General features: G+C 42.5%; 2 protein-coding genes across 3 annotated transcripts; one reads left to right on the forward strand and one right to left on the reverse strand.

Moving 5' to 3' along the window:
- The first annotated feature begins 7717 nt into the window (after positions 1-7717).
- On the forward strand, positions 7718-26726 carry fhip1b (FHF complex subunit HOOK interacting protein 1B). Its single transcript, XM_062402570.1, has 12 exons — positions 7718-8007; positions 10940-11415; positions 13099-13503; positions 14094-14324; positions 16379-16624; positions 16828-16995; positions 17704-17783; positions 17897-18066; positions 18777-20171; positions 20311-20489; positions 21002-21164; positions 21574-26726. The coding sequence occupies exons 2-12, from the start codon at positions 11287-11289 to the stop codon at positions 21876-21878; spliced, it is 3471 nt and encodes a 1156-aa protein (XP_062258554.1). The 5' UTR covers positions 7718-8007; positions 10940-11286; the 3' UTR covers positions 21879-26726.
- Positions 26727-37358: 10632 nt separating this feature from the next.
- ankrd50l (ankyrin repeat domain 50-like) lies at positions 37359-53875 on the reverse strand. Of its 2 annotated transcripts, none has more exons than XM_062403263.1 (4): positions 53681-53875; positions 48206-49030; positions 42903-43120; positions 37359-42215 (listed from the first exon to the last, which is right to left on the reverse strand). In XM_062403263.1, the coding sequence occupies exons 2-4, from the start codon at positions 48652-48654 to the stop codon at positions 38674-38676; spliced, it is 4209 nt and encodes a 1402-aa protein (XP_062259247.1). In that variant the 5' UTR covers positions 48655-49030; positions 53681-53875; the 3' UTR covers positions 37359-38673. The 2 variants fall into 2 exon arrangements, with proteins under 2 accessions (XP_062259247.1, XP_062259246.1); XM_062403262.1 differs by lacking the exon at positions 53681-53875 and adding an exon at positions 49107-49247.
- Positions 53876-72089: the final 18214 nt, after the last annotated feature.

Consider the following 72089-nt stretch of genomic DNA (forward strand, 5'->3'; position numbering starts at 1 on the left):
GCCTCCTTCACTTTACGGCTGCTTGAGAGTGAGTGCCAGTCAGCTGGGCCGCTGAATGCTTTGGGGGAAGAATTGCGCATGTGCGTCTCTTTCGAAAAAAATGCCAAATAATCGTTTCAACTCGATTATAGTAGTTTGGTGATCGTTTGACCCCATGATCGTAATCACGATTAAATTTCGATTAATCGAGCAGCCCTAATGTATGAGGACACTTTGTGGTAAATTGACCATAAAGATTGTGATTCTGACATCATTTTGACATTAAGACATCCTGTTAACCCCAAAATCCAAGATTGCCACCATCCGGGAGAGCAAAAATTTGTATACACAAATCAGCCCCCGGGTCTCCAGAAGATGGGTGATGTATGGCCTTTATAGATTACTTATTATGGAAGGAAAAAAACAAAGAATATCAGAAATATGTTTTATTTAATAACTGCAACTTAAGAAAGGAATGAAAAGCACTTGAAACATGCCATAAGAAATCATTGTACCCCAATAATTTTACCTTTTGGTCATTAAAAAAAGAGAAATTGTAAATTACAGGATGCTTTCATGTTGTTAAAGGTTACACATTATTATATCAATGTAACTCTGGTGAATAATAAGGACATTGATATATAAGATTAGTCTAAATTAGAGTATTCTGCCTCACTAGAATCTAAATCACCACTATCCGATGAATCCCATCGCATACTCTGCAGATCATAATTTTTCTTTTCATCACAATCATACTCACTCTCATCTTCCTCATTGTCTTCAACTGGTCTAGATGCAGTTAGATGAGTTGGAAGAGCAGGTCGTGTGTAGCGGACAGGGCGACAATGACCATCCAGCAACTCCCATCCATGTCCGATTGGCAAGGGGTGGTGCTTCAGGGAGGGATGGTGTACTAGATATAGCAAGTAGTTGGATGGAGGCAGTGCTGGTGTAAGCTATCTTCATCTGGGGGTAGACGGATGAATGATTTATTTTTCATGCTCTTCCACTTCACTGCATGGGCCTCAGCCATGGTGCTACTCTTGTGGTCACCATAGATAACATGTCTAGCTCCTGTAACACCTTCTCCTCAAGGTCAAGGCTATCTCCGCACTGTGAGAGCTGTTGTCGTGTCATAGGGCTCTTCGCCACCTGGCCATACACTGACTTCTTACCCTTGCCATAGAATCCAGAGTTAGCATCACATCCTGTCATACATTGCAGCTGCACAATGCAGTCTGCCATCTCGTCAGTTACCGGATCACTGAAGACTACCGTCTCCTGCTTTCTCCTGATGTAGAGCATACCAGGCAGTTGCTTTGAGATAAACGCTGCTGCGACATAGGCATCAGCATCAGCAGAATCAATGACTCTCTGTATTGACCTTAGTTCGTGTTCAACAAACATAACTGTTTTGACGTGGTCAAAGAACATTGTCTGAGCCTCACGGAGAGTGACATTGTGCATCAATGGAAGCTTGTCATCTTCACTCATTTTCTGGTATCTATGCACATGTTTCAACCAGCATTTTAGGTGATATCTGATCGCAAGTGCTTAGGGTTGGTCAGCCACAAAATCTATTAGACAATTAATTCTGTTGCGCATTACTTGGTCTTCCAGGGCCACTGTGTGGCTCTTGAATGCTGTCCATGCTTGATAATATGAAATCAATAGCGGCATTCAAAAAAGTCTATATATATGTGTTATGAACACATTGTCCAATGGGACCTTTATCCCAATTTTGTCTAGACCCTTCCACAACAGGGCCTTTTTTATTTTTTTTTTACCTCTCCATTGACGTAATTGAATCAGTGTCTTTATCACAAAGCCTGCCACACTGAAGGACACATGGAATGCCTGGCATGTTTGCAATTGTTAATTGTCAATTCACTTTGCTGTCTCGCATATATTGGAAAGACTGGAAATAAGTGTTGTTAATAATGTGCGAGTTATGATATGATTGTAGGGTGTTGGGTGTAAAAGAACCTTCGAGAACTTAACAAAACCCTGTCTGTGACCACCCGCAATGAAATAACATTAAAAGAGGACCTTGTGTAATCTGTGTATAAATCTTGGATTTCGGGGTCAAAATGATGTCAAATTTACAATCCTCATGGTCAATTTACCACATAAAGGGTCTTCATGCATTATTCTAGGTGCTCTAGTTAAAAAGTTAATTTGTGTATTAGAAATTACGGCTGTGTTTGAAAACTCTTAAACTTAAAATGCTCTTACACTTAAAATGCTCTCTTATGTAAATTTACATTTTCTGTGTTTTCTCCCTTCGATTTTTCGATAGTTACCAAGAAATAGACACTGTACTATCCTATAACACCGTTATTGTAACCAGCAATAATGGTTGATGTAATTTGCGTGGCATCAGTCAGCCAACTTTCTAACATTAGCACGTTAGCCTACGTCAGATAGCCTAACGTTTCAGCGTACCTAACAACGTCACACGTTATCGTACACGCTATCTTAAAAAGGCCCTCAAAAACAATGTTTTTTTAGTTACCTTCACAAGTAAGATATCTCGCATCAGACACCTGTCTTAATGAGAGATCAAGGATTAAGACAGCTATCTAACTTTTAAAAGTTTTTTAACACAGCCTACGTTTTCGCTCTACCAGATGGGGGCCATTTTGCATTTCGGGGTCAAGATGATGTCTAAATGTCACAATTATGTCAGAATCACAATACTTATGGTCAATTTGAATCAAAACATATTAGCCGGGAAAGGGCACGGAATTGAGGTTCCTGACCCTACTATATCCTCAGTCTAGGAAAAAATGTATCTTGATTAATTTTAATTTTCCAAATCTCTAAAAACAGATGTCTTAACTCTTACAGCTAAAGCCTTTCATCTGCTTAAAAGATGATTCTAGACTTTCATAAAAAAAAGAACAATGTGAGTGCAATGGTGTATCTTTTCTACAGCTGAAAACATGACCTGTAAATTTAAAGACGTGGTCAACATTGGTCTGCCCATGTTTATGCATCTATAAATGATACAGATAACCTGTGACACCCCCCTTAGCTACTAAGAAAAATAAGGATTCTCCTCTGATGATACACATCTACCTTGACCAATGTCTGCATGATGCCAGCAATCTTCTGCCGTGTTGCTCCTCTTTTGGAATGGATGACTGATAAGCTCACTGGAGTGCATGTCCAACTTGGCCATGAATTTCTCCTCCAGGGGAACAGCCGTGAGCCTCTGGAACTCTGAGTTGATCTTAAACAAATGACATCGATATTGTATCCTTACACAAACGGACTGGTACACAACCTTAGGTTTTCCTAAGTAGCCACAGAAGCATCCATATACAACCACAAAAATATCAATACACCAAAAAGTACAACAAATATGGAAGCTATGGCCTACTAATTAATACAAAAGCTGAGAAACTTTGATCACTTCAGTTCCATAATTACCTCTCTTTGTTGGAATAGTGCATGCCATCTCTCCTTGAAATCCTTAAGGCTGGGCTCTTTTTTCCAACCCTTTTCTGCTGTAGGCAAATGTGATAGCCATTTTGTCTGCCATGACCCTTTCGTTATTCCTTACTATGACCTGCCTCTGAAGTTCAAGTCTCTCTTTTTCAAGGCTGCCCAGAGTCTCACCAAAGGGTAAGGATGGACATTTTTTTGCTTCAGCTCGGTTTGGCCTCTAAATGGGCTAGGCTCTTTTAAACAAGGTCGCTTCTTTTGTTGCAGCTCTGTGTCATATGAAAATCAAGGTAGTGGGATGGCCGCTGGCCACTGTTGTTTACGAGATGACACAGACTCAGGGGCCTAGAGGAGCACTGTATCATTTTATCCCGCTGAAAAACTGTCATCAGACTCAGTTGACAGTGAATGAGATGATAAGGTCTCAGTGGCACTGATCGAAGGTTGATTTGTTTGCTGGTGGATCACCTTGATTGTCCCCAAATCCTGAAGCTCAGTGGTAAAATTCTAGCCTGACGTTGTCAGACTCACAATTCTAGTCAGAATGTGAGTCTGAGACCGCTCCATTGGGCTGTGATTATGGGGCGTGTTTCAACTGACCAGGAAATAAAAGGGTTAGGGTTAGGGTTAGCTCAATTGGATAGACCTACAAACAATCAGAGCAACATAGTATGTGACGTATGTTAAGCAACGCATTGTGAGTTATTTACTAACATGTTGACTAACGCCGGGTTCACACCGGACGCTGAAGCGATACCGAAGCGACGCTTCAGCACAGCGCCAAGCCTTAAATAACAGCTGGCTCCCATCTGCCCAAACAGTCAGAAACAGACTTCATGAGGGTGGCCTCAGGGCACGACGTCCTGTAGTGTGCCCTGTGCTCACTGCCCAGCACCTTGGAGCTCGATTGGCATTTGCTATAGAACACTAGAATTGGCATGTCCGCCACTGCGCTGTCGATGTCTTCTAAAACAGACTCAATGGCAGCATCTACACATCTCAGCTCTCCAGCGGCAGGCATGTTTGTTGAAAACGAATTCAACCCAAGGGCACTTTGATGACGTGGTTGATTACGTTACCGTTGATCATCTGTCTATCATCGTATAAAGCCCGCCCTGACAATCTGATTGGCCCGGTCAGGCATAATTTCTCCCCAACGGAGCGACTCCAGACCGAACTTCCAGACCTCAAATGTTGTGGGCAGGGCTAACTTCGTCTGGCATCCAGGCTAGTAAAATTCAGGTTGAATTACAATTTCAATAGGGCTTCTCACCGTTCGGTTCTCGGGTAGGTATTTTTTATCTAGCTGACTCTTCCAGGATGCAGAGGTTATAACGAAAAAAGGTATTTAATATAAAAAGGAGTCTTAAAACAAGACAAAAACAAAATATGAACACTAACAAGTAAGGACTGGCGACAAGGCGCCCAGAGAACAAGGAAAGAAAAGCTGGGCGAGACAGCAGGACAAAACAAACCATAGATGACGACATGTAGAAACGATTAACGAACCGACGAAGGGCAAAAGGAACACAGAGGCTTAAATAGAGACGCAGGGAAGGCTGGGGTAACTAGCCACAGGTGCAACACATAAGGGCTGAGAAAGACAATCACCAAGACAGGAATTGACACACCTAAGAAGCTGGAAACAACACACAAGGAAGGCGAGACTACAAAATAAAACAGGAAACAGAAAACACAAAGAGACAAATTAACAAACTAAAATGACAGGACGTCGCACCAGTTTTATTAGCATTTACTGAGTGGATTATGAAAAAGGGACATGATATGCTATCCTCAATCACAATGTTGAGTTCCATGAAATAAATGATAGTGGCAGAAGAAAAATTGAATAAATATGTCAAATTTGGAATGTTGAAATTTTAAACTAGAAAATTGAAACTTGTGTCAGTTACACTTTAATGTTCAGTGTGTAGAATTTAGTGACATCTCCTGGTGAAGTTGCATGTTGCAGATGAATACCCCTCACCTCACCCTCTACTTCCGAACATGAAAGAGAACCTGTGGTAGTCATAAACATTCTTCCAATAAATCCCTTTCAACTAAATCTTACACAATGCTTTGACAAAACACAACAAAACACAATTTGACTTTACACCATAATAATTGGGGAATTCATGGTCCTCAAATATTCTTAAATGATCTGCATGAATGTCTTTGGTTCTTAAAGCAAATTCTCCACTTAGAACTTATTTTTTCTAGAACTCTGATCTTTCTGCAGTGCAAAATCGACATACATAGACATTTTCAACAAACCCTGCAATACTGTGTGCACCAAGGTTGTCAGCAACCACACACTCTTTTAGAGTTCTTCCCAACTTTGGTACAAATATACCACTCTGTTCCAAGATTCCAAGATCTTGAATAAGAGGTTCTAGCACTTTCTCATACCCATAGTACTTCAGATAATTTCTTTTGATTAAAGCAGTTAAGTATATTGAGGACAAAGAAGAGTTAAAGCCTGGTAAATTACCTAGAGTCCAGTACAAACCACACATTTTGTGCTTCCTTTTGGATGTACCAAGAGGATTACATATTTTAAAATGATCAATGTGTAGTATAAATGAAATGCTTTCCTGTTTGGACAACAGTTCATTTTCTTTGAACAAGACACCATCAAAGAAAGTTTTGTATATGTGAACACAAGTTCTCTGTGGCTGTTTGTCTACACCAGTGGTTCTCAACCTATTTTCAGTGATGTACTCTTGGTTGAAAGAAAGATGTAATACACCGTGTTGTGCCATTATTGTCTGATTTATTAAACCTTGTAACTAGACACTTTCAAATTTAAAACTCCATCAATGTCCTTAACATTGCTCATTTGTAGTGGTCTCTCTTGAACTATTTGGAAATAACTAGATATAAAGATAACTAAAGACTTAAAAAGAAATAAAGATTTGTGCACATACAAATAATTATCAACTTAAAGTGTCCTCTTTTGGGATCATAATAAAGATGTTCTCAAATGAACTCATGAACTTAATTACAGATAAACATTTCTTATTAAAGAATAAATCATTAACTTAATTTTAAATAAAAATTTAAATATTTTTCTTCTTAAAATATCTTCTTTAAGGATCGAAAAGAACACTGATCTTCAATTTACAAACTGTAAAACACTGAAGATTACATTGCTGCATGTTTTTAATGATTTACAGAAGTAATAATAACAAAACTACACAAAAACATATGTCATACGGCAGTGGTTCTCAAAGTGGGGGGCGCGGACACTCTCCATGGGGTGCGCAATGTCGCAGACAATTATTTTATTTTTTTAAATAAAAAAAATGTAACAAATAAAATAAAATGACCGACGACCTGTCACTGGTTAGTGAAAGCTCCCTCAGTGGCGAAATGCTAGGGGCTGGACTGACACAAACAAATCAAATACTGTTTGATTTACGCTCCTGATCCACCAATCAATAGAGGAGTATTATCATTTGAATGCGAGTTGCACGTACGCTTCCGAGTATAAAAGTAACTGCAGGCATGGTCAGCGCTCACCCTCACTCAGACGACACCCTGCAGAGTTTGTGCGATTGCTCTTGTTTCTTCTATAATTCAGATATTCACTGTTTATAAACAGTCTTTTTAAAGATTCACTCCTTCCTTAGTAATACCTTCCTGCACTTGCAGCAGGCCTATTCGTAGCCTAATCTAAGGAGTAATTTGCTTCACAGTCTTTTTTAGAAAGCTCATAGCCCCAAGAGCTGGTCTTCTAGCTAGCTGTCTTCTTCCAGCTGCAGCTAGCCCTTTTCTCCTACCTTTACATCTTGAATCATCCAACGTGTTGCAACAACTAAATCACCAGCACTTGAATACTATTCTGTGCTGTCCCTGTCTACATAGTGTACTGTTCATTTTGTTAGGAACAACGCCTAACCAGCTTGGGGGGGGGGCCCAGCTTGCAAAAGTTTGAGAACCCCTGTCCTACGGGTTTAAGTGAAGAGCAAATTTTGATATATACCAAATCTGACTACATAAAAACTGCAAATTCCCGTATTATATACATGTTTTATGTAAAATAAGTAATGGAACTTTTTTTAATAAATGAAAGAGAAATGTGCTCAAATATTAGACTACTCGTTGCTTGGAGTGAATGTTTAGCATATTGAGAAATACAACCCACGGATATTAAATGTATGCCTAATTATAGAACTAGTGGAAGTGGGTCACGGTGGTAGTGGCTCACCTCCGGCTCCTGACGCCGCTCGCACAGCTCCGTGGAGTCGGGCCGTGTAGGCGGAGTCAAAGCAAGATGGCTGCGCGAGAGAGGAGAGTGTCTGAGGAATCATCTGATGGGATGTTTATCTGTCGCTAACAGGATGCACGGCAGCCCGAGAGAAGCAGTGGTTCATTCGTCAGCTGCCCCGGCTCAGTGCGGTCAAACCCAGCGGTTGTCCCCGGGTCCTTGTGTCGCTGCTCGCCCCTTCACTGCTCTGACATTGTGGAATTCATTAGCAGCTAGCCGCTAGCCCTCGAGCAGCGCTAACTCGCTAGCAGGCAGCTAGCAGGTTTCTGTGGACCCCTCGCAACAACGGACAGATACAAACAACCAAGGTGAGTGACTCCTGCTCCAACCAGACACCTCCAGCTGGAGACACAGACATGGCTGACGTCCCAGAGCCGGCGTATCATCTGTATAGTATCCACCACTAGCCTGCTACATCATCTCGCCATTGAAATGCATGGATTGTTGTTTTCAGGCGTAGTCCAACGTAAGCGGCTAATATGAGATCCAGTGCGGAGCGATGACTGAGGAATCACATGTGAAAAGCTAATGTTACCGACATGGTGTCAACAAACTGGGGTTTTAATGGAAGGTCGTGTTAATTGATGGCTGCACAGCTCGCTGCTAACTGTCTGTCAGACTGAGGGGGGGCGCACAGGACCCACAACACCGCAGTGACTGATGACTGTCTCCGGCCTGATGCTGTGTGTGGACGCCGTAGTCTTTTAATAAGTGGATATTGTTTTTCCAGTAGTTCACATGAAGTTATAGTCAATCTCTTCACATGTGTCAGAAGTTTTGATCAACAGCAAATGTCTATGGTCACACTACATTGAGTGCATTGTACTGAAACAGACTATAATAATAAACATTATTTGTATGGCACCGTCCATACAAGACATGCAGCTCAAAGTGCTTGAGATACCATGTAAGTAAGCATTAAAACATGTTTAAATGTAATTCAACTAAGAAGAGAGCATATTTAAGGAGACATTAGAACATGTTAAAATGACATTTGAAAGAATCGGAAACAAAAAAGAAAATAAATTGAAATGTATAAATCTTCTGCTTTATACAATCTCAACAACTATGTGGGGGTTAGGTATTTTCACAGATCACCAAAAATTTTAAATTACGGAAAGCATTAAATGCTTGTTCGGACTGTGCCGCAGTGTTTCCATTAGATAATACAGTCTCAGGCTGACGAGAGTCCCTGCCGTACCAAGAAACAAGTAAATATGACACCAATGAAATAATGAGGTTCGAAATTTCCATATCATGATGGAATCTTTCTTCAAAACATCTTAAAAAGAGAACATTTAAACAGCTAAAAGTTTTCCCAATAAAAGGGAGATATGGTAGAGCCATGATTCAAGCTCAGGTCACATAGCCAAAAAGTTTTTGCAAAAAAACATTTCTGACAGTGAAAGTTTTAGGTTGCTTTTTTGGTTGCTTTTTGTCACTGGGCCTGAAAAAAAATTAGAGGGGAAACACTGCTGAAGTATTTTTTTGCACTTATTCTTTGATCGCATGTTTCCAGATTCAATTGGACTGCAGGTTAACTTTTCACCTAGGTCAGTCTCACAGCCTCGACAGATGAACAGATATTGAACCTGAGAGCATAAATAACATGTTTCTGTTGAGTATGACATTGTCTTTTAACGTCTCCCCTGTAGGCCTGGTTTGGATGATGTATTGTTTGTAAATTAATTTCTTAAGCGACGACAACCCTTTGAACGTGAGGTGAGATACTTATTGTCTATGTGAATGGAGTGACGAAGGTAGTTTTTAGTACAAGAGGTTGATTAAACACTGTGTTTAATCACCACTTTTATCATGGTGATTTTAAAATACGTGTAGAAGCAAGTTTCGGTGCTGTGGTTCACAACAGGTTAAAAGCTGATCTGGGACATAGATGTGGTTCAACTGTGAAAAAAACACAACAGATGTAGAAATGTGAGAAATTTGACAAAATTAGCAGATACTTTAGAGCTGCGCTGCCTGTTTTAATTCGTGTGCACACCTGGTCGATTTTAGTTTGTGCATGTTGCCGGAAATCACACAAAACATTTGGACAAACTTCCCGTGTGTCTGAACTTCAGAGCCAGCATTTCATGGCCTGTAGACTTTGTGCTAAGATATTTTACAGCCTGAGTAAGCTGTGTTTGGATCACTAACCTTTGACAAGCTCAGAGGCTGCCTTCCCTAGAGTGGAATGTGTTGTTGAACTTTGAACTTATTTTATGGCTATTTGAATGAGGCTGTGTGTGAACTCATATAAAGCCCATTTTGAATATCCATGTGTGGGACAGCTCTTATTACTGGCGGATATGTGTTTACGTTAATCAGATTCATGAATCATTGATTGTATTTTTCAGTGAAATTTATTTGAAGGCTCATTCTGATATGTCTGTTTTGACTCTTTGTTGGTTAAGTTCTAAGACCATTTGGTGCTTTGAAAGAATGACTCTTCTCTGAATAATGAATGAATAATTAACCTTTTACCCAACGTCAGCCTGTGAATCGCTTCGATAGTGTTGTTTGTCCTACAGCTGCTGTATAAGAAATCCAGTGAAGAAAAGCACTTATTGATTTTGGGAGGTCGGACCAGATGTCATCAAATGTGTTACTCCTGTCTCAGACTTCAGTCCACATGATGCATTCATAATTAATAACAAGTACATGAGGAATGTAACCTTAAAGGACCAGTATATAGGATTTTTTAATCGGAAGAAATGTAATAGAATATGTTTTGATGAGTTATATGATTTTATAATGACCTAAGCTAAGGATCATTGTGTTGTGTTGCCTTGGAATGAGCCATAAATATCTACATAGATGATTCTCTCCACATGTTGCACTGCAATGTTTCTACAGTAGCCCACAAGGAGCATGTTTTCCTATTTTCAAAAAGGGGAGTTATTTTTTATTGGTTGCAATCTGCTACAATACTAATTCATTTATTTATTTCCCCTTTTATTGTGATGCTGTGAATCTGATGTTTTTAAATATTCAATATATAAATGAATAAGATCTCTTTCACACTATTGCTTATTAGTGGAAATGTTAACTGTAAGAAATAATGGATTTATATTTTCTTTCCATGCATGTGCCGAATTTTCTTGTTTTTGTTTACAGCCTGACCGATATGGTGATTTGAGGGCCAATGCCTATATTTTTTTTTATAGAAGGCACATAATTGTTTGGAAATATAAAGTTTGCATGTGGATGTTGATGTTTTTGTTTTGTTTGTCTAAACAGAGTGCCCGTCCTGACCGGCTATGGAGTGGTGTTGGCTTCAGACTGGATGACAGGGTCTACAGGGAGGACAGGGTCACACAGTTTCTAAAGCAGCAGCGGGCTTCTCTTGGACGTACACTGACTGGCAGTGACAGCCCATACAGTCGACCTCCTTTGCCGCCTTCTCTCTGGAAATACTTTTCCTCCCCTTTATCCTCCACCTCCCCTCCCCTTCCCTTCTTATTCTCCCTCCTCAGCCGTCTTTCCCTTTCCTCCCTCCTAATTTCTGTTATACTTCGACCTTTTACTCAACCCCTCTTCCTTCTTCTTTGAGTTTGTGTGACTTTTGACCTGCTGCCGGCTCCATTATGAGCTGGCTGAGCAGGTTGAACCCGCGGGGCTCTGGGACTCGGTCTGGCCGGAGCGCCGCCCCCTCCAGCCCCTGCACCGCAGACCCAGAGACCTGCCTCATGGTGTTTGAGAACCACTGGAGACAGGTGAGCTGGAGACAATCTTCATCTTTTGATTTTTAATCAAAATACCGTTTTTATTGCATTTATTACCCTATATACAAACTGGATATCAGTGTTGATGAAAAAAAAATTGATTGGCTAACTTCCTATTTGAGATGTGAAGGAAGCATATCCGTTGTACTTTGCTTTGCCATAAAGCCTATACGTCAACCACACTGACCATCAAAAGTCCCAAATTGTAAAATTTTGCAAACCACTTTTGAAACTAGAATGGCAGTAGAGTAGAGAACATCCCTGTGTCAAGGCCTTACTATCAAGCCAGTTGCACACACTCATAGATATCAGTTTAATAAATAATTGTATTAACAAATTATATTAAGATAAAAAATGTGACACTGCTCAACATTTCCATGGGTAGAGATCAATTAGAATTTGAATGGTCCTTCAGTGAATGATTATCTTTCAAGACACCAACTACAGACACGTTCAGCTGCTCTACTTTAACAGTGTGACTGACTCATGTCCAATCACTTACCGAAGGTTTATAGGTTACTGAGCCTTGGCACTGTCTGACTGGTTAGTTTGCTCTGAGACAATAACAGATGTGTGATGGATTCTTATAAGTCTGTATTGGGTGGATCTTATTATATGGAAGCTGTGGAACTGTACAGATTCTGGCCGGATGCTGTATTTTGGCTGGATTCTCACTTATTGTTCATGGAGAAGTTTGTTTTAAAAGAAGCTGATAAGAAGCATAACATACGTGAGTTAAGAAAAGAGAAGCTGGAGCAATAACATTTTTTTGAAAAGTCTTAAAGTCTGTGTCTTGATTATTAGATTGAATAAATTATGTTCTTAATTTGGGCTCTGGCTTTCCGCTCGTATGTTAACCATACACTTCGAGCTGCTAAAACTCAAAGAAGAACTTCTCTTATCTTCACATGCTGTTGGCAGATCTGCAGATTCATCGTGCTGACTAGAGCCGCTTGATATGTGCTGATAACACCCGGGCTTCTGTATTTGTTAAATTTTTACACACTTATTACACAACTTTGTTTCATTCTGTCTTGAAAAAATATCCTGCAGTGTCACTGATGTGTTCCTATCTGTCAACACCTTTCATAGTTCAGTGAATAACATAAAGGGAATTATGTACAATTTTAAATGCTGATTAAGTACCGTATGTTATATTTACACAATAAAAGCTTTTTTAAAAGCACACATTCTGTCTTGTCACGGCAGGAACGGCACACTTGTTACTAATGCAATAATAGAGGCTATGTTTTTTTTTAATTTTTATTTAATCGGCCAGTCTCATTGAGTTTTCTTTTAGTGCCCCAGTATAAAGTGTTGGCTGTGTCCTGAATCATTCCCTTGTTCTCTCTTTCACCACTCCCCATATTGATTTTGGACACAGTCACTATGGGAGTGAGCCTCAGACAATGCCAGGACCATGACAAGATCTGCAAAATGACATTCAGCCACTCTTAGGTGTATTTAATCATAAGCTTTACCTACTGTGACATCAAAATGTCTGCTATGAAGAAACAAGGTTTCATTACCCCACTTAATCAAACATTTTTTAACCCAGATGAAATATAAGTTAATGTTTGTCAGAAGCCACACATGTTATTTTGTAACTCCTCTTCAGAAAACAGTGATTTTAAGAGTTAAACATTACACTAAAAATGCTTGTCCTCTACTCAGCTCTCTTGGGTGCTGGAGCAGCATGAGCCTTCATCGTCCAGCGACGACCTGACAGCAGTGAGGAATCACACAGACCAGATGTTGTGTCTGCTGGCAGAGGAGAGGCCTGCTGAGAGCACAGAGGGCGGCCCCTGTGTGCCACCCATGGGCCCCATACTGGAGCTCGTGGTCACTGAGAATATTCTGGAGTGCCTGGTTCAGTGGCACCTCCGCCGCGGCTTGGATCTAGACAGCCAGGGGGCGCTGCTCAAGCTCTTTGAGATGCTCATTGGCCAGTCCCAGCAGCCTCTACTACAACACACAGCCGTTCTCCACCCCTTGCTGAGGCTGATGGGAGCTTGTGCTGACCCAGATCTTGGTTGTCCCCCAGTGCTGGAGAACAGCCTGGTGCTTCTGCTCAACCAGGTAAACTCACCACCATTATGATCAGGCTCTAATTCAATTTCGGGGGCCGCTTCCTTCGTCGGCTGCATTCGTATACCAATTGTGTCACAGCGGCGTGAATAGACCAGTCACGTTAAAAAGTCTTTCATCGAGGTAATGGGGAGAGCGTGGCCTAGGGGATAGAGCGGGTGCTCTGCAACAAGAAGGTTGCCGGTTCGAATCTCACTCTATCCCATCTGCATGCCTAAGTGTCCTTGGCAAGATACTGAACCCCTAGATGGCCCCTCATAAAATGATGAGTGTTCTAAAAATGTAAGTCGCTTTGGATAAAAGCGTCAGCTAAATGACATGCAATGTAATGTAATGGTGGCAGAAAGAGAGGTGAAAACCTGGTCCACTGCAGGATGCGGCCGTCGAATTGAGACCCAGCTACAGTCTTAACCTGCTTTCAGAAATGCACTGAACTCTGGGGAATATCCAGGGGGGGGGGGTGATTGCCTAACTTATGTCGGTCTGACTAAGATCGAGTCCCATATTTTTCATCTGGATGTAATTTTTCATTAGTCATATTGTATTTTTTTTTTTACTTCAACTCAATTAATCCCTACCAGGTGTGCGTGACCATGGCCCGGCAACCAGTGGTTCTAGAGATGTTGTTCCGTGCAGCACCAGCCCAGCAGGGCTCCACCAACCTGCTGATCTTCTCCCTCCTCGTGCCATTCATCCACCGCGACGGAGCGATCGGACAGCAGGCCAGAGACGCGCTGTTGCTGGTCATGGCGGCATCTGCAAGCCACGAGGCCGTGGCGCGCTACATCGCAGAGAACTCCTATTTCTGCCCTGTAAGCAATGAGCTCAAATCTCATATGTTTCCTGACTTGTTTTTGCTGCAAATCTGCTTCATTTTTTTAATTTCCGGAGATCTGGGTGATTTTATTGTTTTCCCTTGCTATGACCCCACATGTGTAATTTTAGATGATAGGAATTACAGTAATTATGATAATAGGATCATTGTCCTTATGAGTGTTGACACAAATTTAGAAGAGATGCATTTATTGGTAATTTCATTTCGTCATCAACATGTGGGATTGTTTTGGTGATAATTATTCAGATTGATACATATCTCAGCCCGAATGAGTTTCAGGGAGTTTCATCAATTGTTCATTCAGAGATTTTCAGCTGATAATGGTTGCTGTTTTGTGTCTGGTGCATGTTTATTTGAATTGTTTTTGTTGTTTTGTTCTTATTCTTTCTTTCCACCAGTACACACTGGTAGAGCCAAACAGCCTGTTGGGTGGAAATCATACATGAAACAAAAGCCTTAGAAAGCTACTGAGTCATCAAGTATCAATTAATTATCTTGCTCAAAACTCAAAGAACAACAGATCTGTTCATTTGGGTTTAAAACGTCCTCAGTTAGTCAAGTTTTCAATTTCCATCCATAAGATAATTCCCTGTGTTTTTCAAAAGGAAATATTTGTGAGCCTCCTGCTTTTTTTTCCTTTGATGCTATGATGGTTTTATCCCAATTGTGGATCAACCAACTAAAGTAATATTCTGAAATAGCATGCTCTATTATATATGGTAGATTTTTACAGAAAAGAGCTATGATATGCACATGACTACAACCTGCTCTCTAATGATGTGATAGCTGAGGACAGCTTATAATGTGGGACCCTGGCTCCTTTTCAACACTGTTTTGAAGAAATTGGGTGTGTGTGTGCGTGTTTCTGAGTGTTCACATTCCCCTTTCACATTCTGATTCATCAGTGATGTTGTGTGATAATGGAAGAGGAAGTAGATGACTTTGCATTTTGACAAACCATCCATCCTTATCTGCATCTGTCAGCTCTGCCTCAGCTCAGAGTTCTTCCTGTAAACGTCTTAAAAAATAATCACCTCAGTGACCCTCAGACATTTACAATCTATAAGATGAACACATACATTTAAAACCCACTGTATCACCCAGAAGCTGCTGATCAACAGAAATCAATAATGTCTAAACTTCCTGAAGGAAAACAAAAATCATTTAAAATTGAAGACTGGATGAAGTTTTTTGGTGATTTGATCTTCTAAAACGCAATAACAATCTTTATTTTAATGTATATTTGTGAAGTGTGGATCATTATAAAGGGATACCAGTGAGCCATGTTGATCTTTGTTGTTGTAGTTTCCTTCAGTTGCCATTAGATGTCATATTTTACTCATTACACCTTAAACTGTGTAATTTACTGAGCAGGGTTGCACCACTTTTAACCAAAGAACTTCAAATTGATTGTGACTATGTGCAAGGTGAAGGTATGTGTGCATCTTGATGTCAAGACTTTCGATTGTGAAAAAATCTGCTTCGTCCCACCATAGGTTCATACACTTCTTATACCAAAATATTAGAGCTAAAACTTTGTGTTTTGCAATGTTGCTGACTCTCCTACTCTCTCTCTCACACCAACACGTTGACCCATATGTCAAAGTTGGACTGACCATCATAGGGTTTCCACAGGCAGTGAAATAACCTAAATGTAAACCAAAGTGAATTTCTGGCCTTAAATATGTAAAAAATATTCTGTATTAGGTCTTAAATTTGTTTTTGTTTCTTTCTCAACGCTACAAATAGCAGCACGCTGAAATAAAACCTCAAACATGACCAACATGGAATGGACTCTAAACACCTCAGCCATAATTTATCTCAGTACATAGTACAATAATTCTAGGACTCGGATATTCATTCATATCTTTCGTACTTTACATAGATCTTAACTTAATTCCTAATGTTGTAACATTTTTTGATTATATATCTTATATAAGTTATTGTGCTCATATATCACACACATATTCTGCACTGCTGTGGATATTGAGAATAACCAGTCCCATCTAATGCCTCTCTGTCTCTCTTCAGGTGTTAGCAACAGGCCTCAGCGCTCTCTACTCCTCTCTGCCAAGAAAAATTGAGGTTCGTGGAGACGACTGGCATGCCCTGCGGCGGGAGGACTGGATCGGTGTGTCGTCACTCGTGCTGTTCATGAACTCCCTGGAGTTCTGCAACGCTGTGGTGCAAGTCGCTCACCCCCTGGTCCGCTCCCAGCTCCTGGACTACCTCCACAATGGCTTCCTTGTACCTGTCATGGGCCCCGCCCTTCATAAGGTAGATAATAAGATCACAGTTGCAGACCACTTGTCGGCAGTAGTTTGAAGTATTTTTATGTAAAAAGAAAACTCTTCTCAATGCTTATGATGCTTTGAGGCACTACAAACTATCTGCATGACTAAATACCACTCAGGGTTTGTGGGAGGATTGTTATAGATTAATTCAATCACAAGCATCTTATGTGAATGTTTTTTTTCCAGTCGTCGGTGGATGAGATGATTGCCAGCACCGCCTACCTGGACCTATTCCTGCGTAGTGTGACAGAGACTTCCCTCCTGAAAACCTTCCTGCGCTTCATCCTGGTGCATTGCCACGACAACGACACCATCCTGGACACATTGCTCACACGCATCAGCAGCAATTCAAGGGTCCGTATTTATAAAGTGTGTGTGTGTCGGTGTGTTTGTGAGTGTGGGTGGTGAGTGGGCTATGAAATTTATTGAAATGACTGCATCAGAATACTGAGGGATCTTTTTTTTCTCAGAACAAACAATAGAAAATCTCATCAAGTCTGCTGCGTCTATTGACTGCCTCGCTGCTCATTGTGTGTATTTTGTAAAGACATCAAGAATGAATTGTGCACACAAATCGTCAGGTTCATACTTTCTGATCCCTCAAAATAATCCCATTCTGTTCACGGAATCATCATACTGTAGTGTTTCAGGAAAAGAAAAGAAAATTTCATTTGGCGTTATTTGCATGATACCAATACCCTGTGGCAACCCGACTGACGACAGGGATCGCACTTACATTTAAAGTAGTTTTTTAATACTGTAGCAAATAATTAATGTATTCTCTGTCAGAGATCCTGCGATGGTGGCTCAGTATTCTGAATATGCTGTAACGTTATTTGAACGCTCCAAAAACGTGTAAGCTAGCTATTGAACAAATTACCAGTATAAAATCGTAATATAGGGAAAAATATGTTTATTTATCCATTGTCATTCGTATATGATTTAGGTCATAATTTCTAATGCAATTTTCCAGTCTTGAGTTTTTTTTTCTTTCATATCATATGATAACTGTCTGAATAATGACAGTTTTCTAACCATTTTTCTAATATGTGTGTGATGCAGCTGTGCATGGTTTCACTGAGCCTCTTCAGGACTCTGCTCTCTCTGCACTGTGAAGACATCATGCTGCAGCTTGTTCTCAGGTGTGTTGGCACATCTCAGCATCTCTTTCCTCGGCTCATTTAATATGCAAAACACAGAGTGGGTTGTAAATATTGTTCTGCATACTCAGTGGTTTGTGTATGTGTGTTCTTAGGTATCTACTGCCCTGTACCCATGTCATGCTGAGTCAGCGTCGGGCCATCAGAGAGACAGACATTTATGGAAAGTCAGCAGACAAGTTCTTGTCACTGATCCCCGAGTGCTGTCGGCTGGATGCAGCGCCGTCTGCTGAGCGGGACGAAGACAATGCCTTCTGGGGAAAAGGTGAGAAGCAAACACCAGTGCAAAGCGAATAACTCACATTGAACAGCTGTGGTTGAAAATATGAAGACAACAATTGCTGCTGTGAAAACTCAAAACATAGTGATTCATGTAATTGTCATTTAATTCAGTCTGTTTAATCTTTTTTTGAGATATGGAAAAGTTAGTCAACCTGCCTACTGAGCCCTGTAGGTGTCAGGATTAAAATTGTAATGTGCAAAATAATTTATTTAGTTTTTTATTATGTATATAGAGAGTTTTTGTTTGCACAAAGGTAGCAGCTGTCTTTTAAGTTTGTTGAGTTTATTAGGTTTTTCCTCCATTTTTGGATGATGTGTACTGTGTACCTAACTGTGTAGCTTTCAACAAAGAACAATCTAGAATCTGTGATTTAATCTTTTGAATCTGCCTGTCATATCTGTCAGCCATTTAACATTTGCTTAAGTGTTTAGAGTATTTGGTAGAGTTGTTTTAAGTTCATTTATGTGAATAGATAAAGTATATGAAGGGTATAGAATAATAATAAAAGGGGTTTTCTGTCATGGCAACAGCTGAGCTCTGTAGAAATGTCTTGTAATGGATACAACTTTGGTGAAAGCTCACTAACACTGTTCATTGTTAGCCGTGTTAAAAGTTTGTTTTTATATGAGCTTATCTGACCAGTGATGTTAGAAAGTAACCATTTTTTCCCCCTGTATTTTTATATCATACAGTGGTGAATAGTCCAAGTACAGAGTCTCCTGCTCCACCCAGACCCAGCACCCCATCCCGCTTAGCCTTCTTCATCCGCCAACAGAGCAGTGGAGGAGGATCAGGGGGAGGGGGTCCCTCTACGCCCACCAGCATGGAGCCGCTGCAATCGGGTCCTGCCAGCTCTCACCCTTTATCACCTGACAGCCCAATGCACCAGCTGCAGACACATACAGAGTGTCTTGACTGGGACTCGGGTTACCTGGAGTACCTCAAAGACGCCCGACGAGGCATCGAGCTCTGTTCCTGGGCCTGCCGAGACTGGTCAGCACCCTATGATGGAGAAAACCCCTCCCCAATCACAGCCCCTCCACCCCCACCTCCCCCTACCTCCAACCCCTCCATGGTCATGTTGCCAGAGCACTTCTCTTTTCATCAGGGAGGAAGCACTAACACCCCTCCCGTCCAGCAGAGGGCAGCCATTGTGGCTGCCGCACGGTCTGAGTGGAGCAGTTCGGAGCGGGACAGCGGAGAGTGGGACATTACGATCGGCAAAAACAGCTGCATCAGCCTCACGCCGCGCTCCAAGAAACGCAGCCTGCAGAGGGAGGAGCTGTTTTCAAAACCTGTACCTCCTCTCGTCCCGTCTTCCTCGTCTTCAGCCACCTCTCTAACAACTTCCCATGCCACCAAGTCTCCAGCTCCTCACATTCCCACCTCAGCTATCACTGTTAGCTACCAGGCCATGTATAACGGAACAATGGGACAGGGGGACGGCTGCTCAGACAGTCGAGATAGAGGTCTGGAGGTAAAGAAAGTGAAGAGGGATTTAGGGGAGCAAGAGTATTTAGATGAAAATTCAAATCAAAATGGATCCCTCATTACACGTCCCTCACAAAGCTGCACCAGTCTCCCACAATCCATTTTTAACAGCAGTGACATCAGTGATGAAAAATCGTGCCCTAACCAGATTCCCTCACAGAGCTCAATTTCCCAACCAACGTCTGACACCAAACTGCTGACCAGCGACACCTCAAACCCGCACAGTGTAAACTCAGATCTTCCAGAAGCCAACCAGACACAGCAGTCTGTCGAGAGTCTCATCGAGGAGCTGCTAGAGCAAGCACCAGGGGACCCCCAGCTCCCTCCAGACACCAATGGTCAGGGCATCAGCATTGAGGCCTTCACACAGGAACTGAGAGAGCTAGAGGACAGGGTGAAGGAACGCTGCAGAGCAGCCAGTCTGCAGGAGGAAACGAACAGAGAGTCCCTGACAGCTGAGCGGCCGGAAGAGGAACAGCAGCCGTCCTCGGCCCTGGAGGCAAAGCTGATAAGTGACACAAAAGTAGAGGGCAATGTGGTGGGCCTTTATAATCCCGCCAGACCATTAAACCAGCCGGCCTCTCAGCCATACACAGGTGAGACTCGCACGGTTGACATTTTGCGCGTATGTTTTCCAGAATTCTTGGGGAATTGGTTATAGTTTCATGTTTTTAGTTTATCTTAAACTCTCTACACCACACTGATCCAATGATGCATTCCTCTTTGCCTCTGCAGGTCCATTTATGGTGGTTCTGTTTGCCAAGCTGGAAAACATGCTCCAGAACTCACTTTATGTCAACATCCTGCTCACGGGCATCGTGGCCCAGCTGGCCTGCTACCCTCAGCCCCTCCTGCGGTCCTTCCTGCTCAACACCAATATGGTCTTCCAGCCCAGTGTCAAGTCACTGATCCAGGTACACCCTCACCCTTCAACACCTGGCAAATAAAGGCCAGCATGGCCTATAATGCCCTTAACTGAACCGCACTGCATTTCATAACCACCCATCAGTACAAACTCGAGATAATAGTTTCTGTATTTGCTCTTGAAGTGATGTTCTTAGGTTCCTGTTTTTAGTTGTAGTTTTCCTGCCCACATTACTTCTGTGCAAGCTCCAGGCCCACATTCATAATTGCATAGAGTTTCATCGATATTCTATTCTTAGAAACTGTAAATGGATACCTGGTACTGGACTGGTCATAGACTGCATATTAACATGACAGCGCTCAGAAAAGTGATGCCAAATTAGCTCTATCACCACCTACTAACTGGCTGCAGTAAAGATCAAAAACCTTGATCTATACTGTTTTCATCTCTGCCAGAATCTGTAAAGTCAGAAATGATATAGTGATCAATCAAAAAAAACTAGACAGCTGTTCAGTTAACATCAATCAAAACTCTGAAGCTTTGTTGCCTGATCCACTTTAGGTTCTCGGTTCTGTGAAGAATCGCATTGAGGCGTTTGCAGCTTCCCATGAGGACTTCCCTGCCATGCTGAAGAAAGCCCAGCAGTACCTGGTGGCCCGAGGCAAAGTGGACTGGACCGACTTGCCTGCAGCCGTTCCCCCCCTGCGCCGCTCAGATTCATTAGGTGAGAATAGAAACCAGGAAAACTGAACTTGCGTATACAAGCAACCTCTTTACATGTATATTTGTGGCTCAGTTAATTATAAGATCTTAAAATGTGAGTTGATGAGTTTTTCTGGAATCAGGCCCAGTAGGTCCAAGGGTAAAGCCAAACTTTAGGTCAGTTAAAAGATGTTAGAATATGTTATAAGTCACTAAAACCAATGTTTATCTTCAATATTTCGCAAATAAACTGAATTCTGGGTTTTTCAGTTCAGTGAGTGCAACTATAAAGTGATGCGATTGATATTTGTTTCTGTTTTTGAAAAGTGCTAAATGGCTTGGACTACAAACCTAAATTAATCCCACCCTTGACCGCAGAGGTCGCTGGTGAAAAGTGTACTTAGTGTTGCTTTAATGTGTTGTTTTCCCAGTGAAGAGTCGTAAGCCATCTCTCGGAGACCTGATCCTTCGTCACACCAACAGTCCGACTCGGGCCCGGAATGCCGCTCAGCTGGCCCTGGCACACGTACGGGATGGCAGCCAATCACTGACTAGCGCACTGTTCCGGGGCAGTGGAGGGTCATCAGGCCTGGAGAAGCAAGCCGAGGCACTGCGAGTGAAGAACGCCGTCTACTGCGCCGTCATCTTTTGTGAGTTCCTTAAGGAGCTGGCTGCCCTGGCTCAAGAGCACGCCGTCACCCTGCCCTTCCCGCAGAGCCAGGAGGTGGAGGAATAGACGGTAAACACAGACTCCTGAAATCTAGCTCTTAGCCTCAATTTCTTTTTGTCTAGGCTGTAAAATAAGAGTTGTATAGGATTCACCCATCACCAGAGGACATACTGGAGCACTAAGACTGTTCAGTCACTGATGAGGTCGTCTACAATGTCACAGAGGGAAACAGTGGCAAATTTTGTACCAAAATCATTATAGGAAACCTATAGGACAAGAATCACTGTCCTCATCTTTAAAGGAATGATAGTGTGCATATCATGTATTATATTTACATTCTATACACACAAAAATCTCTTGAGATTTGGGAGCTTGTACATACACATACCATGTCATGGTATAAAAGCCTCAGATAAAGAAATAGGTGCACATACTGGTGCTAGTCAGTGCTCTATATTTTAAGATGAAAGGTGCTTTCAGGCGGCACAGAGGAGACAAGGGTTTTATCCTCAACAAAATTATCACAATCACCAAAAAACTGAAAACGTTATAAGTGTGAGCTACATGATGAAATACAAAGTGAACCACTCAGCTTCTCTGCCTCCATCAAGGACAGGCCAAAAGAGAACGATCGCAGAAAAAAAGAAACATTGAAGAAGAACCTCAAGTGTCCATTTTGTTTCTAAAAGGCTCCACTGCTGCAAAGACTCAATGAACTGGAAGAGGGGAGGCAAGAGTGCCACTTTCTTCCCTGTGAATCAGCACGACCATCACAAATGTCCTGGAATTAATTTTTTAACATTTTGTTTGAAATGTGTTTTTCGTTGTACATTTGCACCATTTTCTAGACATATCAGCAACACGTGGGAGCAGGAGTGACTGTGTTGGTGAACTTGTTTTTAAAAGTGACTCCATTTTTCGAAAGGTGGCGTTGAGTCATCAGGCCGTCGCTAAGCCATTCACCTGTTGCCATCAAAAAAGGTCAGCGGGATTGGAAAAGGCAGCGCAGCTTTACAGTGCATATCTTTTGAATGTGTCATTAAGTGTTTTCATCAGACCTTAGAGTCAAGGAGAAAAGGGCGAGAAGGGAAGGATTTTGTTTTTTTTCTTGATGATTTCCATTTACTTTGAACTGACAGGAAAAGGTCCTCCTGAGGCATTCATGGCTTTTCTTTAAACAGATCTTTTGTCTGAGCGAAGAATTAAGCCTGAAACATGCTTCTGCGTTTTCACGGGCCCGTAAGCGCAAGAGCCCTTCAGGGTCCCTTACGTGCTTATGTATCCCTCCTTACGTGCTGACGGGTGTCGACCCCCTTTTCTAAAATTTACGGCAAAGCTCCGCAAGCTCACTCAGCCCGCAAGGCTGTGATTGGTCTGCTCTACATCCCTTCTGGAGCTGCATTTCCGGTTTCATGCCCCATAATACCGGCAGAAATCACGGAAGATTTAGAAGAACGAATATAGACCAAATAGAAGAGCACTTGGCAGAAGATATCCGATAGTATGATCACTTGTATAACCTGTCACTGACTGGCGGATTTGTCCGCCAGAAAAAGGCTACGAGGAGCCGCAGTGGCTATGTAAATAAACAATCGACGAAGAAGAAAGAAGGCGTCTCTAAGGTCGTCTTCGACAAAAAGCATTACTCCGCCTAGTGTTCTGGCGCGGAATTGCTTTGTAAGACGCGCAACGGTTAGGGAAGCATGAATGAAAACGAGTCTTGCGCCACAGCGGCGTGAATAGACGCAGACGCAGAATCATGTTTCAGGCTTTAGGCTCCATAAGAAGCTAATTTCATGTCCTTTTTCAGGTCCCGGTTTTAATCTGCTTCAAAATGTTTTGTCTCTTCGGATGAGACAGGCCAAACTGAACATACAAGCGTTCATCTTGAAATATAACATGCTGCTATTTTTCTTTTTTTAAACACTCGCACCCAGTTCCGTTTGAATTATACTTTCACTTCATCTCATTGTTAGGTACCAAGTATTAAATGTGTGTAGAAGATGGTTCAGTGCCTGTGATGTGAGCGGCTTTTTTTTATTTATTATCTTGTGTCAGAGATTGAATGAAGTTGCAGTCGACGTGTTAAAAGATTTTACCAAGTTAAAATGTCCTCTTTCAACGTGGGGACTTTTGTAAGAGTCGGTGATACATTTTTACAGGTCTGTAATTTTTCTAGAAGATTATCAAGAAATAACCTGTCGAATGAAGCACGATACCGTTGTGAGTGCATTGTTGAATCCAACTGCCCATGGCCCAGCTTTTTGTGAAGTAACTTGTTTTTTTGCACATACTCGCCATCCTCCCTCAACTTTCAGCAGCGGATAAACTGCCTGCAAAGTCTTAATCTCTGAAACTGATTACCACATAATTTTTTCACAGATGTCGTCTTTCTCAACAAGTCGAAGCCGCCTCGACTTGTCAAAGCCATAGCCGTGATCTTCCTGTTTGTACATGTAGTTCTTCATACCTTTTCTACACAATTTCTAGACACATTTTGTAACCCCCCCATGTTTATTTCCATACATACCATTAGTTAGGAGTCTCTGCATGCCTGTTAAGACCAGGTTTATGATTAAATAATGGATTAAATAGCGTAGGGTAAGTTTTCTTTGGTTTGTGCAATAGTGCCGAGCTTACGCTAGCCTCCATGCAGTAGTTTTTTCTTAGTGGTTTTAGTGAGTCATCCGGGTGCCTGCAGAGATCAACAGCGATGAACATGTTTCCCACTGAATATTTGCTCTATAATCAAATTGGTAGAGAAATCGCTTCTATATTTTACCCGCTGCCTTCTGTCCTTCCATCTGTTCACCAAGTCTGTTGTTCATCCACGTGTTCAGAACAAGATTCATTTTCCCCTCGAAGGTGGCGCAGATAACAAAGTTTCCTACTTTTACATTCAACAGTTGTGTTTTAAAAAAATTCATGAAGCACTATTTATACGTTGAAAAGCTGCAGCTAGTAGAGCGTTGATCTCTGCCAAGGCCCAACAGTCCTCTTATGAAAACACTTAAGTTAACTGGATCTGGATTTTTTTGGGGACCCTAAACATACTATCCGGCAATGTTAAAGAAAGCGCCCCTTTGTCCAGATCTGTGACTAAATTAAATAGGTTCCTTTTTAACCTATGTCCCATCGTTTCAAATAGTTTCATGGAAATCCATTTAGTAATTTTTTCTAAAGGAGATTATTTCTACTCGGGATTTGTCAGACGAAAGCAGAACGTAATATAGAAAATCAAAATTCACACAGTGAAATAACTACCTAACTGACACTGTTTTTAAATTGGCATTTGACGGAAAGGGGTTTAGATTATTTTTAAAGCAGCAACTATCGCAGCTGGACGCTGAAGCCAAAGCAGCCATTTATATTTGCTGTTCTTCAAATTGCCATAAGAAAACAAAAATCGCATTGTCATGAATTGACAGAGAAAACCAAACTAATGATACCAACTCAATTAAAAGTTGAACATAATATATAGCCTGTGTACCACAACATGTTAGGGCCTCAAAATGTGTAGAGTCATATTTTTGAACACAATGATTTGAATAACATGCGTCTCATTCAGTTGCTGTTTATCGAAGACCGAAACTGCCATTTGTTTTAATAAATAAATAAATATGATTTGAATTCATGAATTTAGAAACATTTATAAATGAATTCAGAAGTGAAGAAAAGCATAAATAAATAAAGGCATAAACATTTATAGCCATTTTCCTCGGAAGCCTTTTGAATTCACTTGAGAGAAAAAATCTTTCCTGTTTCTGTTTTTATGAATTAACGAGATAGTTAAATCATTAATTAGCTTCTGTATTTTTTATCACCCAACTGTATTAATTTGTATTTTACTTTTTTATCTGCATTTATTATATTTTTTTTAAATATATAGAAAATATATTTATTAAAAATTTTGGCAGTTTAGATTTTCCACAGTAGTTTCCTCACCTCATCTACACTCAAAACTCCAAATCATCTGCTTGATAAAAATGTTGATTAAAAAGAAAAAATGTATTTCATCATGTTTTAACTGACAACGTTGGTGCAGAATGTTAAACCCAAAGCTACGTTTAAAAAAAAATCATGTCCGTTTTCTCCCGTTGTCTTCAGACAGATTTACTTGAACATTACAAATTTTCTGTCACTTAAAGATGAATTCTGTCGGATGAATATTTAAATATTTTATTTTGTTGCATTTCAATTCATAGCATTTTTATTTTGAGTTGCTGTGTTGTGTTTATTCAAGGGTACATGGAAACACACTGCAAACATAAAACCAAAGTGTAAAACTGTCACTTAATATAGAAGTAAAACCAACAGCGACACAACTTAAAAGCAGCGGAGCTTCAAGTAGCAAAGCTGCAAGGCCCTTTAACTTTAAACGCACATATCATTCATTTCAGCAACTCACTTTTTCACTTCAACTAGAAACTAGAATCTTTACTCACTCCTGATCTCTTAGTGTCAGCAACACTATGTGCCATGTTTTTAGAATTTTTATTTAATACAAGGATTTGTATTGCTTATCATGGGATGTACTACATCTTCATTAGTTTTTCTTTCTTTCTTTCTTTCTTTGGAAAGCTTTGACTTTTCACTAATATTTCTCCCCTGTGATCTATGCAAACATGCTCTAATGTCCCCTGGTTGAATCTGAGATGATGATTTAATGTGTAAATACTGTAAAAATGGGGAAAAAAAGCAATGGGTCAGAAATGTAGAGGTGTGTGAAATAATCAACGGGTCAGACTGAAAATCACGCTAAAATAATGTAATGATATTGAATGTTGTCAGAAATATTTTTCTATATTTTGAAATCATTAGAAAAAAGGACAAAATACAAAGTGGGATAAGCTGTCAGAAGAACACTACAAAGGGAATGTTTTTATTAATTTATAAATTCTTTGCCTAGCAATATTGCATGTGTCTGTGTCCTTTCTTTCCTGGTTTCCCCCTCAACTGTTTTATTTGAATTAATTATGTGAGTTTGGAAATATAAAAATCTCCAGTAGCAGTGATAAAATTACATAAACCTACTTTTTGTGAAATAGACAAATCTAGTGACCTATGCATTTTTTCTTGGGACACCATGAGCCTGATCCCAATAGTAAGCAAGTTAGCATGCTCACTGCCGAAATACTGAGCAGTGTTCATCTATTATATATGCTTTTAGGGGCTGGAGGCTGGAGCCATCACATGTTTACCTGCTCACTGGTCTCAATTTCCAGTTTCTGAAGTTCCCTGCTTATTAAACTGCATATGCTGGTTTGAGATTCTTGAGAATCTTCTTTTACTGGTGAAGTGGTAGAGAAAAAAAATTCTATAATAAATAAATGCAGCATGTTTGAATTAAATAACAGACATGATGGGTGTTGCGGAGTCAGACATCGGCACTAATGAACAATTAATTTAATTATCAATTGGTTGATCAGGAAAAAAAAGCTGAATAGTCCTCTTTGTAGTTTTCTCCACTGTGATGATTTGTTGCTTTTTAAAATGTTATAATATGAATTGAGCCATTTGCATATGAACTATTGGTTAGATGAAATAAAAAAAGATTTTCCACTTTTACTCTCATTTATAAAACGATAAGAATGAATAAGTAATTGATATTAATTTCATTAGTTGCAGCACCTATAGTGTGAGAATCTTAAGTAGAACTTATTACAAGATTAAAAAAAACATAGTAAAACAACTTCGACTGGCAAGCTGAAGTCTGTTGATCAATTAGTCCATTAACAAAAAACTAATCAGCAACAATTGTGATAATCGGTTAATACATGTTTCAAAAGAAGAAATGACAAACATTACACTCTGGGAACAAATTTCTGATATTTTCTCAATTAAATCTTGAATTGATTAATTGACGAAATATCCTGTATTTAAACTTATCATGTAAATATTTGTTAGTTGCAGCTCTACTCTTCAGCCCATTATCAGAATCAGAATCGGCATCAGAAAGTATTTATTGCCAAGTAGTTTTACACCTACAAGGAATTTGCTCTGGTTATTGGTGCATACAATGAACATAGAAACATAAAAACACAATAAATACAACACACATAAGAAAAGCATAAAAAGAAACAATATATATTTGCTCACTATTTACTTCTTATTTACTCACTTTTTCTAATATTTATAGAAGCAGAACTGAGATCATATAGAGACGTGGCTCAAAGGCAGACGTGACCCGGTGCCTAGAAAACAATTAATGCAGAAAAAAAAACCTCATAGGTTGATACAAATGTTGAATTCCTTATCCATAAGCTTAAATTAATACATTTCCTCAGCGATTAATTACGTCTCTTCTTCTTTTATTAACTCACACATCTAAAACACAGCAAGTATTTAACCAAGAAAAATGTCAAGAGTGGATGCACACGCTTCTGCGTTTGCACACAGAGGAAACCTGAGCGCTTGTCCGTCTCCTAGCAACAGCCAATCGGAGAGGACAGAGCCAGAGCGAGGGGCCAGAGGTTGATGGTAAAAGCGGACGGGTGGTGAGACAAGGTGACGACGAGCGGAGCCTGAGGTCGAAGCAGTGCTCGTACCTGACGACAGGTAAGAAAGAGGGTGGACTTTTACAAAATGAGATTATCGTGGATTAATTGTGAAGTGGGTTTTATTAGGATATGACTTTGATTTCATGTGTATTTTGTGAGAACATGCATAGCATAACGAGAATAATTGTCGACAGCCATTTTAAATGAGTCCATAGTTTTGTTAATTTAATCGTTTGAAAAAAAAAGTGGGAGTCGTTACACTGAGCTGCTAATTGACCGTCTTCTTGCTCCAACCCAGTTGTCCTGCGCAACTTGACCCTCCTCATTTATAATGTAGTTTGGTAATTTGAGCGGAAACCTGGTCTGTGACACAGAGATGGGGCTGGAACGGTGCCTCAGACACACATATTACCTCCTCTCATCATAAATTACTTCACTGCCAGTGACTCTGGAAGTATTCTTCAAAATTCTTACACGCTGCACAAGAACAATACAAGATTTCCATCGGAAGTCAACAAAATTTTGTCCAATTTTTGTCAAAAGTTCCACATATGTGTCCAGTATTAAACTGTATCATAGACCTAGAATAGGCCACATACATTTTTTAACTATTCAAAAAAACACTAAACTAATTCAAATTGCCCTCAGTATAGCACATTCCTCCACACTGATTTCCCACAGAATAATTTATTGAATCTTGATTTCAAAATAAGGCAATTTGGTGCATATCCAACTCAAACTCTGGATACAGTGGATTTAAATGTGCTTTCCCTTGGGACTCATAATTTTGTCCAAGGAGCCTTGGTGGAGGTACATGAATTCCATACATTTCTTATTGTATTCCCAGTCAGAAAAACCCTTAGTATGTATTATGTAATGGCGCCCTGGGCTCCGGTGTTATCATAATACATCACACAGAGGAGAGACATCTTTCACTGCGATTTCTCTACATCACTTTGTGCTGCTGATGAATACAATTTCAAAGTTGTGTCTGCTCTCAGAAGTGGGGAGTTGAGAAGTATTGTTGTGTTGACACTCGGGCTGTGTCTTCACCTCCCACTCCACCCTTCACTCTGGACGCTGCTGGCTGTTCGCCACCATATGAAATGTTAATGCTCTCTCAGTGCAAAACCCAAAACTTTCTTCCTCCTCTGTGCTAGTTCGTCCTGCCCACACAGTCGTCCCCCTCATGACCTTCCTCCATCGCTCTATCACCTTCCCATAAGCATCTGTTCACTTGGCAGCGTAACAGTAATTCTAATAAAAGACCCATCTGGTTAGAAAAATGTTGTAATGCCATCACCTTTGCCTGGCTGAAGTAGAGCGGGCTGAATTTGATTAAGCTACATTCTTTGTTCAAATGCCTGTTCAAGTCTGATGACACAGGTACACTTTACATAATACTGCATACCATACTTCTACCATGCTCGAAAAAGACCCAAAGATATTTATCTGTAGTATTCAAATGAGCCACACCTGCAATATCTACCGACAGTTGGCGACTGATTTTTAGACCACATCATTTGAAACATCAGAAATCACTAATATTTCAAGCTATTGTAAATCATATATAGAGAGAGTATAAATTCACTTGAAAACTGCAGACGAGCATTTAACATTCACTTTAAGTGTCTGCTAATGCGAACGTTAACTAGCTGATTATACATTTATATGAGGAATAAATCTTCATTCATTTATAATTTGCTGAGAAATTGTTGAGCATGCATCATCTTAAGGTATGAATTCCTTTTATAAGGGTGCTGAGCCGGTGTTGCCAAGTTACATCAGTGCTTAAAACTGAGGTTCATCTTACACTGATGGTCCTCAGTGTCGTAAGTCAATAAGAAACCTGCAAGTTCTGTGATTCATTAAGAAAATGTAGCTCAGTTATTCAAATTTTCAGGACGAGAAATAACTTTGGTAAAAATATCTCTGTTTTGGTATCATTGAGTCTTTTTAGAAATGGAAACCCTAATGATTCAGCACAGCATAAAAACAAAGCATTTAATAAGTTAAAGATTTTTCTGTTGTCCTTTTTTTCTCCCTCTGTTTATCATGTCTGTCTGCAGGAACTCAAACTGAATGCTAGAAAGAAGTAAAGATCCATCCGTCCTTCCGTGATGATGTTTGTGGGAACTCCTTTTGATTGCAACCCCAACTCCCCTAACCCAGCCCACAGTCCCAGTCCTGACTGTCAGTCAGACAATTCTTCCCCTACCTTCCTGCCTCAGACTTCTTCATGTTGGGCAACACAGGCATGTTGCGACCTTGCCCAGGCAGAGGCAGAGCTGCGTCGACTTCAAGAGCGTCATGCAACGGAGACTGAATCTGTGAAGCGGGGTGTAGAGCGGGCCATCCTGGGAGCTCGCAGAGAGGAACGGCGCCTGCAGGAGAGGGTGGAGCAAGACCACCGGGACACTCAGCAGCGTCTGGAGCAGGTCCTGAGAGAGAACATGGCAGCAGTCCGAGTAAGCCAGTCCCTGCTGGAGCGAAGGCTCTGCAGATTAACCCAACTTCAGCAGCAAATGCAAGGAATTGGTCAGGAGCCAGGTCTGGATCAAAGTGGGCATAATCAGAACCTGCTTCTGAAGGAGGTCACGGAGTTTCTACAACCCTGGGAAATCTCTCTTTCTCTAAGGAAAGTGAACTTCAAGCCTAGCTCCCAACCAAATGCTGTCAGCTTTGGAGATATCCGTATGCAAGAACAAAGTCTGTGCTTGCATGTTGGAGGTTGTGGGCCACAGGGGCAAATTTGTGCTCTACATTCACAGGAGATACAATCTGAAGACAAAAATGATCAAGGTGCTGCAGGAGAGAAAGGCATCCTGGGACAGGAATGGACGTCACCAAAAGGCAGGGTCATTAGAAAGATCACTCTCTCTACCCGGAGTGATATGGAATCAGAAGAGGAACAAAAGGTCTCCTCAAGGAAGACGTGTCCCTTGCTTCAACAGTCTGACTGGGAGTCATCCCAAGATGACGATATGGAATCAGCCTCCTTTCAGCAACAGGGGGAGGATGTATATCTGGTTGTCCCTACGGTACTTCCAAACAAGGATACTGAAGGCAAGGAGCAGGTGTACAAGGTGAATAGCAATGGAAAACACTACTCTCCCAGGAACCAGAGGAGGTCACGTTCTCTGGTCTCTGGTAGGAAGCTGTCCCACTCACCAGAAAGAAGACATGCTAAGCTGGGTCACTATTTGAGTTTGGACAGCCAGGAAGGTGATAAAGGAAAAGTCAGTAGAGATTCCAAAAGTAGACTTTTGGGGTATGGCATCATTGCCCTAACATCTCCTAGGTTGAGTCCAAGAGAGCCTCTGACCAGCCAAAGCTGCTTAGACCTCACCTCCAGGGGCCGACCTCATTCCTGTCTCAGCCAATCCTCTGATGAATACTCTCTAGGTACGCTTGGGGACTCTGGCCGAGCACCATCACCTACAGACAGCCTTGACTCCAACTACACCTTCATTGTAAGCCCATCACATGACTACAACATGAACAGAGGCTCTTTGAACTACAATGGCCGTTTATCAAAATCTGCAGTGGATTTGACTCACAACACACGCCCACTGATCAGTGGTGGGTCGAATAATCAGGAAGGAGGTTGGAGGGTCAAGTGTAACAAATTCAACTCCATGTCAAGCTCAACCTCGCCAGTTCTTGGTAGAGGGCATAGGCTCTCTGATATTGGACATACCCTTTCATACCCTTCATATAAAGCTCATCATATGTTACATCAGCCACAGAGAAGAATTACAGCGGCTGCCTCAAAACAACCGTTTGTGGGTAGGTCTCTATCGATGTCGGTCATAGATGGTTTCTCTCAAGAACCAAAGAGAGGCAGAGGAGAGAGAGGAGAACCAGCCTTGGTCGAGTTGGAGGAGGAGGGGGACCCGTCTTTTACAGCATTCAACCCAAGAGGAGCGCATCTGATCAGGCAGTTTGGGAAGCAGGGATCAGGTCGGGCTGACCTTACCCTGCCAAGTGGTATCCATGCCACACCACAAGGCCAACTCTTTATAGTTGACTGCGGAAATGCACGCATCCAGGTATGTGTCCTTATAACAATTTTTTATGGCTACTACAGAAAATTATGTTGTCAACTGGGGTAAAACTAAATGTTAACTTTGAAACAGGTGACTGACCCTCGAGGAAATGTCGTCCAGCAAGTAATCTCCCCAACTTCAGATGGATCTGCCAGACGATGTCGGAACTACTTTGATATTGCTGTCAATGCTAAGGGTTTGATTGCACTGAGCTGCGCTGCAGAGAGGGCCCTACTTGTGTTCAGCCGGCACGGCCGTCTGCTCCAGACCTTTGGAGGATCTGGGTTGGGCTCTGCAAAAGATGAACTGGAAGCTCCTAGAGGTGTGACAGTAACCAGGCTGGATGAGTTCTTGGTAGCTGATATCAGGAAAGGTACCCTTATTGCTCTTAAGCTGGAACCAAAAACAGGCTCCCGTCTTGAGCGCACAGTGGTGACTGGATTTCACCGTCCCTACTTAGTAGCAGCTTGTTTGAGCTCAGGATTGATAGCTGTTTCCGAAAGAGGCAATGAAACAGGTCGTGTACCATGCATCAAAGTTCTGGAGCCAGGCTGGAACACAGTGAGAATTCTTGGTGTATGTGCTGGTATGGGACCAGTCCTGGTTTGCCCCTGGGGCATCTGTGTCGATACCGATGGCAACGTGCTGGTAGTGGACTGGGGGGAGGTGCACAGAGTCCTGTTGTACCCAGCACATGGAGCGGGATGGCCAATAGTCACTCAGGGCTTGAGTAGTCCACGTGGTCTTACACTGCTACCTGAGGGTCAACTTGTTGTGTCTGACAGCATGCACCATTGCGTCAAGATATACCAGTACAAAGAGATCCAGGGTTAGAGAAAGTGAGTTAAGGCTCAACTTTATGTATACACAGTTATGTCAGTTTCAAATGCTGTAATCATTAGTGTCCACATACATACATGCGTCCTTTACGTTGGCATGATTGTCAAGCAATACATTCACGAGCGGGTTGCACATAGTCAAAGGAAGATGTGATACTGTGACTCTAAACAAAGAAGCAAAAACCGCTTTTCATCCCTTTTAAATGTCTTTCTCATGTCTAATGGTCATCTTGCATTAACTATGGGACACACTGCCCCCCATGATTTTCTGTGGTATTGCTACATTTTCGTCTGCTTGTCCGTTAATTAGCTTTTAATCAGATCAGAATTCTAGTGTTTGGTTCTAAATAAATCTGTTTTTACTGCTGACCTTCCTCTGCAATCAGACACAGCTTCTATTCTGAACCTGTAAACATAACTAGAGAAACTCTGACTGACAAATGATGTATTGATGTTGGGTCGCACTGTATTAAAAGAGCAGAGCCTGGTATTCAGCTGAAGTCTGAGACAAAGGTTATTCCTTCTTGATAAAAGGCAAAAGTATTGACCCTAAACTATGGAGAAAAAACATCTCCAGTTACTAAATCCGCTCTAAGTACAGTACTCTGGTATTTTTATTGTCATGTGCTGAAATGAAAGCGTTCTGACTCTTGAGTGCAATCCTGACTTCAATAATTCCTACAATTTTGTCACACAGGCGCTGCTCTTTTTCTGACGAGTGGAGCTCGGTGGCTTTTTTCAATCCTCCCACTTGTTCGGCTTTCGCCAGCAGTGTCTGTCATGTAAATCCATCATTCTTTTTGAAGGAGTCTCCATTTAACACATGGATGCACTAATGCCAGACAGCACGTCTGAATCATCACTAGCGAAAAATTGTTGTCTGCGAAAAGTGTCTGTGAATAGCTCACGTTTCATTCAGGAGACCATCACTTATGTGGGTCCAGGCATGAGTGTTAGGAGCTTTATTAAATACCTTTACATAAGTGTGGTCTATTTGCAGTAATGGTAGTTTCCCCTTTTACGCTACAGTCACTCAGGCAATTTTGACTCCACTATATATATCTGAGAGCGGTGATTCCTGATACATTTTCAGGATCAGGTTTTACTTTCAGTTTGAGATAATCTTGCTGCTACATGCAAAAATGCATATGTTTCATTAGTTTATGAAATTCTGAAATTTTATTTAAAAATGGAGGTTTAAACTTCTGGTAAAACACACAATACAAATCTGTAAAACAATCTTTAATGCTTGAGATATACTTAACATCAACAATATTACATATTGCTGTAGTTTAAGCCTATAGTAGTGTAATCATATAATTAGAAGTACCTCAAACATCTTTAAGGAAACTATTATTTTTCCTTCACTGTACTGCTCTTCTTAAGTAAACTGTTCAATTCAAGACATATTCCTGAAAGTCAGTTTTTATTTATTGCCCAATTGTAATTTTGCTACGTTTATTTAAGTAAACAATTAGTGCTTTTCTTCAGTTGGATCAGATCCTAAATGTTCCAACTCTCATGTATTTGATGACATGTCTAGTATGAAGGGATTTTTATGACTACAGTATAAAAAAAGACACATTAGTAGTCTATGGACATAATTCCTTTCAAATCTATTGTGTGACTGTTCCTTTATTAACAGTAAATAAAAAATGTTGGCTAAAATTGTGTCTTTTTTATTATTATATTTTTAGTTAGATTTGGTTCATCTTATATTACAGTCATAACTTCTAAATCGTGGCATTATCGAATGTTGAATGACAGGTGAACAGCAGACAAATTTACAAATATGTCCAGAAATACAATGCTGTTTTAACAACATAAAAACAGCTTAAACATAAAACTTACATCTGCTGCCAAGTGAAGAATACTATAGGGGCTTTGCTCACATTTTCAATTTCTTGCACAGTTGAGACAGTCACGCCAGCCTCCTCACATTTTAATCCAGCAGTTCAGCGCTCCCGTCTCAAGTCTCGCTGCAGCTTGATTATGTGCAGCGATTGTTCAGCAGGAAACCAGAATCGCTGTCTACTGAAATTCATTTCTTACACACTGAAAATGATTTTGAGTATAAATGTCAATTTCCTGGGAATGCTCCAAATTTCTCAGCTCCCACAAACTAGCTAGAGGCTGTATTTGCTGGAAACGTAATTTGCTCTTCACTATATTTGGTGGAGAGGGAACCATATAACGTTAAGTACCTAGATCAACTAATCCAGTAACTAATGGTTGTTTGTTGATGAAACAAAGCAAATGTGAACTATTTAACTGATACAAACATCCAACAACACTTTGAAATTAAAAGCAAGATATATTCAGCATGTTAACTTGCAAATGTTTGCTCTGTGTGGGAACTCTTATTACACTATAAAGCCTCTGGTTTCTCTCTGAGTCAAGTCAGAATCCACTAAACAAAATATAAATCCAGTATTTGGAAGAAAAGCTCTTGTGTTTCCTGCCTCATCCACTAGATGGAGGTGACTATATTTTAAAGGATGTGGCCCCTGGACCTGCAGGTGACATCAGTCCTCTCTTCTGTCCTCCATCATTTTGCTCTCCTCACTGTGAACTGCGTATCCTTCTCTAAAGAGTTAAACTTCCTGTTTCTCATGCGCTGCTTCCTGTCCTGTTTCTACATTGTTCTCCAGTCATTTAGCCGCCATTGTTTCCTCACCAGCTGCTCAGTCTGTCATTTACTTTTCTTGCTATTTCCTGTTTCACTGATCTTCTGATGCCCCAACTTTATTCACCATGAACAGTTTGCATGGTTCAAGACACTCTAGCTTTTCTTTATAAGAAAAAAACAAACATTTGTATCAAAAAACATTAAAAACATGAATCTTTCCTTTCCTCCTTCTACATGAATCCACAGTTGGAGAGGGAAGAGGGGAGCATCCTTAACTCTCTCACAAGCTGTCAATCATTTAAAACCTTTTTTAACACACATTGACACATACAATACTGTTAATATATTCTTAAGCATTGCTTAAATGTAGGTACTGATGCATTTAAACAGGAACATTATTAACCTTGTGTAAACTGCATTTACTGATGTTGCTTTTACTTTTATTGAGCTGTGTAGGAAGAATTATGGAAAAGACTGAGCTCCTAAACACAACACACCCACATCAATTTATCACATTATTAAGTGCATTTATAAAGAAGGGCTGCCTCAGACTCTAGTTTCTCATAATTGAAATAAAGATCAAATAAAAATATTACTACTATAAAGTAATAATACTTTTTCTAATTGTTTGACTATTTCTGCAGGTCTCTGTGCACCTACTGGTGTTTAACTTTGGATCAAAGCAGAGCAGTGATCCTTTTCACAAATATCACACATAAAGCAACACGCCTGCGTAGTTGTAAGCTGCAGAAAAGCAGTAACGCAGATGTCACAGAGCGCTGGAATAACGTGACCTGCCTGTGCACAACAAGCACTTTCACACCTGAACATGTCAACAACAACATGATATGGATCTAACCAGCTTTGTAAAATCAGCTCCGGCTGCTGGTGGTTGGATAATAGGTGTGCAAAAAACTGCAAAAGCTTAGTCTAGTATCAGCTCATCTGTTCGTAAAAAGCTAATTAATTTTGTGGTAGATTTAAAGTAACTTAGTGACACGATGCTGAGATGCTAGGTCAAAAAACATCCAATATGGACAGGGAAAGACACATAGCTCCAAATAAGATAATAATAAAACCAACATTCATTAGAGCAGATCCACAGAATGCAAAGTGAGAAGACTGCTGCCCGGCAACAGCATAATGGATGCTAATATTACTGTCGGTGTCAAGAAGCTACCAAGGCAATTTAGCAAGAAGGCATGTAGCAAAATTCAGGAAGGGATGACAAATGAAAGAGAGAAAGAGGAGACTAATACAATTGTAGTTTAGAAATGGGATTCACAAGGTCCAAATAACTGAAGGCTTCACAGATACATAAAACACAAAAATGTAGGACAATTCGCTGAAGGAGCCGTCCTTTAGTCAAAATGTGTTTAGTTCTCTCCTCCCAGGTGGCCAGCAGCAGGCAGCTGCCAGGGTTTCATCTCTGTATGATGCTTCCACATCAGAGGTTTTCCTTGACATTTAGTCGTAGTGCAAAAGTGCACTGGAGCACACACTTCAAAAAACCACACACAAAACAGAGAAGAGGTAGACACTTTTATGGCAGACGTTTGCCACTTTAATTAATGTATGTCGTTAAATAAAAAATCATTGAAAAATTATTTAAGTAATGTTTGAAAGTCTGGAATTGAATCCATCTCTCCCACACCAACCCTCAGTTTCTGTGGTCATGTTTTAATTGTCCTTCCTGCTCACACACACACACACAACGAGCAAAGCTGGTGCAGTCATCTTGGCCGTCTTTTATGGTTTGAATAATAAACCACACACTTTGTAAGGCCTGCTCTTGGAAACTGTTTATACTCGTCATAAATGGACTTAAGGGGGATCTTTATAACAAATATAAGAAACTTAAGATTAAAAGTCTCAAGCAGGGATGTTTACAGCTTTAAAAAGGATCTTTACCAGCAGAAAAATAATTTAAAACATAAAGCCAATCCAGATATGCGTTATTCACTGTGTAGCTGATAAAGTCTTGTTAACCTATGTAAGACTCCAGACTCTGTCAAGAGGCTAAATTTAGTAAATACTAAAAACCTTCTCATCAAACTGCTTCTGTGGATATCAACTAGAAAATTAGGTACAAGTTAAAAATGAGCAAAGTTATGCATTATGTGAATATTGAATGTGAGAGCCCTGCTCAACCCACAGTCACCGGAAAGGTTGGAAAGTAAGAATTGATGTCATTCAGTTCATTCTTCAACTAGTTTTCTGAAGAGGGGCGGAGAGAGAAATCACTTCCTCTCTCCTCTGAACCCAGGAAGTCATTGTACATGTTGAGAACTGTCTTCTTCTTGAACACCAGAAATTCCAAACTCCTGCGAGAACAATGGGGTCGTCGTTAATGCTCTGAATGTGTAGCACCAGCGACTGGTTACCAGCCGCGACAGAAGAGCAGGTACTGTTTTAACCTTCGAAGTGAGTGTGTGACACTATGGCAAATGAAGGCCAAGTCAAAATGAGGGCCATGTTTCAAGATGGGTGTGGTTGACCTGTGAGTATCGAGTACTGATTTCTGATCACACGTGGGCTGGACATTAATATGTTTATAGGAGTCGGTGCTGGTGTCATCACAAAACATTTTCTGGACGATTTTGATACCACAAAATAATCTATAAATACCCACACTGGGGCTGCAAGTATCTTTTTTAAATAATGAAATGATGAAACCCAAACAATATCAAACACAGAAAACACATCAGGTTTTAGCTGCTGTGACAAAACACTATTTGGCAATTTTGTTTGACAAAAGAGTCTCAATTACAACATTTTCCATCAATAAACTTTCAGCATTCATCCAAACCAATGGGGAATTTGAGTCTCTTAGTTGAGCACCAGTCACAGGGGTGTCTCTCTTTTGTATAAGGCTGCACTGGTGGGACCTTCAAACTGCAATTTGATCGCCTGTTTCAGATTAAGCTGTGGGTCTGTGGTAGTCATTGTAACCATAACATCCTCTGGCAAGGCACTACAGGATAAGACTGGAGTAAAACTGTAGCAATCAGGAGACAAAATGTTTTTTTGGGGTACAGAATCCCAAGCTTCTCCTTGAAGTGGGCTCTGCAATTTAAATGGGTAGCCCAGAGGAGGGCTTCCTCTGTTTTTCACACCTATGGCAGGACTGTCTTGCCCTGGCATTATCCCAAGGGAAGCCATGACTGAATTCCATTTACCACCAGGGTAAGTAGTCCTGTCTGTATTTATTAAGTGAGTATTTTGTTTGTACATTTTGTCATGATATTCAAGTCCAGGCGACAAGCCTTTCTGGGGCAATTTGCAGTTGTGCACCATGGCAGTAACTGTGCAAACAGAGGGAGGAGTGCTGCCTTTGGGATGTCTCTGGATGCTTCCTTGGAGGCTGCCTGGTGGAGGGAGGGTGGAATGACGGCTACGACTACGAGGCAGGGAGTGTTGCTGTATCTGTTGAATAAAGCTGAGGCTGTCAGCTGGCACCGTCTGCACTGTGGACAATGAATGGCAGGTAGATGAAATTTGGGAACTCTGCATGGAATGGAATCGTTCTGCAGTGGAGGCAGGAGAAGATACAGAAGAGGAAGAGGTAGCAGCTGTGACTTCCCCTCTATTACACTCAGAGATTCCTGAGGAGAGGATCCTGTTGATTTTTGCAGGGGAGGTGGTACTAGAGTTAAGCGACAGGCCTATGTATGGCTTGGCTCCATAGCGCTCCAAAAGCCTGACAATATTAAAGTGCCCATGTTTCCCTGCCACTTTGACTGGACTCCGGCCATATTTGTCCATGTGATCGGGATTTGCAGCCCTTTCCAGAAGCATTGCAACAATATTATCATGTCCCTCCTGGGCTGCAATGCTCAGAGATGTTGCTCCCTGGTTGCAGGAAAGGTCAATGTTGACACTCCTGGCGTCTAGGAGACGGCGTCCCACTTCAGCATGTCCTGTCCAAGCCACTGAATGCATTGGAGGTCTCCCTTCTGTGTCCTGTGCATTAGGGTTTGACCCATGCTTTAGAAGTAAGTCTACCATCTCTACACATCCCTGCCAGGAAGCCACATGAAGTGCTGTACGACCCTCAGAGTCTCGGGACTCTAGTGGCACCCCTCCTTTCTCCATTAGCAGAGTAGCCATCTCAAGGCGACCCTCTAGGACCAGTAGGTAGAGCAGCGGTCTGCCCTCTGCATCCCGGACATCTGTATCAGCCCCTCGCCTCATAAGCAGCTCTGCCACCTCAGCATGACCCTCCAGGAGGGTGGCACTCAAGGCAGAATGTCCATCATAGGCCCTGTGGTCAATGGGAGAACGCCTGTCCAACAACAGTCTGACGGTGCTCAAGTGACCTTCTTGTGCAGCTAGTATAAGAGGGGTACGTCCTTCAATGTCCATCTCTCCTACACGTGCCATGCTGCCTCGCTCTGTCAAAGCAGCACAAACAGGCCGATGGCCTTCACAAGCGGCAGCGTGCAGTGGAGTCCAGCCGAGGTCATCCTTATGGTTCTCATCGAGTCCTCGGTCCAGCAGTGCACGGACAACCTCAGTGCTGCCTCTTGCTGCTGCTAAGCAGAGTGCCGTCCTGCCTTCACAATCAATGGCATCCACAGCTGCTCCCCAAAAAAGCAGACGAGATACTGTTTTCATGTGGCCCATTGCTGCAGCTGCCAGAAGGGGAGTAACAGCCGCTGCAGCAGGGACATTGCCATCAGGAACGGCAGTCTCATCTACATCTGCGCCAGCTTCTAATAAAAGTTCAACTACCTCTTCATGGCCCTCATAGGCTGCAAGAAGCAGTGGTGTCATGCCATCATGATCTCTGTGTCCTGGATCAGCTCCCCGTTCCAGTAACAGACTTGCTACCTCACCATAACTTTTTATCCCTGCTGCGGTCGGGACACAGAGGGCAGCGACTGACAGAGCAGTTCGCCCATCTCCATCAGCTAAGTCAACCTCTGCATTGCGGTCCAGCAATATCTCCACAGCTTCATGATGTCCCATATAGGCAGCAGCAATAAGCGGTGTGCGGCCCTTGCCGTCAGCTTTGTCAACCTGTGCCCCATAGTCCAACAGGGTCAGAACAATTTCCTCATGACCACCCCATGCAGCAGCTCTGAGTGCAGTCCGGGCTTCCCCATCACATCCATCCACATCAGCTCCTGCATCTAGAAGAAGGCGAACAGCCTCGCTATGTCCTCCCCAAGCTGCAGAGCGCAGTGCTGTCCAGCCTTCGTTGTCAACATGCTCCATCATCTGGGCTGCAGTTTCTGGATGCTGTTTCTTGGCCCATTCCAGGAGCACAGTCAACACTTTGACATGACCCTGCCTTGAAGTCAAATTTAATGGTGTCTGACCTTGATGATCCCTGATCAGTGGATCAGATCCATGTGTCAGGAGAAGTTCAACAACATCTACAGAGCCCTCATGGGCTGCACTGGCAAGAAATGTCTGTCCATCTGTAGAACATAACTGGTTAATCGACACCCCACTGTCTATCAGCTTTTTTACAGACACCTCTCTTTTAAAAGGTTGTCGTGAAGTAGTTTTGTCTTTACCTATACAATGTACTCCAACACTTGGCTGTGCATCTGAAAAGCAGGCAGTAGAGATGAGCCCAGTCCTCATTAACAGCTGAAGTACTTCCTGACTGACCAAAACAGGAGGCTGATGTGAGGATGTGGTGAGGGCACTGCTGTAGCTCGGAGTAAAAGCAGGCACACTGGCCCATATCATCCACAGTGCCAACAATGAAGGGTTGTCTTTATGGTGACCAGAGCAAACTAAATGTGTGGCTAGCCGGCAGGTGTCCTCAATGTCCAAGTGTTTTCCCTGCAGAGTCAAAGCCATAGCGTGCATACTGTGACCTTCTGTCCTGCTACACAGGTATTTCTGTGTGCAATACTTCACGTCTGTCAGCCACTCAGCAAAGCTGGCATGAAAAAGTAGTTTGGTCCCTCCAGGGCCATCAATTAAGAGAGGAGAGAGAGTTTTGAGCTTGTTCTGAAAATCCTGGAGGCTGAGTGAGGTGTCATGAGTCCAAACTGCTGTGAACAGCTGCTGGGATGTGAGGGGCCTCGGGGAAGCTAAGAGCACATTAAGGAGAGGCTTGACGTACATGAAAAGCCCCCGGGGAAACAGCCTTTGGCACAACCACAGATAGAGACCATTGAGAGTCCCAGGGATGTCGCGGATCTCTCGCAGACCCACCAGTGCGACTGCAACACCATCTAGAACACGCTCGAGGAAGAGAAAGCAACCGCCGCTCTTGATGTGAAGTAAATTAAGCATGTCAGCTGTGTCAGGGGTGAGCTGACGGCGAAGCGCTGCGTCTTCGTCCAATCGGCAGAGGATGTACTGCTGTACATCGTGGACTGGGGGGGGCTTCCGAAGATCATCAAGACAAAGCTTACGGAAACCTATAACACAAAAAGATAACAGACTTTATCAATTTGAATGCTAAATTCACAGGGATTGCAGGTGCTCAACAGTGAAACTTTAATACATTTTTTTTTTATTAGACTATAATTCGGACGAAGCAAGAAATTTAAGGCATTTTTGTTGGATTAGGATATAATGATGATGATTTCTTGAAAACAGTACCAGCTTTTAACAAGAGTTACAGTCTACAGTAAAGTATTGTTAAGTTACAGAAAAATCTGGGCAAAGATTCACCATCTTATTAGGGCCCCTTCCAATTCAGAGCTTGAGTCTGCAAATAAGATCAGAAATGGAGTCAAGACAAAGCAGATTATTTTATTTCTTATTCAGCAGTTCCACAACCACTGCATGCAAAGGTAATGCTGATGATCAGGTCATCATAATGTATTTAAGATGCATCATAGTTGGGAGTCAAAATGCAGACTATATGATTAGGGGAAAGACATTTTCAAGAACCTCAGGTCTTGTTAAGGGATTTCACATTTTTTCTCTGTTTATACAGATTGTTAAGACTTAAACAGCTGGTTGGTAAAGATGAGAGTACGTATTCAATGGAAAACATTTTGGTGCAGACCGTTGTCCAAGGAAGGTTTCACATGTTAGTTTGGTTAATGTACCTGATCTCCACCACACATGTATTTTTATTTCTAGCTCTTCCTTTATACCTGAGAAGATCTTGCACACAGCTTTGTTGTGGCGGCGGACGGAGCAGACCAGAAGCAGCCACCCAGGCAGCAGGTGTTGATTGGTGGCCAGCAGCTCTGCGATGGAGCTACTATTCCCACTTCCTGTACCCGGTCCATATCCTACATCCAGGGAGTCTACCACCAGCATCAGAGTCTGGGCAGGGGGAGGGAGGTCTAACAGGGGTCTCAAAACCGCTCTAAGAAAGAGAGACAGACACAGAGAGGAAGAGTCAGTCGTGTAAATACTGCAGGAGTAGTGGGCGGATAAGGGAGCTAGAAGCAGCGGTATCAGTTTGGCCGTTTTCTTATATCTTGACTGTGGTGTAATTACATCACAGCTAAACACGTGGGGTCAACCCTTATGCAGATAAAAGTCAGTGACCTTAAATTAAATCCCTCATTAATATGCAGGCAGGTATCTTTGCTTTGTCTTCAGTCGATTCCATTATAATCGTGTTGAGTGTTTTGCTTTTGTTTGTCGTTTCACATATTTCAGGAAACAATCTTACCTTCGCTCTCAGGCTTTTAGATTCACAGTCATAAAATAGCAGCTTGACATGTTTGCTCAAATAGAATTTCATCAACATCAAGAGAAAGTATTTTCCCTCTTGGAATATTGACAGAACATTGAAATTAGACATTAGACTTAAATAGATAATTCATAAAATCATTTAGCTCATACTTTTTAAAACTATTATAAAGGCGATGAAAGGACATTATGTATCTTCTGTTGTGATCAAACACACATTGTAAAACAGTAAAACAACTGAGCCACTGTGTTAAAGCACTGTCAGCACCCACACCCTGCAGGGATCTGACAGTGACTCAGGTAAATGGAACCTCTGAAATGTCCTGCTCCGCCCTGACATGCACGCACAAACGCACGCACGCACACAGTTCTTACCCACGCATGCTTGTATATCGCTGTTGCCAAGTATCTTCCAATGAATTCATTTCCTCCTCATTTCAACATTTTTTAACTTTGATACACATTTTCATTCGATTTATTCTTATTTTTGTTGTTGCAGTTTCAACAAAATCTCACACAATCTTTATTAATAAAAAACATTATATGTATTACTAACTGCAATAGCAAAAATAATATGTTGGACTATCAAGACCTGAGGCAACTGTGTGTGAGGAGAATGAAATCCTGCAGTCATCATGATGAAACGAAAGGGAAAGTTGTATGAAGGAAGAAGGTTTAGTTATGAGTAAAGGACATTTTATATGGGATAAACACCTAAGATGCTTGCAGACATGGATTGAACTCTCACAGGGAGCAAGTGATTGGGTTGATGGCGATGCTGATGCATGACAAATGCAAAGCTTGAAGAATATAAAGAACTCAGCATGAAGAGGAGGAGCCGATGTGCTGTAAACACAAACATTTAATTTCCACATTTAAACTTCATGTCCTGCCTCCTGCTGCTCGGCACAAATACCCTTGCTCACCTGAATGCTCTGGAAATGTTCCTGTTGCTACGAATGCATCCGACACTACATTTTACAACCAGACAATAAACAAAGAAAACAATATATATTTGTAGCAGCTGTGGTTTAACACTGAGATTTGTTCAGAGATACACATGTATACAAGGGAACTGTGGGGGTCTTATTTTGAAGGTGATAAACAGTGATTAACCTATGACAGCAGCATACCAACGAGTGGGTCACACAGAGGCGCAACTCAAGTCAATTATCCTGCCACAATCACAGGGTGTGCTTGTGTGTGTGTGCTGTTATTAGTGTTAATGTCTGTGTTTAGGAATGACCAGAAGGTTTCAGTCACCTTTGGTCATCAAACGTTTTTTTTCTTTTAACCACATTTAAATAAAAAAATATATAAATCACAGGGAAAAATAAAAAGGTTGCATCTTTTCAACCTGACAATTACTGTGTGGGTGTTTTTGCATCTGTAGTGTCTAATAATAGCAAATCCAGCAACGATTCTAACGTCGTTAAGAGCAGGATCTGCTGCTGTCAGGAAGGAAACAGCTTCACCACTGTTTTTAAAACACATGAAAGAGGTCCTCAGAGCTGCCGTGCCAGAAATGCATTGAAATCTCAGTTTACTTGATAAATGGGTGAGGAAACAGAAGCTTGCTCGAGGTCACGTTGGTAACTAAATAAAACAGGGTCATCATCTGAAAGAAATGTGGTCAACGACGGTATATCAGTCTCAGGATTAACATATGCGTAGGAAGTGAGGGTTGAAATTTCAACACCACACAAATGAGTCATAGACAATAAATAAGACTTTGGTAAATATGATACATCAAAGACATTCACCTCGTGGAGCCATGGACTCCAAATTACGCACAAACTAACTACTAGCTCTTCCATTTAACTTCATACATTACCATTATTATATTCTTCATCATTTATTCATGACAACATGGAGGATTTACCCCAGGAAACCATTCAACAGAGTCACCAGCATCTTAACATATCTGCACTCACGATGCATTAGTTATTAAAACCCTAAATATCACTGAGACTCATTAAATATCTGGCATTTACTGTGTGAAATCGATTTCTTGCTCTCTTCCCTTGAAGGTTAATGTTGTATATCATGAAGGCATTTTAACCGCCATGACGTCACCCATTGTTTTTTGAACTTTTCTTTTGAGTACTCGACATTTTGTCCAGCTCCATCTTGGTGTTTGGAAACCAGAACTAACAAAGGCTGTGTCTGAAATCACCCACTCACTATTGCCTACTTCTCTATTTAGTGACGACTTAAGGACTGTATAGTTATCTCATCTGCAACCTACACCCATTGGACAGTACATGATGCCAGTCACACGGAATCCACGCCCCCAATGCAAACAATGCTTTATGGTCTATTTGACCCTAGATGGGACTATACCTGAACATCATTCCCTTATTGCGGAAAACTTGTAAACTAGCCATTGAGACAATAATCTCCTAAATGTTAAAACCTTGTGCACAAGGAAAAGTAATACTTATACCTAGAAAAGTCATTGTTCCATAAAATGTTATCTTAAGATATTGAAAGATCAATCTGTAATGAGTGTGAATCATCTAATTAGCCTCATTAGACATGACTTTTATCACCGATCATATCCTGTGATAAAATGCGAAGGGAAGTTATGCCCTGGGTGAAGCATCTGGGTTTCAACTCGCTTATCATACCTCTGTGTGCCTGAGTCATCTGATTAAAGTCACAGCGGAGGAGGAAGTGAAATTAATTCAGCTCAAATAACCGTGTGCACAGGTCTGCATGCGACCTTTGACCCTCAGCTTTCATCGGCCTTGTTGACAGGAGCATTCATTCGGAGGTTGCCTCTGTGCGGTCGTATATAACTTAAATCACTTCAGTGGCTCTCTGACCTTCTCCCAGGCCTCAGTTGATGGTTCTCTGACTGGAGCGAGAATCCAGATCCAGGTCCGGTGAGTTGTATTTTCAAAATGTTTGTCCTTTCTCTGCAACAAACCACACTCAACAGCAAACTGTAACCTAGTCAGCTCACGGATAATCCAACCATCTGTACAACTGAAATAAATATGAATGCACTGAATAATATTAGACGTAACAGACAATTCGGTGTGCATGGTGATACTTCTGACTGCTTTGTCAAATGCATCAAACAACTAAATCTGCTGAAGTCACAGAAAGTTTAATCTAAGTGCAGGAGGTTCCAGGCAGCAGCACATAATGGCTCAGTGACGAGTTAATGACTTGGTGACTGTATTCAGCCACAACTCAATTCCAGGCTTATCGTCCCATTCATGCCCTTTCACTGCCAATTCAAGCCCATGTTTCATCATGTTTGCAGACAGCCATTCTTTTACGACAGCGTTTCGTCGCAGCCACCATCTCCCTCCCTCTCTCTCCCAACACAAGCAGCCGCTGGCCGTGAGCCAGTCTGAGGGGAATGTGCTCGGTACTTCACACCAGAGGAGGGCAAACACAGGAGGAGTGCAAAGGGGCTGAGGCTCATTGCTGAGCAAACACACCAGGAGAGAGAGAGAGAAAAGTCCTGGAGAGGAAAGTGACCTCGCTGACTCCTGCTGAGACGGTCACCAAGAGGCACTTTTTTTTTTAAACTCTTTGTTCTTTTTCTCTCTCTCGCTGAAAGGGTGTTGTGTCGTAAATAACACTGTAGCATTGATTCCCACTGGAGGCCCATTGTGTGCGCTGTGAATGGGCTGCATTATGAGAGAAATAAATATATAAGACGAGGAAGAATGGCTGCTGCCGTCTTTTTCCTGTGACTGTCCGGGCTTCCCTTTGCTTCGCTGACGGACTCGTCACTTTGCAGTTTATGGGCTCTGAGAACTGTTCTGTGTTGACAGACTAAATACCTGCAGAGCCACCGTTATTTAGATAATAATAAAAGTAAATGCAGCAGTAAAGATTTTATGGATCTTTTCCCACAAGTGTTTCATACTCAGTCACTTTTTCTGATGTTTTATTGCATGATGCAACAATTCTAATGAGTAACAAAATCACAATATTATATTTGCTTAAAAACGTTTAGTCACATGAGACCATGTAATGCATACAGCTGTAGTAGGTGATATGGACAAAATTCCTGTCAGGATATAGGTCATTTTATAGTAAGTAATAATACATTTTCTGGGAATAAAACAGTTTATGAATAAAATTACCAGACATGAGTATCTGGTTGTCATCCAAATAGAAATCCAATTAGAAGGGTGCTCAGAGCTACAGGCCATGAAAACAAAAACCTGTTCGGTGGAGGTATAATCGTTGAGATTTCATCTGTTGTCCTGACAGCCAGCTCTTACAACACAACGTGAAATTAAATAAAATGATTCATCTTATGTAATTAAAAGCTATAAATACTTTCAAAGCTATTAGACAAATGTTTTTCTGTCACAACAACTGTTGAATCTATTTACAAAACACCAGAAACTTGTGTCGTAGGTTTTGCCGCAGGTTATTTTCACTCATGTCTTAATCTGATGAACCACCTCTTTCCCTTCAGCCGCTCCTATTTTCAGCATTAATGTAAAAAAAGTGTTATCACCATTTACAGCCTCTGATACCACACACACACATTTAGCTGGGAATGAGCCACCCTCCCAACATGCACACACACGCTGGGCTCCTGGATGGGCCCCATGCTTGTTACCTTCGGCAACTTTCCACTCCCTCTCATTTGACAACCATAAACTTTACCTCAACTCTTCTTCAATAAAAAGTTCCCCTCCTCAGCTCAAGCAACTGACAAAAAAAAGGTGCCATGACGTACACTGAGAATATTAAGAGGAAAGTCTTTTATACGAACCTCTTGAATGTGTCATCAGGGTCTTTCTGACAGTTGACGGGCTCCAGAGCAGAAGATACAGATGGGCTGTCAAAGACCTTTCTGTACCCAGACGAGAGGAGAGGTGAGGCCCTCAGCTGCTCCACCAAGCCCAGGACAAACTTCCACAGCACCATGCTCCTCTGGTCCTCCCTTTGGCAGAAGTGGGACGCCAGGCAGCGTGGTGCCAGGCCTGCCGCCAGCCCTGCCTTCGAGGTGGGCCACACCACCTCAGTGCAGAGGGCAGTCTTTCCAGCGCCAGGGCCCCCCATCACCAGCAGCCCTGGTGGTTGTCCCGGCAGAGAGCGGGTGTCCAGGCAGTGCCGCAGCTTCTCCAAGGCCCATTTCCGGCAATAGAAACGCCGACCCTGGAGTAAGCTGGAGCTGCCGTCAGAGCTGCCGCTGCTCATTTGCTCCTGATGGCCTGACATGCTGGAGAAGACTCACTGCTCTGAACTCCACTTCCCATGCTTCCTCACCGGTCTTAGTTTGACTGTCCGGTTGAGCTGCAGCTGGAGACTACTGGCTCTGGCTCGTCACAGCTCTAGTCACAGTCTGGGTATTTTATCACACAGGCTGTTCCTGACAGTGTTGCATCCGGCGATTAGTATCAGTTGCTGTCCTTCCCCTGCAGAGGTTTCGGAATCAGTCAGAGGAAGGTCAAGTCCTCCAACTCATCATTTCCTTCACTGGACTTGATGTATTTGTCGATCTTGATCTTGAAGCAGTGAAGCGAGGAAGAGGATGCATGATTACCACCGTTCATCATGCCTCCCCCGGCGATGGTGGAGCTGTTCTGTCAAAAATCTTAAGGAGAGAGGGAACGAGTCAGGAGATGAACTGACAGCATGTTTTTCATAAAAATAAAGACATTGTATCTCACCCCTTCCCTGCCTGAGTTGTCCCCTGTCTTCCAACCACATCTACAGTCTTCCCTTTTCTTAGTTTCTGTCCCAGTTCTGCATAATCCTTAAATGCAACTTCAGAAAGAAAGTCTCTTTTCCTTTCTCACGCTCTTCTCACACCTTCCTCTATCACACCATCTCTCATGCTCTCCGGTTTTTCTAGTTTCTTTTTTGAGTGTGTGTTTTTTTTTGTTGTGTGTCTCCTCCCTCCCCTGGTGTTTCTGGGCATGTAAAGACATGCACACGACAGCAGAGCGGAGCGAGAGAGAGGGAGGAAAGAGGGAGGAAAGAGGGAGGAAAGAGGGAGGAAGGACTCGCAGCTGTGAGCAATTCCACCGCTGACAGGTGGGAGGGGTTACCTGCGGTCAAGGTTCAGCCACAGGGCAATTAAACACCTCACGCTTTAATTTAGTGTGATTTATCCACGCAAAGCTACTAAAGGCTGTTCAAGTTTTGTTTCATGAAAATGTCCTCTTAATCTTCTGAAACAAGCCCTGACATCGTATTCACACTAATATGTAAATGTAGGAACTCTCCAGAGTAACCTTTGTAGGAACTCTGTCTGTTCCAGTGAAATATTTTTACTGCCTACAGTCGGTGTTTACAGCTGATCCGGAATCCTCTGAGTAAGGGGTGTGACATTTCTGACACATGCTCAAACAGTTAACCAATCACACAAGAATGTGCCAGTTGACCAATCAGACCGTTTCAGACGTAGGATGGAAAGAGGCACTTCAGGAATTTGAGTAATACAGTACATAAACCTGTTCTAAAAAGGGGACGGGCACCGGATTTATTTACAGCATTTCTTACAGAATAGCTTCAATACATGGCGATAGCGAGGGTGCATGTGCACTCGAAGGCAGGTCGTTCTCACGTGCAACAGAATCTGAGTGACAGGTACACAGACTTAAAGGGGACATAATATGAAAATTCCACTTTTGTAGTGCTTCTACACGTTAATTTGTTTATCTGGTCTACCGTCCCAAAAACAACTTCCGCGTTTTGTTGTGGTTCCTCTATGCTAGAAACGATACGCTAGATGGCGTCGAATGGGATTACGACCGAAAAATACGTCATGTTCCAACCATGCCCATGTAGGGAGTCTCGCTACATGGCCTTGGACCACTCCCCACCATCAGCTCGCCCCTCCCCCGGCGAGCTCCCCCGGCTAGCGTTAGCGCGCTGCTGCTACCCGTCAGACATATAAGTGGCCGCATAAACATGCCGATGGTCGGGGCGGAGACCCCCGGGACGCCTCTATTATTTATATGCATGTACACTCTGATCTTTGTTTATAATTCTGATATCAAAAGAGAGGTGTCTGGTATCCTGTGTATCATTTGGTGGTGTTAGGGTCTCTTTTATCCGGGGTCCCGTTGGGTCTCTTTTGCCTTAGGACCCTAAAGTCCCTTGCAAAGCTCCGGTGACTGATCAGCTGTGAGTAGCTTTGCGCAATATCCTCCATGTGCTGCATTATAAGGCCAAGCACAAAGCAGCATGTACAACTGTACCTAACACATACACTATATGTACTGTAACATGGATATCCTTATAATAAAGAACTAATATAAGGAACAGAAAGCTAATAGCCAAACCCAATGTTTTTGGACCCCTGATAAAAAAAGGAATCCAGATGAGAAATGCGAGAAGCTCCTGTGAAAAAGTTAACACATTGATGAGAGTGTACACTGCTTAAAGTCAAAGACTAATCAGCTGCACTCAACTCAATCTGTCAGATTACTTCTAAATTTAAATTCTTTGAACAGAGGAGGATAAATCTCACTGCTGTGTGAATCCTCCGAAACATGAAAGCTCACTGGTGACACTGATTCAAACGCATGCATTTTTCCTATTAAGCATTTGCACCACATTCGGAAGGAGACATTCTGTTCCCTCCTGCCGGATGACACATGTTGTACACTTGCTTCTGACAAGTGCCAAATACTAAAAATGAACAAAAGATGTGTTTTAGCGAGTCACTGATGACAGCACGGCGGAGAAGTGGCACCAAGCCATTCAAGTTGTCTACATTCTTGTCATTATGTGTCGTATTTACAAAGACCTGCAGACCTGACATGTAGCCTGTGAAGATTCTGGTGCAGTCAAGACATCGGTAGCGTCTTCATAGAGCTTCACCGAAATGCCTCTTATGCTTAATTTAATTTAACTCGATTTACTTTATATAGTCAGAAATAAACCAAGGCGCAGTGAAGTTTCTTTTTGACAATATCATATAACATACTACCTTTCAACATGTACACTGCTACTGCACAGGACCATGTACAGTATCACGTTTTCCTTATTATGTGCTATGTTTAAGTGCAACTAATAATGTTGAATTAATGCACAATATCCCGTCCATCATCATCATGTACAGCATTATATTCAGATTATGTGTAATATCGCATGCATTATCATTTACAATATCTACATCTTGTCATTTCCTACCTTTTCTATTCCCACTTCAGTTCCTTCTTATATACGCGATACATGTAATGTCTCTACTTTCTTCCCTCCTGCAGTTACAGCAGTGCATTTCCTGTCTGACTCAGATTGACTTTCTGACTGTCAAGTCCATGCAGACAGTAATAAGCCCATAAAAAAACCTGGTGACACAAACTGCATCACAGAGAAATACATTCTCCAGAAGAAATCTGGATAAAAACACGAGGCTTTAATTCCCTAACCTGATCACAAAATCCATGTTTCTCCCTCACATGATTTAGGAAATCAGCTTAATAGAGAAATCTGACTGTAACTGAACTTAATGAGGCTGCTAGGCAACGAGCTAAGACACAGAGCGAACAGAAGTAATGGGAGAAGGATACACTGTTTCATCAAGATATTGTTACATCACCTACTTCAATTTCGAATTCTTCTTTTGTTTACATTGTCTGTGTAGTTTTGAAAATTAGCTTGTTGTCATTTTTTTTGGGACACGAATTCCATGGAAATATTAACGCCAGCTCTCCTGGTATATAAAGGAGATCATGGAGGTACTCAGCCAATTTATAAAAGTGAAAAGCAACTGTAGAAGTCATCAACTGTTTATAGAGATGGACAACATATCTCCACTTCCTCCCACTATCAACAATTAAGACAAATTATCCTGACACCAATGCTGACATCTTGCATCTATGACATCATTAGGAGCCAGAATGGGGGTTACACATTTAACCAATCGCAAATAAGTCTAAACTAATCACGTCATCCAAAACCAAACTTATCAGAAGCACTTGAACATCAACAGACACATCAGTGTGATATGAACCCTAAACGACAGAAATCCCTTTGTTCATTCTGAGATCATAGCAAAGAGGTGACGCTAATCGTAAATGGTCTGTAAGGCCCTTAAAACGAGCATGGTGTTACAATGGCGAGTATGTTTCTCTCGTTCAGCCAATGTGAGAAATTGATTAAAAAAAACACCACAAGCACTTTTCCTCGCTGGATAAGCCCGCTGATGAAAACCCACAACAAACAGCGAGCCAATCAGTTCAGCAGATCGGGCTTGCCATCACCTGACCCTGTCACATTGCCTAATACTACCGATACACTGCCACAACTGGTCAAGTGCATATTGCATCTTGTATCTTGTATCAGGTAGCGTTAATTTCTGAGGACGTGCACAACCGGCACTCCAATTGAACGCAGGATACGCGAGGCAGCCATCATGCACATGCGTAGCTTACAGTAAGTATATCTCTGGCTTAACAAAAAACTGGAAGAGGCAGGATTTATGACCTTTACTGTAGCCACCCACCAGGGGGGGAATCGGAAAGATTTTGCCTCACTTTTTTGAGGGGCCGTCATGTTGTCCATCTTTATATACAGAATGTAACACCAAGAAGTGATTAGTTTGGTTTAGCCTAGCTTAGCATGAAGACTAATCAGCAATGAACCAGCTGTTAGCTCAAACGTACTGCATTTGACCTCTCATAAAGATAGATAAATGACTGAATTGACATTTGTCCAAATTTAATGGTTACAATGCACAACTGTCCCTAAAACATCAAACAACTATTAGTTAATATTGTGTGTATGTTTAAGACATTCATAAAGAGAATAGATTACAAATTACTGAGCTGTCATATATTTACAATACTCAAATAACCCCTACAACAATAACCAAATCTGTGACCTAGCTAACACCACCAACTAATGGTTTATTTTAGATGACGAGTCTTTTTAAGATGTTTAAATTACATTTACATAGATATTAAACCTGATGGAGGTTTGTTGAATAAATTAAAATGCATTCTCAAACTATGAAAAACCACATGAAACCTGAACTCTACCAATCAGCTTTATCACTTCACTATCATGAATCTACAGGTGAAGTGAATCAGTGTAACACACGCAAACACATTCACACACACGTGATATGTTACCTCGGCGCCCCATTAACACATCATACATCGAGGATATTAAATAAAAACCCAAACCACTGCACAAACACTTCATCAGTTCGTCTCTCTGTGCGATAAACTGCGTTAAATCAACCTAACCAGACACTGAGCGTTGTTTCATGCAGAGAACTCGGTCTCACCTGAATCTGCCTCCTCCACACAAACCACCGGGTCCACTCCAGTGTTTCCTCTCCGCCAAAAAAAATAAATCCTTGATATCGTCACATTAGATGAAGTAGGTATTTCTGTTTCTGTGCCTGTCAAAGACTGTGAGTGTGTCAGTGTCTCTGAGGTCTGTCTGCTTCCCTGGGAGGAGGAAACCAAACACCAGGATGTGGAGTCACACAAGGACACCCTCTGCAGGACTGCTGCAACCACACGTGTTACAATGGACCTCAAAACAGTGTCATATGACATGAGTGAAAGGGTTCACTAAAAATCATATAACATCAAATGACAAATACAAGAGTCACTAAACAAGTCCAACATTTAAGAATAAAAATGACCAAAAGCTTTTATTTTGTAAATCTCACACTTCTGACTATTTATTTTACATTTTGATATTAAAGTCTCAGGTGTGTACTTCTAATTTTATTAATCTACGACAAATATATATATATATATATGATTTTAGAATTGTAATCTAGATTCTAACTCAGACAGTAATTATATCGAACTCTTTGATTCTTGGTGTCAAGAAGTTGTTGCAGGAACCTTAATGCAGTTTATTTCCATTTTGATTTGCTTTATTTAAATAACTTATTTAGACAAAAACTGGTACAAATATAAGGAGCATTTACGGATTAATATATTTATTTTCCATATTTACAGTATAGCAACAAGTCAATATTTTTTACTCCCTCTAATCAGAATGTGTGTGGGAAATCAAATTTTTTTTTAGATCTAATCTATATTGCATTTATATTTCTTGGGCAGACATTATTGTTATTTTGACTCATAGTAACTGTGTGACTTTAATTTGATAGAGGGGTGTGGTTTCCTGCTCAGTCAGTGACTATGTTTAGTTACCTGATTAATTCTGAACTAGACTCTCCAATGTAAACAACATTTTCAGATGACCTCATTCTGAATATACAAACATAAAATAAGACTTGGAGGAAGTAACAGGAAGCCGCTCCTTCCTATGGTCATCAGACTTAAATACCTCTTCCCTCTTGGTGTCAGACACATTTAGTCAATAGGATTTTTAGCTTTTCACCAAGAACAGTTTTTCTGCAATCACAATTATCTGCAATACTGTATGATACAGTAGGATATAGTAAATGAGGTAAAGTAAAGTGGTCTATATGTAAATGTATTGTCGTATGAAATAATGAGCAAAATGAAATAACTAACTTTTAGTTTCTCTACACATGTCTTGTTCATATTTCATATTTGTATTCATTATAATTCTTTCTCTGTATATATTTCTCAAGACATTCAAGATGAGGATTCATTAACTTTCCAGTCCTGTAACCTGTGAGGGCCCTGAACAGTCCCACGATCACAAGTGAACTCACAATGAAATGAGAAATGACCTTTTCACCCCATTAGCTAATTCTTCTCATTTTAACATGGAGGTTAACAAATACCCCACTCTCCTTTCTGTAAAAAGACTGTGACAGAAACTGAAAGAAACAGCACATTTGTAGAATACTTTTTAAATCAATATCTGAATTATGAACGAGCCTAGTAGAGAACTTCTCCTCTATTAAACTTGCAGGAGGGACCTCTGCTGGATGTATTTTATATACATTTTTTTTTATATTCTATTTTATATTATTTTATTCAATATTTGTTTTGGGTGTAATACTCTGAGCATTGCTAGAAGAGAGCCTGTGACCCAAGCATTTCCTTCCCAGCAACTGCTTAATGTTATTGTTGTGCATTTGATAATAAACTCTTGAAACTTGAACCAATATCCAACCTCCCCTTCCTGTCTAAAATCCCGGAAAAAGTTGTAGCCAATGAGTGAGTTTCTCGAGGGAAATGATATATATGAAGACTTTCAGTCGGGGTTTAGAACCAGTCACAGCACGGAGACCGCCTTGGCAAAAGTCACTAATGACCTTCTAATAGCCACATTTTATTACAGAGACTAGAGCAGTTCATTAGCATTAAAGGAACCGCCCTAAACTGGTTTAAATCGTATTTTTCTGATCGCTCCCAATTCATGCAAATTAATGATGAGTCATCTGTGCGCACCAAAGTTAACCATGGTGTTCCACAGGGCTCTGTGCTCAGCCGAATTTTGTTCTCATTATATATGCTTCCACTAGGAAACATTATCAGGACACTCTGTAAACTTTCATTGCTATGCGGAAAAGACACCCAGTTATACTTGTCAATAAAATCTGAACAATGTCATCAATTAACTAAATTCAAGCATGTCTCAAGGACATAAAACCTGGATGACCCGCAATATTCTCTTATTAAACTCAGATAAAACAGAGGTTCTAATACTTGGCCATAAACACCTTGGAGATACATTATCTAGTGATATAGCTGCGCTAGACGACATCGTCCTTGCTTCCAATGAAACATCAGGAGCTTGGGAGTGATCGTCGATCCTGATTTGTCCTTTAATTCACACTTAAAACACGTTTCTAGGATGGCCTTTTTCCACTTGCGTAATATCTCCAAAATCAAACATGTCCTTTCTCAGAAAGATGCAGAAGAACGAATCCAGGCCTTTGTTACATCCAGACTTGATTAATATAATTCCTTATTATCATGCTCCAGCAGTAAGTCGTTAAAGACTCTGCAGCTCGTCCAAAATGCTGCGGCACGTGTCTTGAAGAGAAACAGGAACAGCGACCACATGTCTCCTGTGTTAGCTTCACTGCACTTGCTTCCGGTTAAATCTAGTTCGGGAAGCAGACACCATCTGTACGTTTAAGAGTAGGCTCAAAACCTTCCTTTTTGATAAAGCTTATAGTTAGAGCTGGTCCAGGTTTGTCTTAGAGCTGCTGTTAGTTATGTTGCTATAGGTCTAGAAGGTCGGGGACACATGACACAGAGCTTCTCTTCCCAGCTTCTCGTTCCTCTTGTCCATCCTGGAGACTTTAAGCACAACAAGACTGCTTGATATATAATACGTTTCCTCAGATACTCGTCAATTACTGACAATAATCCATCAGTTCATTGAACTTAAGTTCTGATTCAAAGTGTTTATTCTAATCAAAGCTGTAAATCTTGTGATCTTTCTGATGGTCTCTGTTACACATGACATCTGTTGCAGTAGTGTCTATCCTGTGAGACGGATAGACCTGTACAGCATCCTGAAAGGACACAGGATTTTTTTCAAGAGAAAAGTCTCCGTGGATTTTGCAAGAACACTTCTCAACATTTGCTGTATCTTTGTCTTCCATGTTCAGGGAACCTCCACCCCTTATAGGGATGCATGGGATCTTCTTGATCATCACATTCTTGTGCACAAGTATTGTGATCCATAAAGATAGCTGTGACTACATGTGTTGCTATTCCTTTCTCAAATACATACGGATGTTTCACGTTGCCTCTTGCGAGATGGTTCATGGACAGTTCCTGGAACTTAGTGGTCAGTGTTACTCTGGCCTGATTTCTGGATGTCTTATGATCTTTCAGGTATATGGCCGATCACCCCACCTCAACATAAGAAACTGGCTTTCAGTGAAGCTTCAACCTTTAGTGCTGAAGATTTATCCTCAATCGATTCAGATGCAGCTACCTCAAAATCATTATAGTTCTGGGGTCTTTCTCCAATATGTTTTTTTTTGGTCATCGTGGTCCCACAAAGTTATTCCTACAAAAAGATGCGAAAATCAAGTTTAGTTTACAGAATCATCCAGAATGTGTTTTACTCAATTTAAAGGCACCTAAATTTTGTTCTGGACTTTCTCTGGAGTTTGTGTTTTCCCCATTAACAACTCAGTATGAGATTCTCCGCTCACACTCGTTCACAACAAGAACAAATCCTCTGGAGGATTCAGATAAGAGGTAAGGCCGCCGGCAGTGACAGACGTAAGCGGCGGCCTGCTTTCTAACACGAAGAATTTTGTTTTGTTTTGTTTTTTTAACTTTTTGCATCTGACACATGTTAGAAACCTCATCAACCCCCCCACCCTCTCGTGGGGACGCCTGCGGAGGATCTTCTGGACTTTCTGCTTACTTTATACCGGGGGCCAATTGGAGAAAGAGAACAGAAACTCCAGAGGCTGATACCCGAACAGTTGCCTGTGTGAACACTGCTTTAGAGACTTCGCTCAGATGCTGTGATATGCATCTGTCCACTGAGCTGTAGCAGATGCACAAAATCTCATAGAGTTTGTGTCATAGTTTCAGAGAAATGTTTAATACTTATGAATTTATGACATTAATGTTGAATGATGTTCACTATTGTCTATTGTATCTTTATCTATAAAATCTGTGTATCTTCTGTGTATCTAATCTTGTGTATTCGTTGTTTATCGAATCTTTATATGGGAGTCCTCACCGGGCACTAGTAAATCTCTGCGACAGTCGTACAGCATCCCCAGGCAGAAAGGCCAACCGAGCGCCGCCACCTCCATCGACCCGCCGAAGTCCATCACTCAACCTGAACTCGACAAAACAGCAAGTGAGTTCACTTCTCTGACGCGACCACGTTCAGGCATTTGATATGTTTATATGTTTATAAAACCGCCAGCTAGTCCTCTCTGCTACAGACGGACAACTGCAGCCACAGATGGAGGTCCTTCATCAGAGCACATTCTTATGAAGATGATAGACAATTATACATTCTCATCAATCACAAAGTGTTTGGCTTCACTCATGACTCGTTGATGAGGGAACGTCTCATGTCATTATATTTAACAGGTGACACTAATGGAAAATGTCCCAGAACTATGGGAAGAATTACCTCAAATCTACATTTTGTAAACCAAATACTTTACTTATTCTTCTTTTAATGTATTTTGAATATATTTAAATAAACAAATTGCAGCATCTCTATATGCTGATGACTAAAGATGAGCTGTGTCATCAGCATATAGTCAGTGTCATTTTCTGACCTTTGGATGACGAGGAATCATTTTCTGAACAATACAAACTTTACATTGCCTTTGTAATTAACACACACACACACAAACACACACACACGCTCACACTCACACATTGGCTGTGGTCTTTAGTCTGACAAGCTGATGGAAGTTGTTTTTGTTACTGGCATCTGAGTCAGAAACTATTTCCTCTGAATCTGCCTGAAGCTGAAGTGTACAGTAAATCACATGTACAGTAATTCACATGTACAGTAAATCACCTGTACAGTAAATCATGTGTACAGTCAATCATATGTACAGTAAATTACATGTACAGTAAACTATGTGTACAGTTACTCGCCTGTACAATAAAGTTTCCTGACTTCTTCCTCGTGTTCAGAACAATGTATCTGGCTCATGTTGTGTAGACTCATGAGTCTGGGAACTTTGGATTAAACTCAGTCTCTAAACTTCCTGCTCATGTTGGTACTTCCTGTCGTCTCCGAGCAGCCGGTTGAAACCAGTTCACTTCTGAAGGAGAAGTGTTGGATTTTTAAAGTTGAGCTCATCTGTGGGTCTGTGTCTGTGAAGATGGCATTAGAACTGAAACTCTAAACAAGTGAAAGGAGGGTTGGGGCAGGAGCAGTTTGGGCCAGATATATGGCCTTCACACAAATTACTTTGAATAACCGTTGCTGCTTGGTGTTTATCATGAATTTTTTACTTTTTCTCAATTTTTACTTTTTATATTAAAGCATAACTCCATTAGATTCATTCGACATCCCACAGAGTTCAGTTGTATCCAAATGTTTACACAAACAGAACATACAGCCGATAGAGCCGGAACACAATATTCTTTACTCCAATGAACAACAACATCGACCTACAAGGTGTCATCTGTGTCAAGGCTGGTGAAGATGTGAACTTTTTGCCCAGTAACTATCAGAGGAGGATTGAGATTGTAGGATATAGTGCCGCGCACTAACACTGTTTCGGGTTCTCAATGGTCGCGGAGTGTTACACAAGGTGTTCAATGTGATGCGTCTTGGAAGGCACTAGAAGCTGCTGTATCTTGGAGCTGAGGCACGCAATAAAGAAGTCATTATCTTCATTCCGGTCTCCAGTGGTTCTAACAAACTATTACATGGTGTCAGAAGTGGTCCAATTCGTCATTTTGCCTGAGGAATATACACAGAGGGTTTTTTTTCTGAAGAGGAAGCTACAGCTAACGTGTATCGGGACGGAGACTAGCGGTGAGAGAAAAGCTAACGGCTAACTGAAAATGGAACAGTTTAAGCTACCGTCGCCGTTGGTGTTAACCGGCAACTTGGGAGAAAATTGGAGATGATGGGAACAGCGCTTCCAAATATATATGACCGCGAGTGGTGCAGAAGGAAAGGACAAGAAGATCCAGGTAGCAATTCTACTGCATGCACTGGGTGAAGAGGCACTGGAAGTCTACAACACGCTTGAAAAGAATCTTGACGACGAGGATAATGAAACAGTGAGTGGAATTCTGGCAGCCTTCAAAGCATACTGTTTACCGAAGAAAAATACAGTGTTTGAACGATACCAGTTTTGGGCGCATCCTATAGCTGAGGACATAACAATTGAAAAGCATGTAACTGAACTGAAGAAGAAAAGTAAAGACTGTGAATTTGGCGCCTCGGAGAATGACATGATCAGAGACAAGATTGTGTTCAGCCTGAACGATCAACGTTTAAAGGAGAGACTTTTGAGAGAGCCTAATCTCACGTTGGAGAGAGCGATAGACACATGTCGCGCTGCAGAGACCGCGAAGGCTCAGATACAGGCTATGGGTGCATCCAGAAACGAGACAGCGGTGCACGTGCTACACGAACGTAAAGCATGGGACAAGCCAACACTGAATAAAGTGAAACCTTCAGCAACATGCATGCAAAGCAAAGGACCGAGCAAAATATGCCGAAATTGTGGGAAGTCACACCAACCACGCCAATGTCCTGCATATGGAGCAACATGCAACAAATGTGGAAAGCAGAACCATTATGCAAGAATGTGCAGGACAGGTAAGACACGGAAAACAGTGCACGAAATAGACACAGAATTAGACGGTCTGTTTATTGGCACAGTGGGACTAGAGCAACTACAATCCAGAAGAGACAAGTCCTGGTTTTCAAGCATAACAGTTGACAACATACCTGTCTAGTTTAAACTGGATACAGGAGCAGAGGCAAATGTTCTACCACTTAAGGTATTCAACTCCATGGTGAGGAAGACCAGACGGGAGAAGAGTGGAACGTTTTCTCTGAAACCAACGAAAACAGTGCTGATAGCGTATGGAGGGACGAGGATGGAGCCTGAATGGACGCTCACGCTCACATGTTCGACGTCTAAGGCCCAGGCAGACCTCACATTTTATGTGTCAAGGCACTCCACCGTACCCATCCTCGGCAGGGAGGCTTGTGAAGAGCTCAGCCTGATCAAAAGAGTGGACATCAACACATTGGCAGTGAAACATCCAATGACAAAGGAAGAACTGATAGCCCAGCATCCATCAGTCTTCAATGGACTCGGTGAGTTTGATGGAGAATATCACATTCACACAGACCCCAACGTCGCACCAGTCATACATGGATGTAGGAAAATACCACTTGCAATTATGGACAGACCGAAAGTCACACTTGATAGCCTGCTGCAAGCTGATGTTATTGCAAAAGTGACTGAGCCCACATCATGGGTAAACAGCCTAGTAGTCACTGAAAAGAAAGACAAGAGCAAGCTACGGCTCTGTCTGGATCCCAGCGACTTAAATAAAGCGATCCTGAGACAGCATTACTCAATTCCCACGACTGATGATGTGCTGAGCAAACTGGCTGGGAAGAAAATATTTTCTGTGCTTGATGAGAAAGATGGTTACTGGCAGGTGAAGCTGGACGAGGCCTCATCGCGGCTGTGCACTTTCAACACCCCGTGGAGGAGATACAGATTAAAACGCATGCCTTTTGGAATCAAATCAGCAAGTGAAGTTTTCCAACAACGCAACTGTGAAACGTTCTGTGACATTAAGGGAGTTCATATCATAGCAGATGATATGATCATCGCAGCATCCACAGAAGTGGAACATGATGATTTACTACAAAAGGTTATAACGCGAGCAAAAGAAGCAAATGTAAAATTCAACAAAGAAAAGATACAATTCAAAGTGACCAGTGTCAAGTACATGGGACACGTGGTCACTGCAGAAGGAGTGAAGGCGGACGACACAAAAATAAAAGCCATCACAGCGATGCCGTCACCTGAGGACAAAGCAGGGCTACAGCGAATGTTGGGCATGATAAAATATCTCGCTCAATATATCCCAGGTGAGGCCACCCTCACAGCACCTTTGAGACAGCTGCTGCGCAAAGACATGGTGTGGCTTTGGCAACACGAACATGATGAGGCCATCAAGAGACTCAAAGAGGCTCTTACAAATGCACCGGTGCTCAAGTTTTTTGATCCAAGGAAACCGCTTGTTATACAGGCTGATGCATCCAAGGATGGGCTGGGAGCGTGTTTGCTTCAAGATGGACACCCAATAGCCTATGCATCAAGAGCACTGACTGGATCGGAGCAGAATTATGCTCAGATAGAAAAAGAGCTCTTGGCCATCGTGTTCGCTGTCAAAAAGTTTCATCAATACGCCTATGGTTTGAGAGTTATTGTCCAGTCAGACCATAAGCCACTGGAGAACATCCTGAGAAAGCCCTTGGGTGCAGCACCATCCAGACTGCAAAGAATGCTACTGCAGCTACAGCGATATGAGCTGAATGTCATCTACAAGCCAGGTAAAGAGATGCTAATTGCAGACACGCTATCCCGAGCAGTCATACAGGAACAAGATACATCAGAAGACGGCATGGCTGATGAGAGAGTGATCTACACCTTGGAGCCCACGGACGCTCTCAGCACAGAGTACCTAGAAAAGCTGAAAGGTGAGACAGAGAAAGACGACGCACTGCAACTTCTTCAAAGCACACACAGAAAAGGCTGGCCACAACACAAGAAACAGGTGGACATGCGAATGGCACAATTCTGGCCCATCAGACACACTGTGTCTGTGAGAGACGGCATTATGTTTGCCGGTGACAGAATTATCATCCCAAATGTGCTGAGACAAGAGATGCTGCAAAATCTACACATGGCGCATCAAGGAGTGCAGAGAACAAAAGCACTGGCAAAAAGACATTTTTACTGGCCACGAATAGCGAGAGACATAGAACAAATGGTCGAGGCCTGCAGTACATGTCAACAGCTCCAGCCCAGAAACCAGAGAGAGCCGATGATTTCACAAGACATTCCTGAGCTCCCGTGGCACAAGCTGGGAGCAGACATCTTCGAAATACAAGGTCAGTCCTACCTCTTGATAGTGGACTACTTCTCAAAATACCCAGAAGTATTGAACATTAGGGACAAGACCGCCCACACCGTCATCATGAAAATGAAGTCAGTGTTTTCCAGACTGGGAATTCCAAAAGAGATAGTATGTGACCATGTTCCATTTGCAAGTCAGGAGATGCACAACTTTGCAACATCATGGGGCATAACACTCACTCATTCTAGCCCTGGCTATGCACAGTCTAACGGCCTAGCGGAGAGAAATGTGAAAACTGTGAAGCAGGTGATCAAAAAGGCACAGCAAACTGGGACAGACCATCATCTTGCACTTCTCACCCTGCAGAACACACCTGTTACGGGTATGATCTACTCTCCTGCTCAAATGCTCATGGGCAGGATACTGAGGAGCACTCTACCAAGCTCCAGCGCCATTCTCCAGCCCTCAGTGCCCCAGGATGCACACTCTGCGCTCCAATGCCTACAGAGAAGACAGCAACACTACTACAACAGAGGCACGAAGCAGCTTCCTGAACTGAGCCCTGGCAACACTGTGCACATGGAGACTGCACAGGGTTGGCGTCCAGCTGTAGTTACAGCAGGGCGAGCTGAACCTCGTTCCTACAACATACAGACATCATCTGGGTAACGCTACAGGCGCAACAGGCATCATCTGAGGAAAACACCCGCCTACACCCAGGTGAATTCAGGCTCAGGTTCGGACTGCGAGGATGAGGATTTGCCAAGTTCGCCATCTACATGTCACACCGCGGTGAGATCATGTCTTGTTTTTTGTCTCGTCATTTCCGGTTTTATTTTGAAAAGGTAACTCTCCTCTCGTTTCAGGTCACTTGCCCTTCCTCATGTGTCACCGGTCTGATCGTCTCCCCTGATTACTGATTGTGTCCACCTGTTCCCTTTTCCCCCCATGTGTTCATATAGTCTGTGTCTCCCTTTGTCTTGTGCCAGTGTGTCGTCTTTAGTCGTCATTCAAGCCCAAGCCTAGTTACCAGAACCATAGTTTACGTTTTGCTTAGCCTCGTGCTTATAGTATTCCTCAGTAGAGTGATTATTCTTTGTAGTTTTTTTTTAGTTGCGGTGTTTAGTCTTAGTTAGGTCTTTTTGAATGAAGCCTGGTTTTTCCTCCCTTTGGAGCGCTTTGTTTTTTGTACCATTAGTCTGGTTTTTCCTCCCTTTGGAGCGCTTTGTTTTTTTGTACCATTAGCCTGGTTTTTCCTCCCTTTGGAGCGCTTTGTTTTTTTGTACCATAGCTTACTCTGTTTGGAGGATTAAATAAACTTTCTCCGAACACATCTGCTCTGCGTCTGAGTCCTGTCCTTCGCCCGGCCTGACAGTACACACTGGCCAGTATGGACTCAGCAGAGGAACACCCGGTGACGGCGATCCTGCATGCCCAGGAATCAAGAATATCTCGTCAGGAAGAGTTCCAGGCGACCATGGCAGCAAGCCTCAGCTTCCTATTGGACCAAGTGCAGCGTCTCGTCAATCTTTCCGTTCCACCGCCAGATCTACCCACCGTTCCTGTGGTCCCAGCAGCCCCCACTCCAGCTCCGGCACCGCCCGGCTTCGGATCAGTAATGAGACTGGCATCCCGGAACGTTTTTCAGGAGAACCGGGTCAGTGTAAACCGTTTTTGATTGACTGCTCAATCCATTATGAACACACGCCACATGCCTTTCCAACAGACAGATCTAAGATTGCCTTCATGATCTCCCACCTGACGGGGAGAGCTCGGGCATGGGCCACAGCCGAGTGGGCGCGTGATTCTCCCCTCTGCAGCTCACTGGCAGAATTCAAAGCAGCTCTCCAGAGAACTTTTGACCCGGTCTCATCCGCCCGTGAAAAAGCCCGGGAGCTGAGTGGAGTTAAGCAAGGCAACAACACGGTATGTGACTACGCCATCCTTTTTCGCACCCTGGCGGCGGAGAGCGGATGGAACTCCACCGCACTTTTTGACATTTTTTTGAAAGGATTAGCTGTTCCCATCCGAGAGCTGTTGGTTCCCCTGGATCTTCCCTCCGACCTGGATTCGCTGATCGCGCTCGCCATTAGAACCGACAACCGGCTACGTGAGCTTCACCCTTCGGCACAGAGCAGACCGGGGGGCACGGGGAGGTTTTCCACAGCCTCCGCCTCGGAGATCCCGTTACCACCGGGAATAAGTTCACACTCCCCCACGCCCAGAGGAGAGGAGCCCATGCAACTGGGGCATGCACGACTCTCAGGGGAGGAACGACAGCGGCGACAGCAAGAGGGTCGCTGTTTTTACTGTGGGGAGAAGGGACATCTTGTTGTTGTCTGCCCAGCCAGACGGTCCTCCAGGGTGAGTAACTCCAAGATCTCACGTCCCGCTCCCCGGAGCCTCACGAACGTTAAAATAATACACCACGCTGTTACTACAGAAATTAGAGTGCTCATAGACTCTGGGGCTGACGAGAGCTTTTTGGACTGGGGGTTAGCCAAGAGACTTGGGCTGAAAACTGAACTTTTGGAGAGACCCATCAAAGCCAAGGATCTTAATGAAAATGACTTGTTTACCATCACTCATGCCACAGAGCCAGTAGAACTTCACCTTCACAACCATCAGGAGTCCATGACATTTTTTTTGATTAATTCATCTAGTCATGCTTTAATTTTGGGATTTCCATGGCTGCTTCGCCACAATCCACATATTGATTGGAGATCTGGGGAAATTATGGGCTGGGGAAAAGACTGTGAGAGCTGATGTATTGATTCCAGGGAGGTAACCGAGATAAACATTGTCTCTGCTGATTCTCCTGCAGACCCTGAATATCCCGATTTAAGCTCCGTTCCTTCATGCTATCTTCACCTTAAGGAAGTATTCAACAAGTCTCTCAGGACCAGAAAAGGAGGCCATGAGGGACTACATAGACTTGTCACTGAAGGCAGGGCTAATACGTCCCTCCTCGTCCCCAGCAGGTGCCGGTTTCTTTTTTGTAGGAAAGAAAGATGGTTCATTACGGCCATGCATAGACTACTGCCCATTAAATGACATTACAATTAAAAACCGTTACCCTCTACCTCTCATGTCATCCGTTTTTGATCAGATACAGCAGGCCAAGATATTCACAAAGCACGATTTACGCAATGCTTATTATTTGATCAGAATAAGGGAGGGAGATGAATGGAAAACAGGGTTTAATACACCCAGCGGACACTACGAGTATTCGGTCATGCCCTTCGGACTCACTAACGCACCCGCGGTTTTTCAGGCCATGATCAATGACGTCCTTCGGGACTTTTTAGACCAGTTCGTTTACGTCTACTTAGATGATATTTTGATTTACTCCTCGGATTTGGAATCTCACCAGGCTCACGTGACCCAGGTTCTCCAAAGGCTTCTTGAGCATAAGCTCTTTGTCAAGGCTGAAAAGAGCGAATTTCACGCCGGCACCATCTCGTTCCTGGGCTTTATTGTGGCCCCTGGGAGAGTACAGATGGACCCGGCTAAGATAAGTGCTGTCGCTGATTGGCCCACACCCGATGGCCGCAAGAAGCTTCAGCAATTCCTCGGATTTGCTAACTTCTATAGGCGGTTCATCAGGGGCTTCAGCGCTATAGCTGCTCCGCTACATGCATTAACCTCTTCCAAGGTGCGTTTTCTTTGGTCTCCAGAGGCAGAAGCGGCTTTTCAGGAGCTTAAACGCCGCTTCACCACCGCTCCGATCCTCACCATGGCGGACCCACAGCGGCAGTTTGTGGTGGAGGTGGACGCCTCCAACGAGGGGATCGGGGCTATCCTCTCTCAAAGATCGCAGCAGGACGGTAAGATGCACCCTTGTGCTTATTTGTCCCGGCGGCTGTCTAAGGCTGAACGAAACTATGATGTCGGAAACAGGGAACTGCTCGCAGTCAAGGTGGCGTTAGAAGAATGGCGTCATTGGTTAGAGGGGGCCAGCCAGCCTTTTCTAGTGTGGACGGATCACAAGAACTTGGAGTACATACGTCAAGCTAAGCGACTTAATTCTCGCCAGGCCAGGTGGGCGCTGTTTTTTAACCGCTTTTCTTTTTCCCTCTCTTACAGGCCGGGGTCCAGAAACATCAAGCCGGATATTCTGTCTCGACTCTTTGACCCCGAGCCTGTTGCCAAGGTGCCTGAACCCCTCCTCCCACTGTCCTGTGTGGTTGGAGCGGTAACTTGGCAAATAGAAAAGGTGGTGAAGCTGGCCAACGGTGGAGCCCTGCCACCTAGTGGGTGCCCTGAAAATAAGCTGTATGTTCCGGCCGATCTGCGCTCACAGGTGATCCACTGGGCTCACACCTCGCCGCTTTTCTGTCATCCGGGAATCAGGCGGACTATGTTCGCCATCTCCCGGAGGTTCTGGTGGCCGTCTATGGAGCCGGAGGTCCGGGAGTACATCGAGGCTTGCTCGGTCTGCGCCCGTAATAAATCCTCCACCGGATCTCGTATGGGACTGCTCCATCCACTTCCCATCCCCTCTCGGCCTTGGTCGGACATCTCCCTGGATTTCGTCACGGGGCTCCCAACCTCTCAAGGTAACACCACGGTCCTGACCGTGGTGGACCGTTTTTCCAAGATGGCTAGATTTATTGCCTTACCTAAACTCCCATCAGCCAGTGAAACAGCAGAAATCATGTTCAACCACGTATTCAAGATCCATGGTTTTCCAAGAGACATTGTTTCCGACCGAGGTCCCCAGTTTGCCTCCAAATTCTGGAAGGAGTTCTGTAAGCTCATCGGAGCCAAAGTAAGCCTGACGTCGGGGTACCATCCAGAGGCTAACGGCCAGACCGAGCGGCTCAACCAGCAGCTGGAGACCGGCCTCCGGTGTCTAGTGTCACAGAACCCCGCTACATGGAGCAAACACCTGGTCTGGGTGGAGTATGCACACAACACACTTCCCACATCTGCCACAGGATTCACTCCTTTTAAATGTGTGTTTGGCTACGAGCCCCCTCTCTTCACAGACAATGAGCCGGAGGTTTCAGTTCCCTCTGCCCATGCCTTATTCCGCCGCTGTCGCCGCATCTGGGCAGCCGCAAGGCAGGTGCTCATCAGACAAGGAGATCGGGTGAAAAGAGCGGCCGATCGCAGAAGGAGACCGGCGCCGGACTACCAGCCCGGCCAGAGAGTGTGGCTCTCTGCCAAAGACCTTAACCTCAAAGTGCCATCCAAGAAGCTAGCACCTCGGTTTGTGGGCCCCTTCCCCATCTCACAAATCATCAGTCCTGCTGCTGTACGCCTTCGCCTGCCCCGATCCCTGCTCATCCACCCCACCTTCCACGTCAGCCAGGTCAAGCCCGTGAAAGACAGCCCCCTCGTTCCAGCAGTAAAACCCCCTCCGCCTCCTGAAATGGTGGAGGGTGGTCCGGTCTATAAAAAAAGTAACCGTGTAGTGCAAGTGTTCAAATGTTCAGTGGTTGGAGGAGGGTGTGTGTTAAAAAAAGTAACAGTGTAGTGCAAGTGTTCAAATGTTCAGTGGTAGGAGGAGGGTGTGTGGCCTGGGGGGCTGCTGCTATCACTGCGGTGCAGAGTTCAGCAGGGTGACAGCCGCAGGGATGAAGCTGTTCCTGAACCTGCTAGTCCGGGAACGGAGGACCCTGTAGCGCCTCCCAGAAGGGAGGAGGGCCAATAGTCTGTGGCTGGGGTGAGAGCTGTCGTTGACAATGCTGCGCGCTCTCCGCCCTGGACAGCTGCAATGGTGGGGAGTGAGGAACTGGTGATGCGTTGGGCAGTTTTAACCACCCTCTGCAGTGACTTCCGGTCCGCAACAGAGCAGCTGCCATACCACACTGAGATGCAGTTGGTGAGGATGCTTTCGATGGTGCAGCGGTAGAAATTCACCAGAATCTGAGGAGACAGATGAGCCGTCTTCAGTCTCCTCAGGATGAAGAGACACTGGTGAGCTTTCTTGACCACGGTTGAGGTGTTAAGGGTCCAAGAGAGGTCCTAAGAGATGTGGACACCCAGGAACTTAAAGCTGGTGACTTGTTATGTCCAGGTGAGAAAGTGCGGAGTGAAGTGCTGTGGAGATTGCATCCTCCGTGCTCCTGTTCTGGCGGTAGGCGAATTGGAAGGGGTCCAGTGTGGGTGGTAAACAGGTTTTGAGGTGAGCCAGGACCATCCTCTCGAAGCACTTCATAGTGGTGGGGGTGAGTGCAACAGGGCGGAAGTCGTTGAGGCTCGCTGCAGTGGAGTGTTTAGGCACCGGCACGATGGAGGTGGTTTTAAAGCAGGTGGGGTCAGCTACTTGGGCAATTGACAGGTTGAATATGTCAGTCAAGACCTCAGCTAGCTGCCCAGCACAGGCCCTGAGCACGCGTCCGGGGATGCCATCAGGGCCAGCAGCCTTACGTGCATTGATCCTGCTCAGTGCAGCACACACGTCAATGGAGGAGAGTGTGAGGGGCTGGTGGTAGGAAGTGAGCACAGCCTTGATGGTCGCCTCCTGGTTTTACCCGTCAAAGTGTAAAAGGTGTTGGTGGGTTTGTAGTCAGTTAAAGCCTGGATGCCTTGCCACATACGCCTGGGGTCGGAGTTGTTTTTGAAGTGCTCCTCAATCCTTAGCGTATGGCAGTGCTGGGCCTTCTTGATGCCCCTCTTCAGGTCAGCCCTGGATGAACTGTATGCCTGAGCATCACCTAATCTGAAAGCGATGTCTCGTGCCTTCAGCAGTAGACGGACCTCTTTGTTCATCCATGGCTTCTGGTTAGGGAATGTAGTGATACGTTTGAGGGTGGTGACACTGTTGATGTTGGTCTTGATGAAGTCAAGAACGGAAGAGGCATAAGAGTCGATGTCAGTGTGGGAGTCCAGTGTGGCCTGAACGACAAACGCCCTCCAGTTTGTGTGTTCGAACTGGAGCTGGAGTTCAGTGTCTGCTCCCTCTGGCCACACTTTAACTGTCCTCACTGTGGGTTTCACACAAAACAGCTCAGAGTTAGAAACTTACAGCTGGTCAGGAAGTGAGGAAGAGTGTGACTGCAGCCTGCTGCTTTACAGACACACACACACACACATACACACACACACACACACACACACACACACACACACACACATACACACTCACACACAACCACAACTGATTATGAAATTTCTGGTAAATTAGCTCCTCAGACTCAGTAAATTAGTAACACCTGAGGTTGGCTCTACATATGTATATTCATCTTTATATAATTATATGTAATATGAGAAATATGTAAAATATTTTTATACTATATACTTGTATCAAGAAGAAGGAACAGAAGCAGTGTGAAAGTCCAACAGCTGAGAGATTCACAAACATTATTTATTTGCTAATTTTCAATTAAATGAACTCTATATAATCATGGATCTCTTCATCAAAACAATAACAAAAGACAAGTGGAAAAAATCGACCTGATGCAACTTAGACCAAATCATATCCACGTATATGGTCATGTAATAAAGTTTTATTCACGTTACGCAGCAAATGGCAAAGAATAATCCCGATCGATAATGAGTGACCAATACAAACTAGTGGGGAAAACACAGCTCAATGGCTAACTGGTAGCAGTTTGTTTGAGTCATACGTTGTTTCCCTCTGAAGTTAAAGCAGGTGGTCTATTCCCATAGAATTTTAATATGACAGAATTAAAAGGGCAGATATGTTTAAAAAGACTTAAAAAAAAAAAATTTACTTGGGCTGATGAGTTGAATGATGAACAGGGTGCACAAAAATCATCAAACTCAGTTTCCAAACAAGCATGATTAAAATGTCACCAGAGTTAATTTGAAAAAGTCAAATTAACTCTGCTACTAAGAACTTGTCAGAAGAATATTAAAAGCTTCAAGTCTAGAAGCTAAACCTAGTTAACTCGAAACTAAAAAGAAGTTGAAGCTTTAAATGCTTTCCATTAATACCTTAATGATGACTGATGCTTAAATGTTTAGCATGAGAGCGAGGGAGAAAAGGAGTAAGAGGGGAGAAGTGAACTGCGGAAAAGTGACAGCATCAGGACATTGGGACATTAATGATTTGCTTCACAGGGTTTGTCTTCTGAGTCTTCACACCTCAAACTAACCCCTGTTTCTTTCTGAAAGAGTTCTGAATTATCAAAAGGTCAACGGTTCGCTTTTTAACTGCATGTTAACTGCATGTACATTCATTTTGTTAATTTTATGAATAAAGAGGGGATGTAACATACTTTACTCAGTCTGCTTTGTGTGGTGAGAGGGGAAAGTAAGTCACTTAGCTTTGGAGTAAACTTATACTTGATTGAACCCCAGAGGGTGATTTGCTCTGATCAATTAAGTAATATCTGTTGGCGTGATAAGCCAACTGGCTGCAAACATTATTTCAAGGTACTCTCCAGAATGAGGCCAAGACTTTAGAAAACGGTAATGACAACCCCAGCTCTTTCCACAATAAGAAACCTCCAACAGAACCAGAACTCGACCGAGGTGGGAGGAGAAAGAGGGGGAGAAAGAAGAGAAAAAGGAGAAAGAGGAGAAAGAGGGTGAGAGGTAGAGAGGTAGAAAAAGACCAAGGAGAGGTGTGCAACAGTTGTATACAAATACTCTCAGACTGGAATATTAACAGCAATACCTAGATGTATTGGTTTGAGACAAAAAAAAATGATATACAAATAATATAAGGTTAAATTACTCAAGCTGCTGCTGCTATTAATGATATTAATACTATAACTACTACTACCACTGTTAATAATAATTACTGTTATTATTATATAATTATTTTCATAACTTCAATAACAACTACTACTTTTACTACTATTGCTACAACTTGGAGTTAATAAATCAAAAGTACTAAAAATATCAAACACTGGGTAGAGTTGTCTACAGCTGAATGGGAGACATCTGTTTGCCTGCTCGAGCACAGGTTCTGACCTCTCACCAGCAGAGGGCTCTACAGTTCCATTTGAGGATGCAGCTGCTGGTCTTCACAGAAAGACTTGTTCATTCTGAGTATCTGACTTGTTTCCCTCCAGTGGAGCAGCACAGATAATTCAGTGGTTAACACCTCATTCCCTCTGAGACGGTATTGAGTGAACCCCAGGACGCCGTTAAACTAAAACATTAAAGTCGTCTTTTCTGCATCACGTAAAACCTCATCGACTTGCTGTCATTAGCCATGATTCAGAATGAGTTCGACAGAAACCTGCAGTATTCCATCTAGTGGATAAATCAACTTAATCATTCTGTGCACAATTC

This window comes from Platichthys flesus, chromosome 13 (assembly GCF_949316205.1).
Source record: "Platichthys flesus chromosome 13, fPlaFle2.1, whole genome shotgun sequence".
NCBI lineage: Eukaryota > Metazoa > Chordata > Actinopteri > Pleuronectiformes > Pleuronectidae > Platichthys > Platichthys flesus.

What these genes read in the sequence shown, in the direction of transcription:
- ankrd50l (XM_062403263.1), bottom strand. Translation starts at nt 48,654, where the DNA reads ATGTCAGGCCATCAGGAGCAAATGAGCAGCGGCAGCTCTGACGGCAGC. An exon ending in CCTGATGACACATTCAAGAG is followed by an intron (nt 43,121 to 48,205) that starts GTTCGTATAAAA and finishes TCTCTTTCTTAG; the next exon opens with AGCGGTTTTGAGACCCCTGT. An exon ending in TGTGTGCAAGATCTTCTCAG is followed by an intron (nt 42,216 to 42,902) that starts GTATAAAGGAAG and finishes TTTGTGTTATAG; the next exon opens with GTTTCCGTAAGCTTTGTCTT.
- fhip1b (XM_062402570.1), top strand. Translation starts at nt 11,287, where the DNA reads ATGAGCTGGCTGAGCAGGTTGAACCCGCGGGGCTCTGGGACTCGGTCT. An exon ending in TTGAGAACCACTGGAGACAG is followed by an intron (nt 11,416 to 13,098) that starts GTGAGCTGGAGA and finishes TCCTCTACTCAG; the next exon opens with CTCTCTTGGGTGCTGGAGCA. An exon ending in GCGCCGCTCAGATTCATTAG is followed by an intron (nt 21,165 to 21,573) that starts GTGAGAATAGAA and finishes TTGTTTTCCCAG; the next exon opens with TGAAGAGTCGTAAGCCATCT.